This window comes from Arachis hypogaea, chromosome 20, assembly GCF_003086295.3.
Source record: "Arachis hypogaea cultivar Tifrunner chromosome 20, arahy.Tifrunner.gnm2.J5K5, whole genome shotgun sequence".
Lineage (NCBI taxonomy): Eukaryota > Viridiplantae > Streptophyta > Magnoliopsida > Fabales > Fabaceae > Arachis > Arachis hypogaea.
Genome location: NC_092055.1, coordinates 88,338,671 through 88,410,759, shown reverse-complemented (window position 1 = coordinate 88,410,759; position 72,089 = coordinate 88,338,671). Strand labels below are relative to the sequence as shown.

Sequence of the window (72,089 nt, the reverse complement as noted above, 5' to 3'; positions counted from 1 at the left end):
AATTCCCCTTCTAAGGCTCACACAAGCATTCAATTGAATTAAACCTCATTCCAAAGTGAGTAATTCACAATCAAAACAGAAGTTATCCTAGAGCTACACAAATAAATTGAGAAGAAGAAGAATTTCAATGATTCATTGGAATTACAATAGAGCTCCTCTACTTAAAGAATTTGGGGTTTAGTTCATCATTGTTCTAGTACAAAACAGAAGAGAAAAGTGCAGAAGTGCAAAAGCTGATGAATAGAAGGAAAAATACAAAAGAAAATGAGTGCAGAATAGGTCCCAGACTCTCTAGACCTTTGATCTGCTAGCTAGCTCCCCTAATAAATCAAATTTTCATCTATTTGTACACTTTCTAATTCAGTCTTCAAGTACTTAAATTGGGCCTTTTGGCCTTTGTTGAAGCAAGTCAGAATGGGTCTTCAGTTGGTATGATGGGGGTGCTTCCTAGGAAAACGTAGCGCTCTTGAAATCAACGTAGCGCTCATTCACCGACGCGTACACGTCGCCCACGCGTATGCGTCGGTGAGCATTTTGGAATATCAATGCATACACGTACACCCACGCCAACGCGTCCCTTGGTAGCGCTCGAGCCAAGAATGCTACCCCATGCGTATGCATCACTCACGCATACGCGTATCCTACAAAATATCACATCCATGCTGCAGTATCATGCACGCGTTTGCGTAACCCAACACCAATGTCACACCCACGAGTATGCGTCATGCACGCATGTGCGTCGTTGGCAAATCTTCAATCCCAATGCGTAGATCACTCCCATTCGTTGGAAGTGTCGCAGGCGCTCGTTGGAAGAGAGCATAGCGCTCTTTTAGTGAAGAGCGTAGATCACTCCCATTCGTACGCGTCATGCACGCGTATGCGTGGATCTTGAAAAAATGCTTCTCTATGCGTGCGCATCACATATGCGCATGCATCGCTGAAGAGCGTAGCGCCAAAGATTATGGTGTAGGAGAACGTAGCGTTCTTCAATGAGTGTAGCGTTCTTCTCCCCAGCCTCCTTCCTTCATCTTTTCATCTGTCATCAATCAAACATGCAATCAAAGCCTTGCCAAAATCATAAAATTTTGCATCATTCATAATATTCATATAATTATTGCATAAATCTCATGATAATGCACAAAATTAACAATGTTTGATTGAACCAAGACAAGCATGAAATTCTCACTTAAACACTTACTTATTGCCTAAGAAATGCATGAAACCTAATGAAAACAGGAAAAATTGCTAGTAAAACTAGCCTAAAATGACTTGTCATCACAACACCAAACTTAAATCTTGCTTGTCCCCAAGAAAGCAGAAGAACATGAGAAAAATGAGAGAAAATAGAAGAGCATATCTTTCCTTATTTGAAAGCACTCAGTCTAGGTTCATGGGGTTTCATGCAGACCGTAATTGAAGCTCTACTTTGTTTTCAGGTTTGAGATATCCTTTAAGTGCTAACCAAGGTGCTACTATGAAACCTTTTTTATTGATCCTTGATGTTTGATTTTTTTGTTTTTCTTTTGCTGAGAGGCTTACACTTTTATTTGCAGCTAAGTGTTATGTGTTGCAGTAGCTTTTTAGCTTTGTTTTTCAATCAACACATACACACCCAGACACTTAGCTCACAATTCATTTTAAGAACATTGATGCCCATCACGTCTTTGGGTTACTAAATGCTTTGTAACTAGGTTGCTCTTGATAGTGAAATTTTGGTTGATAATCCCGGGTTAGTTAACCCAAGTTACCAAGTGTTGAAGCACTCCTCAGAACCTATTCATCCAAGTAGATTCCAGTACAAAAGCACCACAGGCATGTATCTTAAGGTCCAAGCTATTGGTGTCTAGCCTTATTATTTGTTTCTTTCATTTTTATTGCCAATTCTTGGCTTTTCTCCCTTTCCTTCTTACTCTTTTTTTCTCCCAAGGATGTTTATTTTCTAAGATTTCATTGCATCAGCTAAGTTTCTACTTAAAAAGAACACTCTACCCTTCTTCTTTATTAGTGAGCTTACTTGAACAATCTAGCACATACCTCCACAGAACTTTATTCTCATTCCTATCAAATTAGACAATTTCACTTTCTGTTTCGACATTTTCTTTTATTCAAGCAAAAGGGAACAAAACATGAGTTTAAGCAAATGAGTGATGCACAAGCAAACTATCATAATAATGCAAAATATGAAAACTTATTCAAAATCATAAAAGTGTAGAACATATAAACTTAGAAGGCATATCATATTTCAGATATGCATCTTCCTTATTTGTTTAAAGCTATAAAAGGGACTCCACCACCTCTAATTTTTATGCTCCTTCCCTTTGCTCGACTCTCCTCTCTTCTTTGGCTCCTACTTCTTCTTCTTTTTCATTTCTTGTTGTTCTTCAGGAGGGTACATTTGATCCCAAGAATGGTCTATTTGATCCCAGAGTCTAGCATCTTTCAATCTTTGCTCCGTTCTTTCCTTATTTCTTTTGGCTCTTGCTCTTTGATTTTCCCCTAATTTAGGGCTCTAGTAAAATGGTTTGATCTCTCGATTTTTCACTGGCATGACACAGACTATGTAGTTTAGCTTTGCTTGCGTATCTTTGTCATACTCCATCCTATCTAGCTGCCTAGCCTCCCCAGCTGTGTGATATATGTTCTTCTATTGATAAAGATTTTGGATGATCTTCTCTTGATCAGCTTGTTGAAATAATTTGTTGAATGATTCTTGGAATTGAGCCAATTGTTCCATTTGCCAATCCAGAGATCTTGCATAGAATTCTTTCTTATGATCCATCATATTCAGCTGGAAATTTTCTTGTTGCTCTGATGGGTGGAAATTAGAATTCTACACAAACTCACCAGCAAGTGTACCGGGTCGCATCAAGTAGTAATAACTCACAAGAGTTAGGTCGATCCCACAGGAATTGATGGATCAAGTAACTTTAGTGAGGTGATTAGTTTAGTCAAGCTAACAGTGATGAATATAATGAAATTGAAGTAATAGAATGTAAATTTGCAGGAATTTTAAATTGCAGGAAGTAAATTTGACAGAATCTTAAAGAGCAAAAGATGTAAATTACAGCAAGTGTAAAGGGAATTGGGTGTAGGGAATTAAATGAAGTAGTAAATCGTGACTTAGAACAATTGTAGAAAATTAAACTTGCAGGAAGAGTAAATCAAATTGAATCAAGAACAGAAATATAAAATTGCAGAGAAGTCGAAATGCAGAAGAGTAAATCAAGCTAAATGAAAATGAAATTGTGGAATTGAATTCAAGACTGAAATATGACAATTGCAGAAAAATAAAATTGTATCAAAGAGAGCTTTCTATTCTATCCTACTCCTACTGCTGCCTATTATTATTGCAGCCTAACAGATATGCCTAATGAAATGAAATTGATGCCTTTATATAGGCTTTATAAAATGAAAATGAAATTGAAATTGAAAACAAATTACAATACAAATGAAATTCCTATTCTAAATATCTCTTGTGCCTTTGAGTGATGATATTGGGCTCTGCTACTAGGGAAACGTTGCGTTCTCAAAGTGAGCGCAGCGTTCGTTCATCCACGTGTCCGCATCACTGACGTGTCCGCGTCACTGACGTGTGCGTGTCACTGACGCGTGCGCGTCCTTTTTGCATTTTCACCCATCGACGCGTACGTGTCACTCACGCTTACGCGTCCTTTGCAGCGTTAACTTAGTGAGCGCTAAGTTGGCTTAGTGAGCGCTACCCCACGCGTGTCCGTCATGTACGCGTGCGCATGGGTAGCAGAAATCCCAACTCATGCTTCAGCGCCAGCCACGCGTGCGCGTGTTTTGTCTCAGATGCACAATCGATGCGTGCGCGTCAAGCACGCGTGCGCGTCGTTTGCAAAATTTTGCCTCTAAATTTGAACTTGCCTGAGAACGCTGGCTTAGTTAACGTAGCGCACTCTTTGCCAATGAGCGCTGATGGTGAAGTAGAGCATGCTTCCTTGCTTATGTCATGGGCCATGCTTTTAAATGCATGGCCTATGGCTCCAAAGTGTGCCTCAACTACAAAATGTGCCCCAAAATTCCTCTTTTCTCCTTTTTAGCTTATTTTGTAGTTTTTTTCTTCTTTTTCTTCTTATTTCCTACAAAGTTTATAAATACAAAAGATCAAAGAAATATACCATTTAAGCACAAAAGCATGCAATATCTAAGCACTAATCATCAATTTCTTGTATGAAAAAGCATACAAAAACATGACATGATGACATGTCATCACAACACCAAACTTAAACCTTGCTTGTCCCAAAGCAAGAAATGAATCATGCAGTAAGTTTCCCAAGGTGAGAAGAATAGCAATTCAATGTTCATGGTTGGCTAGTTTTCTGTGCATGCTACAATCACAAAAGAAATGTAAATGATTGATGCTTCTATATAGCTCAATTTATGAAATCTTTCCCTTATATTTCTTCCTTGAAACAAGCTTTTCATTTTCTTATTAGCTTCTCCTTTTTGGGTGCTTTGCCCCATGAGTTGATAATAAAGCTACGACTTCTAAATGCTTTGTTCTCAAGTATTATCACTTGATACATAAGCACCACAAGCATTTAATTAGAGGACTTAATTAAGCTCATTTGTTTCTTTTCTTGACTCTCTAATCATTGATGCTCAAAGCCTTGAGCTTTGAGGGAGTGCATTTGCACTTGAGCCTAACCTTGACTCTAAGTGTTTTGTTTTCAAGCTTTTTGCCTGATACATAAACACCGTAAGTACTTAATAATTGAATTGTCATTAGTACTCAGAGCCTTCAGCTTTCTCATTCTTTCCCTTTTTCTTTTCTTGCCTTAATTGCATTTGCTTCTTCAAGGTTTTCATGATTTCAAAAATTTCAAAAAATGTTCTAGATGAAAACTTCAATTAAATAAAATCTAATGCAATTGAGCAATAATTAATCATACTAGCCTTCCAATATTTGTATGCTCATGCTAAGTTCTTCTTTAATGACTTTGTTTGTTTATGATCATGATGCTTTATTGCCTTTGAAATCACAAAATTCAAGTTGGTAGTCATAATGTCACAGAAAGATGTTAAAAATCAGTAATCAAACTATGCTTATTCATAACTCACATGCATACAGATAAGATAAAGACAATCATGCAATTTATAGTGCTGGAAGTAGTAGGAGGAGAAAGGAGCGTTACCACCTTGTAGTTCATCTTCCTTGTTGTTGTCCTTTAGCTCCTATTCTTCTTCTTCCCATACCAAACTCAGAATGCTTGCTCATCCTCAAACAACAATTAGAACAGTGGTGATGGGGCTAAGATGGATCATAAATGTCTTACACAATAAAATGTCAGTAGCATATGTGTATAAGCAAGCAAAATTAAAGATAACAATCAAGGCACAGGAAATAGAGACATTGTGATTGCAAACATAAGAGGGTGTGCATGATACATTGCTTAAAAATATAAGTGGCACACCAAACTTAGTGTGACACTTTCACTTGGAATTAATGCAAGTATCAGTAAAGATTAGAAACAAATTTTTGTTTCATAGCAACACCAAACTTAGAATACAATCACATGTCCATTTTATTTGAACTAAGTCTAAATGAAACTGTTATATGTTAAATACAATCAACAAGCCAAGAATCTGTCATGAATAGAGATTTCTTGGTGAGGTATTAACAAAAATAGTTAAGTAGCAAACTAAATGAAAGCATTAAAAACAGAGAAATGACTAAAGCAAGTAGAATGAAAAAGTGTCAAACCAAAAAAAAAAAATAACACTGCAAAGGCATTATGATTATGCAGACAAGTGGTGTTGCTGGATTTATTTGCATAGAAAATTAAGTGGCACACCAAACTTAGAAACTTAGTGTGACACTTCTATGTAGAATTGATGCAATCATCCAGAGGGATTGAAAACAAATTGTTGCAGGGCAACACCAACCTCCCAACAAGCGCTTTTTTAGTGTCATTAGCTTGACATGTTGTTCTTCACTTTCTTCCTCTTCTTCCAGTTTGTTAAGAGGAATGACCGCAAGGGGAGAGATGAACCAGCAACTGTCCACTATCTTGGCCTCTCTTCAGCAAGCTTCCTTTTGTTAATGGCTTGATTGAGCTTGCTTGCTGGATCAGGGTAGGATCGGTGCTCTTGTTAGTTGCCTTCACTTCTTGGATATCAAGACTTGGTGGTTGTGTGATTGTTGGAGCATTATCTTCATCAAAAGCCTTTTGAATTGGTGGTTCAATGAGCCCTTCGTCTATGTAATTCTCTGCTTCACTTGAGTATGAGCTTCCTTGGTTGTCTTCCTCACTTTCTTGTTATTCCACTTCCTCCTTTGCACTCAACATTTGATTTAATAGCACTTTCATGGAGGAGGTTTGTTGATCTTCCCAAGATTTCTTCATCTCCTCTTCATATCTTTCAATCATGGATTCAAGTGTTGAGACATTTTGGTTTAGGGAAGTTTGTGAAGGTTGTGAGTTTTCATGTTCCTTTGTGATCTCAAGTGGCTTCTGTAGATATGCAATCTCAGGTTCAAATGCTTCCACTACCTCCTCCTCCATTGAAATTTCACTTAATACAGTGGCCTCTTCCTCCACTTCCTTCTTCACATCCACCAATTATTCTTCATCTTCCTTGCTTAACACTTGTTCGTTTTTCCTTGCCTGCTCCAAATATTCATCCATTTTATTGTAGAGGGTTTCTTGTTCATTCCAAGAGTCTGTGGATGTTTGCAAGTATTGTTCAAATGCTAGCTCAAGGGATGAAGGTTGAGAGTATTTTTTTGGGCATGGATGTTGATAAACCCATATTTTATGATATATTTTGTGCTCAATTTAAGTGATTTATTCAACCCTTCACCCACTTATTCATGTGAAATTGCATGGTTTTACTTTTCCTTCCTTATTATGTGATATATGTGAAAAACATGTTTCCTATGCTTTAAAAATAATTATTTTAATTACCTTTTATTACCATTCGATGCTGTGACTTGTGTGTTGAGTATTTTCAGATCTCCTAAGGCAGGAATGATTTAAAGGATGGAAAGGAAACATACAAAAAATGGAAGGAAAGCACAAAATGGAGTTTTTGAAGAAACTGGCAGCGACGCGAACGCATGGACGACGCAGCCGCGTGCCTAGCGCGAAAAAGAAGTGACGCGAACGCGTGACTGACGTGGAAGCGCGCTTTAAGCAGAATGCAGATGATGCGTACGCGTGACCGAAGCGAACGCGTGACAAGGAGAACTCCTAGATGACACGACCGCGTGACCTATGCGGATGCGTGACAGATGCCACGCACCAGAAACTGCAGAAAATGCTCCCAGCAATTTCTGAAACCCTTTTTGGCCCAGATCCAAGTACAGAAAGCACAGATTAGAGGTTATAAAGTGGGAGAATGCATCCATTTAGGAGGAGGCCTTCAATTATTCACTTTTCATAGTTTAGATGTATTTTTTAGAGGGAGAGGTTCTCTCCTCTCTCTTAGGTTTTAGGATTAGGAGTCCTCTTAAAGGATTTAGGATTTCAACTCTTCATCAGGTTCAATATTTCTTTTACTTTATATTTCTCTTTTACTTTAAGATACTTTAATGCTCTCATTTAATTACTTATGTTGCCAAATTGGCCTGTGAACTCTTTATGTTTAGATTGATTTTCTCTTATTAATGCAGTTGAGATATTTCAGATTTATGATTCTTGTTTAGCTTTTTATATTCTTGACTTTAATTAATTAACTGGAGGCTCTTGAGTTATCAACTTATCGTGATTGGTTGTTATGTCGGCTCCTGACTGGAATTCCACTAATTCTAGTCTTTCCTTAGGAGTTGGCTAGGACTTGGGAATCTAACTAATTAGTTCACTTGACTTTCCCTTACTTTCGTAATGGTTAACTAAGTGGGATTAACTTCAATTCTCAGAGGAGTAACTAGGATAGGAATTCCGAATTTTCATACCTTGCCAAGAGTTTATTTTCCAGTTATTTATTTATTTTAATTGTCATTTAAATTACTTGTCTCTTACTTTCAAAACCCCCAATTTACAAAACTCATAACTAATAATAAGAACACCTCCCTGCAGTTCCTTGAGAAGACGACCCGAGGTTTAAATACTTCAGTTATCAATTTTTAAGGGTTTGTTACTTGTGACAACCAAATCGTTTGTACGAAAGGATTTTCTGTTGGTTTAGAAGCTATACTTACAACGCGATCATATTTTTATATTTCTTTACCGATAGAAAAACCGATCGTCAAAATGGCGCCGTTGCTGGGGATCTGCAAACATGTGCCTTATTATTCGTTATTGTAAATATTTTTATTTTATTTGTTTATTTGTTTTTGTTTTTCCCTTTTATTTCTATTAGCTACTATGAATTCTCACCCCTCTCGCTTTGAGTTTGGTTTTAAATCAGTTGAAAGGAATGGAAGCATTAACAGGAATATGCATCAAGGTCTAAGCAGTCGAAGATGGATGGAGCCAAGAGGCCCTGATCAACCCTTTAGGAAACAACACCCTCCAAGATAACATGGGCAAGGACCACTCTACAATGCATACCAAGATGATAGACATGGTGGAACCTCTTGTAATTACCAACAAGCCCCACCCTGTGCTTATAGACCATCCTCTCAACGTAGCTTTGAACCACCACACTCACAAGCTCCTTTTCACCATTCACCACCGTATGACCCTTACCCACCACAATTCCAATCCAATTACTCCCAAGAACGCCACATTCTTATTTTGAACCCTCTCCCCAACCAATGAACCCTCATACCCACCCCACCTCCAATGAATGACAAACTTCGTGTTCTTCTTCAAGGGCAAGCGAGGATGCAAAGGGGCATATTGGAACTCACTACTGCCTTAACTGAGGTAGTAAATATAATAGCTTCCCGACATCTGAGCGCTCAAAATACTCCCATGGCTGCATGTGGAGAATAAAAAAAGAGCGTAGCATGAAGGAAACACTAGAAATTCCGGTGGAAAATGAGGAGCATGACTTTGTATTTGAACAAGTGGAGGAAGCCATGATAGATGTAGAGGAAGAAGTTGTTGAAGATTTAGGAGATGCTGAACCTCCATGGGATTCGAGAGCTGTAAAGGATTCTGCTGAGAAGTTCGAAATTGATGCCAAAGAGGACAGTGCACAACCTCCAAAGCATATACCTTGTGAAAAATTGGACGGAACAGACCAAGAAGTTGATTCCCTAGGCAGTGATGATCATGAATCAAGCTCTCCTAGTCATGAACTTACATCTGCAACTGAACTCCATGAACCTGAAGAACCTTATCCAAGTGAATACGAAGATGATGTCGAGGTAGATTTCTCTCAACCTCCAGCTTATGGCTTGAGAGATGAGAAAGACATAGAAGACTTTGATCAGGACGCAGTTGCAGTTGAAGAATTTTGCAAAGAAGTGGAGGAATTCACAGAAGAATACAAGGGAGTAGAGCTTACAGAACTACTGGAAACACCTATCCCAAGGCCATTACCACCTAATACAAGCTTCAAGTGGGTACAATCCTTAACCTTTATCTTTCTTTTCCACTTGAATATGGTTTGCTTGAAAAGATGGCCAGCTTAGAGCTCTCTCGGCTTTAAGAGTAAGAGGAAATGGCTCGTGCTCAGAGCTGGTGCGCAAGATTCAATAAGGTTCCAGCTTCAATTCGAAGTGCACGGATTAGTACCAAGTTCACTTGAATGGGTCTCGGAAGGCGTTTGGTCATCTTGGTGAGAAACAATTTCTAAACCGCCCAGATGAAGAATATAGATCAAGACAAGGCGATTTAAAAACCAAGTTTGGGATCCTGGAATCTATTCTGACATTCTTACCCGGGAGCCTGAGAATCTGTTTGAAGCTGCTTAGAAGCTTTACATGCCTAGTTTGGGACCCCGAGGCTGTTGGCATTCCAAACATTGTGGAGATTTCTGGATGAATTTAAGCACAAGCCACCATAACAGGAAGCTCATCAAATGTCCAACTTAAGGACTTTAACTAAAAGTGCTAGGTGGGAGACAACCCACTATGGTATGATCGTTCCTGTTTCAGTTTTATTTCATTTTGTTTATTTTTATATTGTTTTATTTTCATTGAACTTGGATATTATTCGTAGCATTTGCATTAGCATTGCATACTGCATAATTGCATAATTGCATAAAAAAAAGTGGGGGAATGCACAGAAAGCACAGATTAGAGGTTATATAGTGGGAGAATGCATCCATTTAGGAGGAGGCCTTCAATTATTCACTTTTCATAGTTTAGATGTAGTTTTTAGAAGGAGAGGTTCTCTCCTCTCTCTTAGGTTTTAGGATTAGGATTCCTCTTAAAGGATTTAGGATTTCAACTCTTCATCAGGTTCAATATTTCTTTTACTTTATATTTCTCTTTTACTTTCAGATACTTTAATGCTCTCATTTAATTACTTATGCTGCCAAATTGGCCTATGAACTCTTTATGCTTATATTGATTTTCTCTTATTAATGCAATTGAGGTATTTCAGATTTATGATTCTTGTTTAGCTTTTTATATTCTTGGCTTTAATTGATTAACAGGAGGCTCTGGAGTTATCAACTTATCGTGACTGGTTGTTATGTTGGCTAATTGACTAGAATTCTACTAACTCTAGTCTTTCCTTAGGAGTTGTCTAGGACTTGGGAATCTAACTAATTAGTTCACTTGACTTTCCCTTGCTTTCGTAAAGGTTAACTAAGTTGGATTAACTTCAATTCTCATAAGAGTAACTAGGATAGGACTTTCGAATTTTCATACCTTGCCAAGAGTTTATTTTACAGTTATTTATTTATTTTACTTGTCATTTAAATTACTTGTTCCTTACTCTCAAAACCCCAATTTACAAAACTCATAACCAATAATAAGAACACCTCCCTGCAGTTCCTTGAGAAGACGACCTGAGGTTTAAATACTTCGGTTATCAATTTTTAAGGGGTTTGTTACTTGTGACAACCAAAACATTTGTACAAAAGGATTTTATGTTGGTTTAGAAGATATACTTACAACACGATCATATTTTTATATTTCTTTACCGATAAAAAAACCGATCGTCAAAATGCCGCCGTTGCCGGAGAACTGCAAACGTGTGCCTTATTATTGGTTATTGTAAATATTTTTCTTTTATTTGTTTATTTGTTTTTATTTTTCCCTTTTATTTCTATTAGCTACTATGAATTCTCACCCTCTCGCTTTGAGTTTAGTTCTAAATCTGTTGAAAGGAATGGAAGCTATAACAGGAATATGCTTCAAAGTCTAAGCAATCGAAGATGGATGGAGCCAAGAGGCCCTGATCAACCCTTTAGGCAACAACACCCTCCAAGATATCATGGGCAAGGACCACTCTACAATGCATACCAAGCTGATAGACATGGTGGACCCCCTTGTAATTACCAACAAGCCCCACCCTGTGCTTATAGACCATCCTCTCAACGTAGTTTTGAACCACCACACTCACAAGCTCCTTTTCACCATTCACCATCGTATGACCCTTACCCACCACAATTCCAATCCAATTACTCCCAAGAACTGCCACATTTTTATTTTGAACCCTCTTCCCCAACCAATGAACCCTCATACCCACCTCAACCTCCAATGAATGACAAACTTCGTGTTCTTCTTCAAGGGCAAGCGAGGATGCAAAGGGGCGTATTGGAACTCACTACTGCCTTAACTGAGGTAGTAAATATAATAGCTTCCCAACATCTGAGCGCTCAAAATACTCCCATGGCTGCATGTGGAGAATTAAAAGAAGAGCATAACATGAAGGAAACACTAGAAACTCTGGTGGACAATGAGGAGCATGGCTTTGTATTGGAACAAGTGGAGGAAGCCATGATAGTTGTAGAGGAAGAAGTGGTTGAAGATTTAGGAGATGCTGAACCTCCCTCGGAATCGGGAGCTGTAAAGGATTCTGCTGAGAAGTTCAAAATTGATGCCAAAAAGGACAGTGCACAACCTCCAAAGCATATACCTTGTGAAAAATTGGACGGAACAGAACAAGAAGTTGATTCCCTAGACAGTGATGATCATGAATCAAGCTCTCCTAGTCATGAACTTACATCTGCAACTGAACACCATGAACCTGAAGAACCTTATCCAAGTGAATACGAAGATGATGTCGAGGTAGATTTCTCTCAACCTCCAGATTATAACTTGAGTGACGAGGAAGACATAGAAGACTTTGATCAGGACGCAGTTGCAGTTGAAGTTTTGCAAAGAAGTGGAAGAATTCACAGAAGAATACAAGGGAGTAGAGCTTACAGAACCACTGGAAACACCTACTCCAAGGCCATTACCACCTAATACAAGCTTCAAGTGGGTACAATCCTTAACCTTTATCTTTACTTTTCCACTTGAATATGGTTTGCTTGAAACAGATGGCCAGCTTAGAGCTCTCTATGGCTTTAAGAGTAAGAGAGAAATGGCTAGTGCTCAGAGCTGGTGCGCAAGATTCAATAAGGTTCCACGCTTCAATTCGAAGTGCACGGATTGGTACCAAGTTCACTTAAATGGGTCTCGGAAGACGTTTGGTCATCTTGGTGAGAATATAATTTCTAAACCGCCCAGATGGAAGAATATAGATCAAGACAAAGGCGTATTTAAAAACCAATTTGGGATCCTGGAATCTATTCTGACATTCGTTACCCCGGGAGCCTGAGAATCTGTTTGAAGCTGCTCAGAAGCTTTACATGCCTAGTTTGGGACCCCAGAGGCTGTTGGCAGTCCAAACATTGGTGGAGATTTCTGGATGAATTTAAGCACAAGCCACTATAACAGGAAGCTCATCAAATGTCCAACTTAAGGACTTTAACTAAAAGTGCTAGGTGGGAGACAACCCACTATGGTATGATCGTTCCTGTTTCAGTTTTATTTTGTTTTGATTATTTTTATATTTTTTTATTTTCATTAAACCTGGATATTATTCGTAGCATTTGCATTAGCATTGCATACTGCATAATTTTATAATTGCATAAAAAAAATGCACGCGACGCGTAAGCCTCGCTAACGCGTCCGCGTCACAAGTGCATTAGGAAGAAAAGGAAAGTGAACAGAAAGTCACGCGAAAGCATGGCTGGAGGCGTGCCTTTGGCACTAATTGTTCCACGCGACCGCATCGCTAACGTGTTCGCGTCAGTTGCAAAAAACTACCTCCCACGCGTCCGCGTCACGCACGCAAACGCGTGATCTGGAAATCGGTGTAAAAATCCAACGCCCAGAAATCTGGGCTGGAATCGTGCGGCTGGTGTGCGTTTAGCAGAAAATGGCTCACGCATTCGCGTCCCTGACGCGAACGCGTCACATGCAAAATACCCATCTCACTCGAAAGTTTAGCAACGCGTCCGCGTCGCGTGGATAGCATGGCACCCTAATGGAGACAGAGAGTTGCGCTGAAACGACGCTAGAATTGTACGTTTAGCACAATTTACAGCGACGCGGTTGCGTGCCTCACGCGTCCGCGTCATCCATCTTGTAACCAACCCGCGCGATCGCGTTAATCACGCGACCGCGTCAATTCTATTTCACCCTAGCCACGCGATCGCATGCCCCACGCGTTTGCATGGATTCAAAATCACTAACCCCTATCACGCAAACCCTACCCGTCGCGCCCCCTATACCCCCTTCTTCTTCCTTTTTTCTCTGCAACCCACCCTCCCCGACCATCACGCCCGACCACCACCGCCAGCCACCACCACGACGCCACCAGCGCCGCCTCCCACCATTACCACCCCCTAAACCCGCTAGCCTCCCTCCCTTCTTTCCTCTCCCCCTCGCCTAATCCAAACCCCAATCCCCAACCCGACCCTGCTCCACCACCGCGCCGCCGTGCCCCCCAGCGCCACCGCTTTACCACCACCATATCTCTCTGCCCTCACCTCTGCTCTTACACATACAGGTTCCGCTGAATGCCAATTTCTCTTTCCTTCATAGTTAGTTGCTTATTTTTCCGATTATGTTCGAATTAGGCTAGTTAGAGATGCATGTTTGTAGTGGATTCTAGGTGGTTAGGTAGCTAGGATGTGGTTAGTGGATTTATGCCTGTTAATTATGCCGTACTTGTTGCTTGTTTTACTTATTTTGCACTTTTGATCTGGCTGTGATGTTCATACTATTCACATGTTGTTCTTCCATGTTTCGTGCTGCTCTTTCATGTTTATGTTGTTTGTGTCTATTTGCAGCTTTATTTAGATTTATATGAACTGATTTTTCTGCTATTTATTACCCGGGAACATCCAATTTTAGCCGGAATGCTGCCCAATTTTCTGCAAATTGTTTCATTTTTACATTCAGGAATTGGTTTTGGCAATTTTCAATTCTGCACTACTTAGCTACAACCAAACCAATTCATGAATGCACGGGCCAGCATTTTTTTTCCTTTCAATTTCCTAGTTCATATATTGCACTTTTGATGATTCGATTTCAATTTTTGCTATTTCTATATCTACATGAATCATCATCAACCTGATATCCTTGCTTGAATATGAGTTGATTATTCTTTAAATTTGTGAATCTCTTGTTACCTAGGAAACATTTATCATGCCACTTACTTTAAATTTCTTTCTCCTAACTCACTGCTTTCCACTTTCTAACCTCTTTTGTCACTTTTAACCACTTTTAACTTTCTAACTTCTCCCTTTGCTTTTTAACTAACTCCTTCAACTTTTTAACTCATGGCATGATTATTGTTTCTCCCAATTAACAGGTATTCTACTTATAATATATTTTGGATTGTGATTTCTCATCTCAGATTTTTAACTCCAAAACAATCCTAAATGTACATTTATTTAACTCATTTCATAATTCTACTGCTCTTTTGTCACTATGTGCTTCTATTGCTATTATCCTCTTTGCCTACTTATTTTCCTGCTTTGTTCTTCATTTATATCCTGGAATTTCTGCTTTTCAGGATGTCTGACCCTCAACGAAAAGGAAAAGGCAAGGCAACCACTGGCAAAAGAAAAAGAGGCAAATCCTCTATGTCTATCCTAGATATTATGCATGATGACTCTTGGCGGGAAAAGCACTTTACCCCGCAGGAGAAGGCTGACCAGCTCCTCACTACCACAGATCTAGTAAAATTTGCAAACAGATACTGTGAGCTGAAGTATCCAGTGTTTGCCTCGTCCAGAAACCTGTACCTGGAGAAAACTCTGAAAATTCCAGAAGAACTACAGCAGTACACCTTTGATAAGATCAAACAGAGGTCAATGCTTCCTGGGTCAGAGAGTTTTACTGTAACTATTTCAAGACTTCCCTGGATGCAGTGCACCTCAGAGGGAAACAGATATTGATCACTGAGGAAGCCATTGAGGACATCCTCCGCCTTCAGCCTAAATCAGATCAGCTTGACGGTTACCAAAAGGCTGAAGAGGACATGCGCTTTCTGAGATTTGACTGGGATGCTGTCAAGCAGAGGATAGCCCTTGATCCTACTGTCCCATGGGTCATGGGAAAGAATACAGTAATGCCTAGGGGAATCAAGCTGATGTATCTGAATAATGAGGCTCGGCTCTAGCACCAGATCCTGAGCAACTTTGTTATGCCGAGCACTCATGAGACAGAGCTGCCTGCTGCTATGATCACCCTCCTCTGGTGTGTGATGGAGAGTAAGGACCTGTATCTTCCACGACTCATCCGGCATGAAATGGCCAGGGTCCATGTCAGAGGCACTCTCCCCTTCCCTTATCTGGTCACCCAGCTAGGCCGTCGAGCTGATGTGCCTTGGGAGCTTGCTGATGAGAAGCCACCTGCTGCAGACTGCAAGAAGATTATCCCTCACAGCAGGAAGTTTCAGGCTTTGGGTTACAGACTCCCATTCCTCACCGCTTATGATGAGATAGCCACACCTTCAGCTGCCCCTTCTTCATCTACTGCTGCCCCAGCTACCACCACTGCACCTCCACCTGCCTTAGAGCCCGTTTACCACCTCGTGCACCGCTTATTTCAGCCGCTAGACCAGATGAAGTGCCGCAACCGGTGGCGATATGAGAGATCTGAGCGTCACAACAAGCGACGCTATGATCACCTCAAGTTGATGATCCGATCTAGCGGCGACATCCGTTTCGAGCCTCACACACCATCAGAGCCATTAGAGGAGGAGGCGGACGAGCATGAGGAGGAGCCACATGCACAGAAAGAGGCTGAGCAGGCAGGTGATGCACGGAAACTTGTCCTTTAACAAATCTTTCTCAGCAAGTATATCGAATCGTCATCAAGTAAAAACTCACAATAGAGTGAGGTTGAATCCCACAGGGATTGATTGGTCAAGCAACTTTAATTGGAAGAATGTTCTAGTTGAGCTAAGCAGAAAATGGATTGAGAATTGCAGGAAATTAAATGGCGGGAAAGTAAATTGCAAAAAATAAATGACGGAAGGTAAATTGCAGAATCTTAAATGGGGAAGGGGAGTTTAGCATGAAAGTAAATAGGAGAAAGTAAAGAGAATGGGTAAGATCAGAAATGGGGAGTTCATTGGGCTTAGGAGATGTTGCATTCTCCGGATCAAGTTCATTTTCATCTCTTCCTCAATCATTGCATTCATTGATCTCCTTGGCAGTCTGAAGTGATTGAATTCCAATTCCTTGGTAATTCAATCTCTCAAATCAGATCAATAGCCAATTCCTTGGTCAAATTGGGCATGAGAATTATATGTCCAAATGTATTTCCAAATCAAAGTATTGGGAGAATTATGTTTCACCATATCCGCCCAAACCCTAATTTGGTCCAACATGAGAAAGAAATTCTAGCATTATCTCTTCATTCCTCTTCGAAGGTTCAGAAGAGATCCAAGTATGAATAGCTTCTTTTCCAAGATAACTACTCAATTGGATAAAGATTGAAAGCTTTCTAGTAAAATCAAGAGAAAAGAGAGAAGAAGGATAATGAAAACTATTATTGATCCATCAAATTACAACAGAGCTCCCTAACCCAATGAAAGGGGTTTAGTTGTTCATAGCTCGGGGAAATGAAAGCAGAGATGGAGAGTACATTCTGAAAGTTAAACTAGAAGTGTAGAGAAAGTAAAATACAGAGAGTAATTCTAATAATGCCCAAAAGCTCTTCTTTCTAGTTCAAAGCTCTCCTTATTTATACTATTCTTCTGATCTTCTAGTTGATTCTTCAAGTCTTGGATATGGGCCTTTGGATCTTGAGTTGAAGCAGTTATCTTCTTCAGTGGGCTTAGCTTTACTTGCAGAGAGAAAGTGTGAAGTAGGCAGGGATTCTAGCTTAGGACGTTTGTGGTGTTAACGTTAAGTGAAAGTGTGGGTTTGAGAATGTTAGTGACAATCACCTTTTTCACTAACGTTCCTAACCCAAGGATGCTCCACGTTAACTTCAACGTTAGTGGCATCAACGTGACCACTAACGTTGCTTCTTGGTCCTTCGTACACGTTATTGGGACTTACTTTTTTCCAATAACGTTGAGAATCCTCCTTTCTCCCTACGTTAGAGTTCACCTTAGTGTGGCTAACGTGACCTTTAATGTAGGGTTGCCACATCTTCGAGAACGTTAGTGACAATTACCTTTGTCACTAACATTCCAAAATGCCCCTACTTCCCACGTTAGAGTTCACGTTAACTAGGTTAACGTGGCTTCTAACGTGGTATTGCTAGCCATCTCCAACGTTAGTGACAAAGGTGAGTGTCACTAACGTTGGCGATTCTTTGCTCCCTCCACGTTAGAGTCCACGTTAACTGAGTTAACGTGGCAACTAACGTGGCTCAAAGTGCTTAGCTCAACGTTAGTGACAAAGGTGAGTGTCACTAACGTTGGTCATTCTTTTGTTTCCCCACGTTAGAGTCACGTTAACTGAGTTAACGTGGCTCTAAACGTGGCCAATATGAGCTTGGTCCAACGTTAGTGACAAAGGTGAGTGTCACTAACGTTGGCTTCATTTTCTTCTTCCACGTTAACTACCACGTTAATGTAGTTAACATGGCAATTAACGTGGGCTACGATGGCTTCGAGGACGTTATTGGCGATTACTTTTCTCATTAACGTTGCAAGCTAGCTCCCCTTCCACGTTAGAGGTCACGTTAGTTAGACTAACGTGGCTGCTAACGTGGTTCTTCCTTGCTTCCTTTGTCCTGAAATCAAGCAATAAAGTGTATCAAAGTTCTAGTCAAGTTATGAGACATGCATCATCCAATTTGTCATTTAATTCATGCATAATTCTCATGAATTCATATAAAAATCACAATGTTAGCTTGAATCAAGATGTAAGTGAAATTCTACCCAAAACTTGCTTATTTTCTAAGAAAGTGCATGAGACTACCCTAAAACCATAAAGAAAAGGTCAGTGAAACTGGCCAAAATGCCCTGGCATCACAACACCAAACTTAAAGCTTGCTTGTCCCTAAGCAAGCACTGGAACAAGAGAATGATGAATGAAATGACAAGATGAATGAATCATTATTGTGGAAGTCCTATTCTTGGTTTTATGGGGTTTCATGCATAGCAACTTAGGTTCATTCCTTTACTGGCTTTCAGACCTTTATCATGCCTTGGAATACTCACTTGATTACACCCTTTGAGACTGTTATTCATTGATCCCTTTGTCTTTACAAGGTCTATTGCATCTTTAGGCTAAGTGCTCTGTGAGGGGGCGACTCTTTAAAATAAGCTTTCAGCCAACAATCCCGAACCCGTTGGTTCAAGGTGCTAGGTGTTGAAGCACCCCTAAGGACTTACTCCCTCAAGTCTCTCACCCCCATACATGCACACCACAGGCACATGGTTTGTTATTTTCTTTCCTTGAGGTCTTGGTGTCCAGCACCTTTTTGGGTTACTAAATGTTCTATAGCAAGGTTGCTCTTGATAGTGGATTTTCAGTTGATAATCCCAGGTTAGTTAACCCAAGTTACCAAGTGATGAAGCACTCCTAAGAACTTATTCATCCAAGCATATCCTTGGTACAAGAGCACCACAGAAACATCCCTCAAGATTCAAGCCCTTGGTGCCTAGCCTTATTCTTTATTAACTTTTCTTTCTTTTTCAACTCTTATTGTTCTTTTCCTTTTTCTTATTAGGATCTTATTATTTAGCTAGTCTCATGGGGTGTGTTTCAAGCATATAATTCAAGACAGATAGTTGCCTTCCCACCTTGTTGGTGAACCAACTTAGCTAAGTGATTACTACACCACAAATTTAAGGACCTACTCCGCAATTTGAACATCACTCAGGTCTTTCATAACATCTCTTTTTATTGTACTTAAAAGGACAAGCATACAATAAGCAAGATGAAAATGAAGGCAGGCAATTTGACTAGCATGCATAGACCTAGGCAAAAGAAAACTTAAAGATAGAGTTGAAAATTCCTAAGCTACTATGGAAGCATGTTCTATTTCATACATGATTTTCCTTATTAAAAAAAAAAACTTGAAAAAGAAAGATGGAACAATGAGAGAACTCCACCACCTTTTACTCTTGGGGGTGCTCACGTTCTCCTTCCTGTTTGTCCTCCTTGTGTTTTTCTTGAGTGCTTGCACTCCCACTTCCCTTGCTTTTTCCAATCAACTTCTTCCAGAAGCCAGCATCTTCCATCTTCTTTTTCAATGTTTCCTTCTACTGTTTCACCTTTCTTTCCTCTTGTTCTGTAAGATCTTTTTGGACCTTATCATACCTAGGGATTGTAGAGTGTAGATTATGCATATGACTAGACATATAGTTCAATTTGGCTTGAGTGTTTATGTTGAACTCCTCCCTATGTAGTTGCCGTCCTTCATTTAGTACGCTGAACTCATTGGATGCCTTCGTCTGAGCTAGCTGGCGTTGGTTGAGTTCTTGAAGGTGTTTATCTTGATGCTCTTGCCTTTCAGTCACTTGATTGATGGCTTGAGTGAGCTGGGAGTAATGTTCCATTTGCTGTTTCTGCCGCTCCCCTTGTTGATTCATCCAATTAGAAAGGAGTTCTTCTTGACGATCCATCCTTTGGGCTTGAACGTGCAGTTGTTGTTCTTGTCCCTCCATATAACTCCTCGTTAGCTCCTCAATAGCTCCGTGAATGTGATTCAAGTTGATGTTGGTTGGATCATAGTACTCTTCTTGCTGATATTATTCCTGTTGAGGTTCTTCTTGGTGAGGTTCCTTTTGTGGTGTTCTTCTCCCTATTTAAGGCCTTCTTCAGATACGTTATACACTGGAGTGTAACCATCCTTCCAGGGTTTACCCAAGTTGGGTTGCTGTCCTCTCCTTTTGTGGTAGCCAAACCCTTCAATTGTCCCACCAATCCTTCTACAAAATAAAAGAAAAAATAAAAATGTGGGAAGTGGCGGCAAGATTTAACAGACAAGAAAGAGTAACTACTTTTTAAAAATTTTTGTTGTTAACTACTAAGTGCTATTCATAAATGTAAACCAACTGACTAATTAATTTTCCATATATGCAACCTTGGTAACACCAACTTAGTTTGTGGAAATGTGGTGTAAGATGATTTGTTCAAGGTGCTAAGAGTGACATGCTATGAGTTGCATTCATGTCCTCTTAGTGTGCCTTGAACACCAAACTTGTTCTTCACTATATGTTGCATAAAAGGATTTATTCAGGGATATGTCAAAGTTGATTTGCGATCCTAACTACTTTAAAAGCATGTAAAACATGGGTTGCCTCCCATGAAGCGCTTCTTTAGCGTCACTAGCTTGACGTTCTTCCTTTGTCAAGGTGGTCGGTAATGCTTCAAATCTTCCCCTCTTGTAGTAAACCTATATCCATTGGCTTCATCAATGATCTCTACATGTTCTAGGGAGAGAACTTTGTTGATGGCAAAAACCTTAGGTAACTGAGATGGGATGGTAGGGAGATGAAGTGGGATATCTAGGTAGTAAGCTGAGATCACTTTATCCTCTTGAGAGAAATCTTCTGTAGGGATCTTTTTGTTCCTCCATCTCCTTGGTATCTTCTTCTTTGTTTCTTTTCCTGTTATCCTGCTCTTTGTGGTCTCTTTTCCTAGGGAGATTTTGTTGCTGGTCTCATATGATTCTGGTGGTTTTGGCTCCACTTGAGTTTCCTTTACCTATGACAGCTGCTGATTCTCTTGTTCATCACCCAAAGGAATTCCAGGGTGTACAGCTTGTGCTTCAAAGCTTTTTTCTCTCACCATTGCTTTGTCATGCTCTGCCTTTAGTTCCTTGCCTTCCTGACTTGCTTCTTCTGAGGGTTTGAAGACGTTGAAGGTGAGTTGTTCGTCATGTATCCTCAGTATTAGCTCTCCTCGCTCCACATCTATGAGTGCTCTGGCTGTAGCTAAAAATGGTCTTCCCAATATGATTGGGTGAAGGTGACTTTCTTCCATTTCCAGTATGACAAAGTCTGTGGGAAGGAAGTAGTTCCCAACCTTCACCAGCACGTTTTCAACCACTCCAATTGTTTGTTTTTGAGTTTTGTCTGCCATCCTGATGGCTACGTCTGTGGGCATCAGATCAATCATTTGCAGCCTCTTCATAAGGGATAAAGGCATTAAGTTGATGCTTGCTCCCAGATCACAGAGTCCTTTGTCAAACATTGTTTCTCCTATGGCACAGGGAATGTGAAAACTCCCTGGGTCCTTCCTTTTTGTAGGCAGCTCTGGTTGAATGAGAGCACTGCACTCCTTGTTCATTACTATAGTTTGTCCTCCCTTGAGTGAGCTTTTCCTGGTCAGCAGCTCCTTCATATACTTGATGTATGAGGGCATTTGTTGGAGAGCCTTGATGAATGGTATATTTACATGGAGAGATGCAAATATGTCAAGAAACCTTGAGTATATTCTCTTCTCCACACCACCATTGAGTAATTGGGGAAAGGGTGCATAGAGTCTCAGCAGCTCCTTCTGTGTAATTGTGGTTTCTTGATGATTCTCTTCATGCTTTCCTGCTGATGTATCTTCAGATTGTTCTGATGGTTTGTTCGGCTCTTCCTCAATCTCCTTATCACTTATAGTAACCATCTTGCAATCTTCCCATCTAACTTTCTTTGCTTCACCTCTCGGATTTTTCTCTGTGTCACTTGGGAAGCTATCAGTAGGTTTGGGAATCTTTTCAGATAGGTATCCTACCTGAAATTCCAGCCTCTTGATGGTGTCTCCCTGATTTTTGATATTGGCTCGCACCTCCTCTTTGAACACCTTGTTATCTTGAATCTCCTTGCATACGCCTTCAAGTAGAGTCTCGATCCATGATAGTCTTTCTTCCGATGATGGAGAGTTGAGATTGGAAGCATGAGAATGGCTAGTTTGACTTTGGTATGGATGTTGAGATGTGTTGTTAGGTGGGTGCTGATATGATCTCTGTGTGGAATGTTGGTGAGTTGCATTGTTGCTGGGGTTGTGGCATCTCTGATATTGGCCTTGATTTTGTTGATTTCCCCACCAAAAGTTTGGGTGGTTCCTCCAACCAGGATTATACGTTTTGGAGTATGGGTTATGGTGGTGCCTGGGTGAATTTCTAATGTAGTTGGCCTGTTCCTGATCACCCTCTGCCTCTTCATTCACTCCTTCTTGAGTTGCTACTGAAGTGGTGATTGCTGCTACTTGATTCCTCTCCATCTTCTTGGTGAGGTCAGCTAATTGCTTGGTAATCATCTTGTTTTGAGCTAGCAGTGCATCCACGTTGTTCAGCTCCATCACTCCTCTAGTGTTACCTCTTGCAGAAGCATAGAAATAGTCATTCTCAGCTATAGTCTCAATGACATCTATGGCTTCTTCAATGGTCTTCTTCTTGTTCAGAGATCCCCTGGATGAGTGGTCTATTGCCTTCTTTGATTCATATGAAAGACCTTCATAGAAAATGTGCAACTGCACCCATTCATTGAACATATCTGGCGGGCATCTTCTTGTCATGTCCTTAAACCTCTCCTATGCTTCATATAGAGTCTCACCATCTTGCTGCCTAAAGGTTTGTACCTCAGCTCTCAACCTGTTGATCCATTGAGGAGGATAGAATCTTGCCAAGAACTTGTTCACCACATCTTCCCAGGTTGCTAAACTCTCCTTTGGAAAGAATTCCAGCCATTTAGATGCTTTGTCCTTGACTGAGAAGGGAAATAGAAGTAGTCTATAGGTGTCAGGATGAACACCATTAGACTTCACAGTATCGCATATCCTCAGGAAGGTGGTTAGATGTTGATTGGGGTCTTCTTGGATACTTCCTCCGAATGAACAGTTATTCTGAACAAGGGTGATGAGCTGTGACTTTAGTTCAAAGTTTTTGGCATGTATGGTACTCCCACAGTTTTTTGGGTTTGGGTTGATGTAAGAACCCAGAACTTTTCTCTCTTGCCCAGCCTGATGCGGTGGACCTTCTCTGCCATGGTTGTGAGCCTCTTATTCGTGATGGTTTTCCATATTCTCATCCATGTCTAGTTCAAAGTACTCTTCCTCTTCCTCAGCACCAACTATTCTCTTTCCTCTTGCTTCCCTCCTTAATCTAAGGAAGGTCCTCTCAGGTTCAGAATCAAAGGAAGTTGAAGCCCCGCTTCTTCTACCTATCATACAACCAACAAGGCACAAGCAAGAGAGATAGATACAGACAGTAATTTCTATAGAAATGCTGTTGGTGTGAGTGATGCAATATATCAAACAGTTAGTGGGTTAGTGACTGAATTGTAAACAACTAAGAAAATGGGTCGGGGAAAGGGAAGAAAATAGCCAAACAGAAATTAAATTACTCAAATGAACTTAAATCAAACAAAATAAAAACAAATGCTCAATCTAGTTATCCACCAATTTAATCATTGTTGATACAAAATCAATCCCCGGCAACGGCGCCATAAACTTGATGCACGGAAACTTGTCCTTTAACGAATCTCCCTCGGCAAGTATACCGAATTGTCGTCAAGTAAAAACTCACAATAGAGTGAGGTCGAATCCCACAGGGATTGATTGGTCAAGCAACGTTAATTGGAAGAATGTTCTAGTTGAGCTAAGCAGAAATTGGGTTGGGAATTGCAGGAAATTAAATGGCGGGAAAGTAAATTACAGAAAATAAATGACGGAAGGTAAATTGCAGAATCTTAAATGGGGAAGGGGAGTTTAGCATGAAAGTAAATAGCAGAAATTAAAGAGAATGGGTAAGATCAGAAATGGAGAGTTCATTGGGCTTAGGAGATGTTGCATTCTCCAGATCAAGTTCATTTGCATCTCTTCCTCAATCAATGCATTCATTGATCTCCTTGGCAATCTTAAGTGATTGAATTCCAATTCCTTGGTAATTCAATCTCGCAAATCAGATCAATAGCCAATTCCTTGGTCTAATTGCTCATGAGAAGAGATAAAGTGTGGTCACTAATTATACCACATGTATTTCTAAATCAAAGTATTGGGAGAATTATATGTCACCATATCCGCCCAAACCCCAATTTGGTCCAACATGAGAAAGCAATTCTAGCATGATCTCTTCATTCCTCTTCCAAGGTTCAGAAGAGATCCAAGTATGAATAGCTTCTTTTCCAAGATAACTACTCAATTGGATGAAGATTGAAAGCTTTCTAGTAAAATCAAGAGAAAAGAGAGAAGAAGGATAATGAAAACTATTATTGATCCATCAAATTACAACAGAGCTCCCTAACCCAATGAAAGGGGTTTAGTTGTTCATAGCTCTGGGAAATGAAAGCAGAGATGGAGAGTACATTCTGAAAGTTAAACTAGAAGTGCAGAGAAAGTAAAATACAGAGAGTAATTCTAAGCTCTCCTTATTTATACTATTCTTCTGATATTCTAGTTGATTCTTCAAGTCTTGGATATGGGCCTTTGGATCTTGATTTGAAGCAGTTATCTTCTTCAGTGGGCTTAGCTTTACTTGCATAGAGAAAGTGTGAAGTAGGCAGGGATTCTAGCTTAGGACATTAGTGGCGTTAACGTTAAGTGAAAGTGTGGGTTCGAGAACGTTAGTGACAATCACCTTTTTCACTAACGTCCCTAACCCAAGGATGCTCCACGTTAACTTCAACGTTAGTGGCATCAACGTGACCACTAACGTTGCCTCTTGGTCCTTCGCACACGTTATTGGGACTTACTTTTTCCAATAATGTTGAGAATCCTCCTTTCTTCCTACGTTAGAGTTCACGTTAGTGTGGCTAACGTGACCTTTAACGTAGGCTTGCCACATCTTCGAGAACGTTAGTGACACTTACCTTTGTCACTAACGTTCCAAAATGCCCCTACTTCCCACGTTAGAGTTCATGTTAACTAGGTTAACGTGGCTTCGAACGTGGTATTGCTAGCCATCTCCAACGTTAGTGACTGGTATGCGAAATTGTTACTCTGAGGTTGTAAAATTTGTTGTTCGTTCTCTCCCTGGCAATGGCGCCAATAACTGGTGCACAATACCATGGTCCAAACATAACTTCACAACTTCGCAGAACTAACCAGCAAGTGCACTGGGTCGTCCAAGTAATAAAACCTTACGTGAGTAAGGGTCGATCCAACGGAGATTGTTGGTATGAAGCAAGCTATGGTGATCTTGTATATCTCAGTCAGGCGGATATCAAATGGTTATGGAGCTTTCGAATAATAATAATAAATAAATAGAAAATAAAGATAGAATTACTTATGTATATCATTGGTGAGAATTTCAGATAAGCCTATAGAGATGCTTTCGTTCCTCTGAATCTCTACTTTCCCGCTGTCTTCATCTAATCAGTCTTACCCTTTTCCATGGCAAGCTTTCTGTAAGGGCATCACCGTTGTCAATGGCTACATCCCGTCCTCTCTTGCGAAAATGGTCCAAATGCTCTGTCACGGCATGGCTAATCATCTGGAGGTTCTTGATCATACTGGAATAGGATTCACCCTCCTTTTGCGTCTGTCACTACGCCCAGCACTCGCGAGTTTGAAGTTCGTCACAGCCATCCCTTTCCAGATCCTACTCGGAATACCACAGACAAGGTTTAGACTTTCCGGATCTCAGGAATGGCCATCCATGGGTTCTAACTTATACCACGAAGATACTAATAACTCGGACTCGGTCCCCTGTATTAGATATCTAAGAGATATTCATTCTAGCTTGTTTGCATGTAGAACGGAAGTGTTTGTCAGGCACGCGTTTGTGAGTGAGAATGATGATGAGCGTCACATAATCATCATATTCATCATGTTCTTGGGAACGAATGGATATCTTAGAAGCAGAATAAGTTGAATTGAATAGAAAAACAGTGGTACTTTGCATTAAATCATGAGGAACAGTAGAGCTCCACACCTTAATCTATGGAGTGCAGAAACTCTATCGTTTGAAGATACATAAGTGAAAATGGTCCAGGCATGGCCGAATGGCCAGCCCCCATGAAAGTCTAAGATAGCATAAAACTGATCAAAGATCCCCAATACAATAGTAAAAAGTCCTATTCATACTAAACTAGTTACTAGGGTTTACAGAAGTAAGTAATTGATGCATAAATCAACTTTCGGAGCCCACTTGGTGTGTGCTTGGGCTGAGCTTGAAGTTTATACGTGGAGAGGTCATTCTTGGAGTTGAATGCCAAGTTGTAACGTATTTTTGGCGTTCAACTCTGGTTCGTGACGTGTTTCTGGCGTTTAACTCCAGACTGCAGCGTAGAACTGGCGTTCAACGCCCTTTTGCGTCGTCTAAACTCGGGCAAAATATGGACTATTATATATTGCTGGAAAGCCCTGGATGGCTACTTTCCAACGCCGTTGAGAGCACGCCATTTGGAGTTCTGTAGCTCCAGAAAATCCACTTTGAGTGCAGGGAGGTCAGAATTCAACAGCATCAGCAGTCCTTCTTCAACCTCTGAATCTGATTTTTGTTCAAGTCCCTCAATTTTAGCCAGAAAATACCTGAAATCATAGAAAAACACACAAACTCATAGTAAAGTCCAGAAATATGAATTTAACATAAAAACTAATAAAAACATCCCTAAAAGTAACTAAATCCTACTAAAAACATACTAAAAACAATGCCAAAAAGCGTATAAATTATCCGCTCATCACAACACCAAAATTAAATTGTTGCTTGTCCCCAAGCAACTGAAAATCAAATAGGATAAAAAGAAGAGAATATACTATAAATTCCAAAATATCAATGAAACATAGCTCCAATCAGATGAGCAGGACTTGTAGCTTTTTGCCTCTTGAATAGTTTTGGCATCTCACTTTATCCATTAAAGTTCAGAATGATTAGAATCTATAAGAACTCAGAGTTCAGATAGTGTTATTGATTCTCCTAGTTCAGTATGTTGATTCTTGAACACAGCTACTTTATGAGTCTTGGCCGTGGGCCTAAGCACTTTGTTTTCCAGTATTACCACCGGATACATAAATGCCAAAGACATATAACTGGGTGAACCTTTTCAGATTGTGACTCAGCTTTGCTAAAGTCCCCAATTAGAGGTGTCCAGGGTTCTTAAGCACACTCTTCTTTTGCTTTGGACCTTGACTTTAACCGCTCAGTCTCAAGTTTTCACTTGACACCTTCACACCACAAGCACATGGTTAGGGACAGCTTGGTTTAGCCGCTCAGGCCAGGATTTTATTCCTTTAGGCCCTCCTATCCACTGATGCTCAAAGCCTTGGGATCCTTTTTATTTACCCTTGCCTTTTGGTTTTAAGGGTTATTGGCTTTTTGCTCTTGCCTTTTGGTTTTAAGAGCTTTTGGCTTTTTCTGCTTGCTTTTTCTTTTTCTATTTTTTTTTTTTTGCTATTTTTCTTTTCTCTTTTTTTTTCTGCAAGCTTTTGTATTCACTACTTTTTCTTGCTTCAAGAATCATTTTTTATGAATTTTCAGATTATCAAATAACATGTCTCCTTGTCATCATTCTTTCAAGAGCCAACATATTTAACATTCTTAAACAACAACTTCAAAAGACATATGCACTGTTCAAGCATTCATTCAGAAAATAAAAAGTATTGTCACCACATCAATATAATTAAACTAAGTTCAAGGATAAATTTGAAACTCATGTACTTCTTGTTCTTTTGAATTAAAATCATTTTTCATTTAAGAGAGGTGATGGATTCATATTCACTACTTTAAGGCATAGACACTTAGATACTAATGATCATGTAATAAGACACAAACATAAATAAACATTTCACATAAGAAAAATGAAAAACAGAAAGTTTAAGAACAAGGAATGAGTCCACCTTAGTGATAGTGGCGTTTCCTTCTTGAAGAACCAATGATGTTCTTGAGCTCTTCTATGCCTCTTCCTTGTCTTTGTTGCTCCTCCCTCATTGCTCTTTGATCTTCTCTAATTTCATAAAGGATGATAGAGTGCTCTTGATGTTCCACCCTTAGTTGCTCCCAATAATTGTGTGGAGGAAAATGTATCCCCTGAGGTATCTCAGGGATCTCTTGATTTGCAGTCAAATGTTCTGCCACTGAGCTATAGACCCTTGAGATGAATCTCTCCATCTCCTATGACTTGGAGGTGGAAGCTTTTGTCTTCCCTTTCCTCTTTCTAGAGGTTTCTCTGACCTTAGGTGCCATCAATGGTTATGGAAAAACAAAAAAGCTATGCTTTTACCACACCAAACTTAGAATGTTGCTCGCCCTCGAGCAAAAGAAGAAAGAATAGTAGAAGAAGAAGAATATATGGAGGAGATGGAGGAATGTGTGTATTCCGCTATATGGGTGGGCTTGGGTGGGAAAGAGATTTTGAATTTTGAAGGTAGGTGGGGTGTATGGATGTGAGTGGTGAATGGAAAACAGAAGGGATAGGGAGAGAGAGGGTGATATAGGATTATGAGGAGGGAAGGTAAGTGGAGGTATGTGGGGATCCTGTGGGGTCCACAGATGCTGAGTTGATCCTGTGGGGTTCTCAGGTCCTGAGGTGTCAAGGATTTACATCCCTGCACCAATTAGGCATGTAAAATGTCTTTGCATGCAATTCTGGCGTTTAAACGCCGACTTGATGCTTGTTCTGGGCGTTCAACGCCCATATGCAGCATATTTCTGGCATTGAACGCCAGCTCCATGCTTGTTTCTAGCGTTCAGCACCAGCTTTCCTCAGTGTGCATTTCTGGCGTCTGAACGCCAGGATGCTGCTTGTTTCTGGCGTTCAACACCAGATCCATGCTCTGTTCTGGCGTTGAACGCCAGCCAGATGCTCCTTAATGGCGTTTAAACGCCAGTAAGCCCTTCCTCCAGGGTGTGATTTTTCTTCTGCTGTTTTTTATTCTATTTTTGATTTTTTCTATTTATTTTGTGACCCCACATGATCATGAACCTAATAAAACATGAAAGAACAATAAAATAAAAATAAAATTAGATAAATAAAAATTGGGTTGCCTCCCAACAAGCGCTTCTTTAATGTCAATAGCTTGACAGTGGACTCTCATGGAGCCACACAGGTGATCAGGGCAATTTTATAGACTCCCAACACCAAACTTAGAGTTTGGATATGGGAGTTCAACACCAAACTTAGAGTTTGGCTGAGGCCTCCCAACACCAAACTTAGAGTTTGACTGTGGGGGCTTTAGTTGACTCTGTACTGAGAGAAGCTTACTGTGCCTCTTTTCCATGTTTACAGAAGGATGACCTTGAGTTTTAAACACAAGGGAGTCCTCATTCAATTGAAGGACTAGTTCACCTCTGTCTACATCAATCACAGCTCTTGCTGTGGCTAGGAAGGGTCTTCTAAGAATGATGGATTCATCCTCATCCTTCCCAGTATCCAGGATTATGAAATCAGCAGGGATGTAAAGGCCTTCAACCTTTACTAACACGTCCTCTACCTATCCATAAGCCTCTTTTCTTGAATTGTCTACCATCTCTAATGAGATTCTAGCAGCTTGTACCTCAAAGATTCCCAGTTTCTCCATTACAGAGAGTGGCATGAGGTTTATTCCTGACCCAAAGTCACATAGAGCCTTTTCAAAGGTCATCGTGCCTATGGTACAATGTATTAGAAACTTTCCAGGATCCTGTTTCTTCTGAGGCAGTCTTAGTTGATCCAATGCATTTAGTTCATTGGTGAACAGGGGAGGTTCATCTCCATAAGTCTCACTACCAAATAAATTGGCATTCAACTTCATGATTGCACCAAGGTACTTGGTAACTTGCTCTTCAGTAACATCCTCATTCTCTTCAGAAGAAGAATACTCATCAGAGCTCATGAATGGCATAAGGAGGTTTAATGGAATCTCTATGGTCTCTAGATGAGCCTCAGAGTCCTTTGGTTCCTCAGAGGGACACTCCTTGTTGATCACGAGACGTCCCAAGAGGTCTTCCTCCTTGGGATTCACGTCCTCCCCTTCCTCCTTGGATTCGGCCATGATGGTTATATCAATGGCCTTGCACTCTTCTTTTGGATTTTCTTCTGTATTGCTTGGGAGAGCACTAGGAGGGGTTTCAGTGATCTTCTTACTCAGCTGGCCCACTTGTGCCTCCAAATTTCTAATGGAAGACCTTGTTTCAATCATGAAACTTAGAGTAGCCTTGGACAGATCAGAGACTAAGTTTGCTAAGTTAGAGCTATTTTGTTCATAGTTCTCTATCTGTTGCTGAGAAGATGATGGAAAAGGCTTGCTATTGCTAAACCTGTTTCTTCCACCATTATTAAAGCCTTGTTGAGGCTTTTGATCCTTCCATGAGAGATTTGGATGATTTCTCCATGAGGGATTATAGGTGTTTCCATAGGGTTCACCCATGTAATTCACCTCTGCTATTGCAGGGTTCTCAGGATCATAAGCTTCTTCTTCAGAAGATGCCTACTGTTGGATGCAGCTTGCATTCCATTCAGACTCTGAGAAATCATATTGACTTGATGAGTCAATATTTTGTTCTGAGCCAATATGGCATTCAGAGTATCAATTTCAAGAACTCCCTTCTTCTGAGGCGTCCCATTACTCACAGGATTCCTCTCAGAAGTATACATAACTGGTTGTTAGCAACCATGTCAATGAGTTCTTGAGCTTCTACAGGCGTTTTCTTTAGGTGAATGGATCCACCTGCAGAAGTATCCAATAACATCTTAGCTAATTCAGACAGACCATCATAGAATATATCCAGGATGGTCCATTCTGAAGGCATGTCTGAAGGACACTTTTTGGTCAATTCCTTGTATCTCTCCCAAGCTTCATAGAGGAATTCACCTTCTTTCTGTCTGAAGGTTTGAACATCCACTCTAAGCTTACTCAGCTTTTGAGGAAGAATGAACCTGGCTAAGAAAGCCTTGACCAGCTTATCCCAAGAGTTCAGGCTATCTTTAGGTTGAAAATCCAACCATATTCTAGCTTTGTCTCTCACAGCAAAAGGGAAAAGCATGAGCCTGTAGACTTCAGGATCTACTCCATTAGTCTAAACAGTATCACATATCTAAAAGAATTCAGTTAAGAACTGAAAAGGATCTTCAGATGAAAGTCCATGAAACTTGCAGTTTTGTTGCATCAGAGAAACTAATTGAGGTTTAAGCTCAAAGTTGTTTGCTCCAATGGTAGGAATTGAGATGCTTCTTCCATGTAAATTGGAATTAGGTGCAGTGAAGTCACCAAGCATCCTCCTTGCATTATTATTATTTTCGGCTGCCATCTCTTCTTCCTGTTCGAAAATTCCTGTAAGGTTGTCTCTGGATTGTTGTATTTTAGCTTCTCTTAATTTCCTCTTCAGAGTCCTTTCAGGTTCAGGGTCTGCTTCAACAAGAATGTTCTTGTCCTTGCTCCTGCTCATATGAAAGAGAAGGGCACAGAAAAATAATAATAGGCATCCTTTTTACCACAGTATAGAGGTTCCCTTGTTGTGAGTAGAAGAAGAAAAGAATGCAATGTAAAGAAAGAGAAGGGAGGAGAATCCAAACACAAGGGTGAGGATAACAGAGATATGAGATGAAGAGAAGTATTATTAAGTAAATAAATAAATAGAAGAAGATGAGAGAGAGAAGTTTTCGAAAATAATTTTTGAAAAAAGAGTTAGTGATTTTCGAAAATTAAAGGGGGAAAAAGATTAAAATCAAAATTTGAAACAATTAGTTAATTAAAAGAATTTTGAAAAAGGAGGGAGATAATTTTCGAAAATTAGATAGGGAAAATTAGTTAGGTGGTTTTGAAAAAGATAAGAAACAAATAAAAAGTCAATTAGTTAGTTGAAAAAAGATTTTAAATTCAAATTTTAAAAGATAAGAAGATAAGAAGTTAGAAAAGATATTTGAAAAAGATAAGATAAAAAGATATTTTTGAAAGGATATGATTGAAATTAGTTTTGAAAAAGATTTGATTTTTAAAATCACAATTAATGACTTGATTCACAAGAAATCACAAGATATGATTCTAGAACTTAAAGTTTGGATCTTTCTTAACAAGTAAGTAACAAACTTGAAATTTTTGAATCAAAACATTAATTATTGATGATATTTTCGAAAATATGATGTAAAATTAAGAAAAAGATTTTTGAAAAATATTTTTAAAATTTCCGAAAATAAATGAGAAAAATGAAAAAGATATGATTTTTGAAAAAGATTTTGAAAAAGATAAGATTGGAAATTTGATTTGACTCATAAGAAACAACTAAATTTTAAAAGGTTTTGAAAAAGTCAACTCAAATTTTTTAATTTATGAGAAGAAAAAGGGGAAGATAATTTTTTTGATTTTTGAATTTTTAATGATGAAAGAGAAAAACATGAAAAAGACTCAATGCATGAAAATTTTGGATTAAAATAATGAATGTATGCAAGAACACTATCAATGTCAAGATGAACACCAAGAACACTATGAATGTCAAGATGAACATCAAGAACTTATTTTTGAAAAATTTTCAAGAAAAGAAAACATGCAAGACACCAAACTTAGAAATTTTTCATGCATAGACACTATGAATGCAAGAATGCATATGAAAAACAAGAAAAGACACAAAACAAGAAAATATGAAGATCAAACAAGAAGACTGGCCAAGAACAACTTGAAGATCATGAAGAACACTATGAATGTATGAATTTTCGAAAAATGCATAAATTTTTTAGAAAAAAATGTAATTGACACCAAACTTAAAAATTGACTCAAGACTCAAACAAGAAACACAAAATATTTTTGATTTTTATGATTTTATAATTTTTTTTTTGATTTTTTTCGAAAATTAATGTGAAAAAGAAAAATAAGGATTCCAAAATTTTCAATATGAATTCCAGGAATCTTGCACTCTTAGTCTAAAGCTCCAATCTGAGAGTTAGACATGGCTTAATAGCCAGCCAAGCTTTAGAAGATACAAATCAGTCATACAATAACAAATTTGATTAGCAACAACTAGCTTGCTCTTGTAATGATGACTTGGGAGCCTCAATCCAAATGAATTTACACGTGGCTCTACAGCCAGCTAGGCTTCTACATGCTTCATGAAACACTAGAATTCATTCTTAAAAATTCTGAAGAAAAATATATTTATTTTTGAAAATAATTTTTTTTTGAAAAGAAAACGAAAAGAAAGTTACCTAATCTGAGCAACAAGATGAACCGTCAGTTGTCCAAACTCGAACAATCTCCGGCAACGGTGCCAAAAACTTGGTATGCAAAATTGTTACTCTGAGGTTGTAAAATTTGTTGTTTGTTCTCTCCCTGGCAATGGCGCCAATAACTGGTGCACAATACCATGGTCCAAACATAACTTCACAACTTCGCACAACTAACCAACAAGTGCACTAGGTCGTCCAAATAATAAAACCTTACGTGAGTAAAGGTCGATCCCACGGAGATTGTTAGTATGAAGCAAGCTATGGTCATCTTGTATATCTCAGTCAGGCGGATATCAAATGGTTATGGAGTTTTCGAATAATAATAATAAATAAATAGAAAATAAAGATAGAATTACTTATGTATATCATTGGTGAGAATTTCAGATAAGCGTATAGAGATGCTTTCGTTCCTCTGACTCTCTGCTTTCCCGCTGTCTTCATCCAATCAGTCTTACCCCTTTCCATGGCAAGCTTTATGTAAGGGCATCACCGTTGTGAATGGCTACATCCCGTCCTCTCTTGTGAAAATGGTCCAAATGCTCTGTCACGGCATGGCTAATCATCTGGAGGTTCTCGATCATACTGGAATAGGATTCACCCTCCTTTTGCGTCTGTCACTACGCCCAGCACTCGCGAGTTTGATGTTCGTCACAGCCATCCCTTCCCAGATCCTACTCAGAATACCACAGACAAGGTTTAGACTTTCCGGATCTCAGGAATGGCCATCCATGGGTTCTAACTTATACCACGAAGATACTAATAACTCGGACTCGGTCCCCTGTATTAGATATCTAAGAGATATTCATTCTAGCTTGTTTGCATGTAGAACGGAAGTGTTTGTCAGGCACGCGTTCGTGAGTGAGAATGATGATGAGCGTCACATAATCATCACATTCATCATGTTCTTGGGAACGAATGGATATCTTAGAAGCAGAATAAGTTGAATTGAATAGAAAAATAGTGGTACTTTGCATTAAATCATGAGGAACAGCAGAGATCCACACCTTAATCTATGGAGTGCAGAAACTCTACCGTTTGAAGATACATAAGTGATAATGGTCCAGGCATGGCCTAAAACTGATCAAAGATCCCCAATACAATAGTAAAAAGTCCTATTTATACTAAACTAGTTACTAGGGTTTACAGAAGTAAGTAATTGATGCATAAATCCACTTCCGGGGCCCAATTGGTGTGTACTTGGGCTGAGCTTGAAGTTTACACGTGGAGAGGTCATTCTTGGAGTTGAACGCCAAGTTGTAACGTGTTTTTGGCGTTCAACTCTGGTTCGTGACGTGTTTCTGGCGTTTAACTCCAGACTGCAGCGTAGAACTGGCGTTCAACGCCCTTTTGCGTCGTCTAAACTCGGGCAAAGTATGGACTATTATATATTGCTGGAAAGCCCTGGATGGCTACTTTCCAACGCCGTTGAGAGCACGCCATTTGGAGTTCTGTAGCTCCAGAAAATCCACTTTGAGTGCAGGGAGGTCAGAATTCAACAGCATCAGCAGTCCTTCTTCAACCTCTGAATCTGATTTTTGTTCAAGTCCCTCAATTTTAGCCAGAAAATACCTAAAATCATAGAAAAACACACAAACTCATAGTAAAGTCTAGAAATATGAATTTAATATAAAAACTAATAAAAACATCCCTAAAAGTAACTAGATCCTACTAAAAACATACTAAAAACAATGCCAAAAAGCGTATAAATTATCCGCTCATCAGTGACAAAGGTGAGTGTCACTAACGTTGGCTCATCATCCCTTTTACTCACGTTAGCTTCAACGTTAATGTAGTTAATGTGGGAGTTAATGTGGCTCATAGTGGCTCATCCCAACGTTAGTGAAAAAGGTGAGTGTCGCTAACGTTGGTGATTCTTTGCTCCCTCCATGTTAGAGTCCACGTTAACTAAGTTAACGTGGCAACTAACGTGGCTCAGAGTGGCTTAGCTCAACGTTAGTGACAAAGGTGAGTGTCACTAACGTTGGTCATTCTTTTGTTTCCCCACGTTAGAGTCCACGTTAACTGAGTTAACATGGCTCTTAACATAGCCAATATGAGCTTGGTCCAACGTTAGTGACAAAGGTGAGTGTCACTAACGTTGGCTTCATTTTCTTCTTCCACGTTAACTACCACGTTAATGTAGTTAACGTGGCAATTAACGTGGGCTATGATGGCTTCGAGGACGTTATTGGCAATTACTTTTCTCATTAACGTTGCAAGCTAGCTCCCCTTCCACGTTAGAGGTCACGTTAGTTAGACTAACGTGGCTGCTAACGTGGTTCTTCCTTGCTTCCTTTGTCCTGAAATCAAGCAATAAAGTTCATCAAAATTCTAGTCCAAGTTATGAGACATGTATCATCCAATTTGTCATTCAATTCATGCATAATTCTCATGAATTCATATAAAAATCACAATGTTTGCTTGAATCAAGATGTAAGTGAAATTCTACCCAAAACTTGCTTATTTCCTAAGAAAGTGCATGAAACTACCCTAAAACCATAAAGAAAAGGTCAGTGAAACTGGCCAAAATGCCCTGGCATCACAACACCAAACTTAAAGCTTGCTTGTCCCTAAGCAAGCACTGGAACAGGAGATGATGAATGAAATGACAAGATGAATGAATCATTATTGTGGAAGTCCTATTCTTGGTTTTTTGGGGTTTCATACATAGCAACTTAGGTTCATTCCTTTACTGGCTTTCAGACCTTTATCATGCCTTGGAATACTCACTTGATTGCACCCTTTGAGACTGTTATTCGTTGATCCCTTTGTCTTTCCAAGGTCTACTGCATCCTTAGGCTAAGTGCTCTGTGAGGGGGCGACTCTTTAAAATAAGCTTTCAGCCAACACTCCCGAACCAGTTGGTTCAAGGTTCTAGGTGTTGAAGCACATCTAAGGACTTACTCCCTCAAGTCTCTCTCCCCCATACATGCACAGCACATGGACATGGTTTGTTATTTTCTTCCCTTGAGGTCTTGGTGTCCAGCACCTTTTTGGGTTACTAAATGTTCTGTAGCAAGGTTGCTCTTGATAGTGGATTTTCAATTGATAATCCCAGGTTAGTTAACCCAAGTTACCAAATGATGAAGCACTCCTAAGAACTTATTCATCCAAGCATATCCTTGGTACAAGAGCACCACAGACACATCCCTCAAGATTCAAGCCCTTGGTGCCTAGCCTTATTCTTTATTAACTTTTCTTTCTTTTTCAACTCTTATTATTATTTTCCTTTTTCTTATTAGGATCTTATTATTTAGCTAGTCTTATGGGGTGTGTTTGAAGCATATGATTCAAGGCAGATAGTTGCCTTCCCACCTTGTTGGTGAACCAACTTAGCTAAGTGATTACTACACCACAAATTTAAGGACCTACTCCACAACTTGAACATCACTCTGGTCTTTCATAACATCTCTTTTTATTGAACTTAAAAGGACAAGCATACAATAAGCAAGATAAAAATGAAGGCAGGCAATTTGACTAGCAAGCATAGACATAGGCAAAAGCAAACTTAAAGACAGAATTGAAAATTCCTAAGCAACTATGGAAGCATATTCTATTTTATACATGATTTTCCTTATTTAAAAAAAAAACTTGAAAAAGAAAGATGGAACAATGAGAGAACTCCACCACCTTTTACTCTTGGGGATGCTCATGCTCTCCTTCCTGTTTGTCCTCCTTGTGTTTTTCTTGAGTGCTTACACTCCCACTTCCCTTACTTTTTCAAATCAACTTCTTCCAGAAGCCAGCATCTTCCATCTTCTTTTTCAATGTTTCCTTCTGCTGTTTCACCTTCCTTTCCTCTTGTTCTGTGAGATCTTTTTAGACCTTATCATACCTAGGGATTGCAGAATGTAGATTATGCATATGACTAGACATATAGTTCAACTTGGCTTGAGTGTTTATGTTGAACTCCTCCCTGTGTAGTTGCCGTCCTTCATTCAGTACGCTGAACTCATTGGATGCCTTCGTCTGAGCTAGCTGGCGTTGGTTGAGTTCTTGAAGGCGTTTATCTTGATGCTCTTGCCTTTCAGTCACTTGATTGATGGCTTGAGTGAGCTGGGAAGAATGTTCCATTTGCTGTTTCTGCCGCTCCCCTTGTTGATTCATCCAATTAGAAAGGAGTTCTTGACGATCCATCCTTTGGGCTTGAACGTGCAGTTGTTGTTCTTGTCCCTCCATATAACTCCTCGTTAGCTCCTCAATGGCTCCGTGAATGTGATTCAAGTTGATGTTGGTTGGATCATAGTACTCTTCTTGCTGATATTATTCCTGTTGAGGTTCTTCTTGGTGAGGTTCTTTTTGTGGTGTTCTTCTCCCTATTTGAGGTCTTCTTTGTTGTTGGGCGGGTGTCAGATACGTTATACGCCGGAGTGTAACCATCCTTCCAGGGTTTACCAAAGTTGGGTTGCTGTCCTCTCCTTTTGTGGTAGCCGAACCCTTCAATTGTCCCACCAATCCTCCTACAAAATAAAAGAAAAAATAAAATTGTGGGAAGTGGCGGCAAGATTTAAAAGACAAGAAAGAGTAACTACTTTTTAAAATTTTATTTTGTTAACTACTAAGTGCTATTCATAAATGCAAACCAACTGACTAATTAATTTTCCATATATGCAACCTTGGTGACACCAAACTTAGTTTGTGGCAATGTGGTGTAAGATGATTTGTTCAAGGTGCTAAGAGTGACATGCTATGAGTTGCATTCATGTCCTCTTAGTGTGCCTTGAACACCAAACTTGTTCTTCACTATATGTTGCATAAAAGGATTTTTTCAGGGATATGTCAAAGTTGATTTGCGATCCTAACTACTTTAAAAGCATGTAAAACATAGGTTGCCTCCCATGAAGCGCTTCTTTAGCGTCACTAGCTTGACGTTCTTCCTTTGTCAGGGTGGTTGGTAATCCTTCAAATCTTCCCCTCTTGTAGTAAACCTATATCCATTGGCTTCATCAATGATCTCTACATGTTCTAGGGAGAGAACTTTGTTGATGGCAAAAACCTTAGGTAACTGAGATGGGATGGTGGGGAGATGAAATGGGATATCTAGGTAATAAGCTGAGATCACTTTATCCCCTGGAGAGAAATCTTTTGTAGGGATCTTTTTGTTCCTCCATCTCCTTGGTATCTTCTTCTTTGTTTCTTTTGCTGTTATCCTGCTCTTTGTGGTCTCTTTCCCTAGGGAGATTTTGTTGCTGGTCTCATATGATTCTGGTGGTTTTGGCTCCACTTGAGTTTTCTTTAGCTGTGACAGCTGCTGATTCTCTTGTTCATCACCCAAAGGAATTCCAGGGTGTACAGCTTGTGCTTCAATGCTTTTTTCTCCCACCATTGCTCTGTCATGCTCTGCCTTTAGTTACTTGCCTTCCTGACTTGCTTCTTGTGAGGGTTTGAAGACGTTGAAGGTGAGTTGTTCGTCATGTATCCTCAGTATTAGCTCTCCTCGCTCCACATCTATGAGTGCTCTGGCTGTAGCTAAGAATGGTCTTCCCAATATGATTGGGTGAAGGTGACTTTCTTCCTTTTCCAGTATGACAAAGTCTGTGGGAAGGAAGTAGTTCCCAACCTTCACCAGCACGTTTTCAACCACTCCAATTGATTGTTTTTGAGTTTTGTCTGCCAGCCTGATGACTATGTCTGTGGGCATCAGATCATTGATTTGCAGCCTCGTCATAAGGGATAAAGGCATTAAGTTGATGCTTGCTCCCAGATCACAGAGTCCTTTGTCCAACATTGTTTCTCCTATGGCATAAGGAATGTGAAAACTCCCTGGGTCCTTCCTTTTTGTAGGCAGCTCTGGTTGAATGAGAGCACTGCACTCCTTGTTCATCACTATGGTTTATCCTCCCTTGAGTGAGATTTTCCTGGTCAGCAGCTCCTTCATACACTTGATGTATGAGGGTATTTGTTGGAGAGCCTTGATGAATGGTATGTTTACATGGAGAGATGCAAATATGTCAAGAAACCTTGAGTATATTCTCTTCTCTACACCACCATTGAGTAATTGGGGAAAGGGTGCATAGAGTCTCAGCAGCTCCTTTGTGTAATTGTGGTTTCTTGATGATTCTCTTCCTGCTTTCCTGCTGATGTATCTTCAGGTTGTTCTGATGGTTTGTTCGGCTCTTCCTCAGTCTCCTTATCACTTATAGTAACCATCTTGCAATCTTCCCATCTGACTTTCTTTGCTTCACCTCTCGAATTTTTCTCTGTGTCACTTGGGAAGTTATCAGTAGATTTGGGAATCTTCTCAGATAGGTATCCTACTTGAAATTCCAGCCTCTTGATGGTGTCTTCCTGATTCTTGATATTGGCTCGCACCTCCTCTTTGAACACCTTGTTATCTTGAATCTCCTTGCATATGCCTTCAAGTAGAGTCTCAATCCTTGATAGTCTTTCTTCCGATGATGGAGAGTTGAGATTGGAAGGATGAGAATGGCTAGTTTGACTTTGGTATGGATGTTGAGATGTGTTATTAGGTGGGTGCTGATATGATCTCTGTGTGGAATGTTGGTGAGTTGCATTGTTGCTGGGGTTGTGGCGTCTCTGATCTTGGCCTTGATTCTGTTGATTTCCCCAACCAATGTTTGGGTGGTTCCTCCAACTAGGATTATATGTTTTGGAGTATGGGTTATGGTGCTGCCTGGGTGAAATTCCAATGTAGTTGGCCTGTTCCTGATCACCCTCTGCCTCTTCATTCACTCCTTCTTGAGTTGCTGCTGAAGTGGTGATTGCTGCTACTTGATTCCACTCTATCTTCTTGGTGAGGTCAGATAATTACTTGGTAATCATCTTGTTTTGAGCTAGCAGTACATCCACGTTGTTCAGCTCCATTACTCCTCTAGTGTTACCTCTTTCAGAAGCATAGAAATAGTCATTCTCAGCTACAGTCTCAATGACATCTATGGCTTCTTCAATGGTCTTCTTCTTGTTCAGAGATCCCCTGGATGAGTTGTCTACTGCCTTCTTTGATTCATATGAAAGACCTTCATAGAAAATGTGCAACTGCACCCATTCATTGAACATATCTGGTGGGCATCTTCTTGTCAGGTCCTTAAACCTCTCCCATGCTTCATATAGAGTCTCACCATCTTGCTGCCTAAAGGTTTGTACCTTAGCTCTCAACCTGTTGATCCGTTGAGGAGGATAGAATCTTGCCAAGAACTTGTTCACCACATCTTCCCAGGTTGCTAAACTCTCCTTTGGAAAGAATTCCAGCCATTTAGATGCTTTGTCCTTGAGTGAGAAGGGAAATAGAAGTAGTCTATAGGTGTCAGGATAAACACCATTAGACTTCACAGTATCGCATATCCTCAGGAAGGTGGTTAGATGTTGATTGGGGTCTTCTTGGACACTTCCTCCGAATGAACAATTGTTCTGAACAAGGGTGATGAGCTGTGGCTTTAGTTCAAAGTTGTTGGCATGTATGGTTGGCCTTTGGATGCTACTCCCACAGTTTCCTGGGTTTGGGTTGATGTAAGAACTCAGAACTATTCTCTCTTGCCCAGCCTGATGCGCTGGACCTTCTCTGTCATGGTTGTGAGCCTCTTCTTCATGATGGTTTTCCATATTCTCATCCATGTCTGGTTCAAAGTACTCTTCCTCTTCCTCAGCACCAACTACTCTCTTTCCTCTTGCTTCCCTCCTTAATCTAAGGAAGGTCCTCTCAGGTTCAGAATCAAAGGAAGTTGAAGCCCCGCTTCTTCTACCTGTCATACAACCAACAAGGCACAAGCAAGAGAGATAGATGCAGACAGTAATTTTTATAGAAATTCTGTTGGTATGAGTGATGCAATATATCAAACAGTTACTGGGTTAGTGACTGAATTGTAAACAACTAAGAAAATAGGTCGGGGAAAGGGAAGAAAATAGCCAAACAGAAAGTAAATTACTCAAATGAACTTAAATCAAACAAAATAAAAACAAATGCTCAATCTAGTTATCCACAAATTTAATCATTGTTGATACAAAATCAATCCCCGGCAACGGCGCCATAAACTTGATGCACGGAAACTTGTCCTTTAACAAATCTCCCTCGGCAAGTATACTGAATTGTCGTCAAGTAAAAACTCACAATAGAATGAGATCGAATCCTACAGGGATTGATTGGTCAAGCAACTTTAATTGGAAGAATGTTCTAGTTGAGCTAAGCAGAAATTGGGTAGAGAATTGCAGGAAATTAAATGGCGGGAAAGTAAATTGCAGAAAATAAATGACGGAAGGTAAATTGCAGAATCTTAAATGGGGAAGGGGATTTTAGCATGAAAGTAAATAGCAAAAAGTAAAGAGAATGGGTAAGATCAGAAATGGGGAGTTCATTGGGCTTAGGAGATGTTGCATTCTCCAGATCAAGTTCATTTGCATCTCTTCCTCAATCAATGCATTCATTGATCTCCTTGGCAATCTTAAGTGATTGAATTCCAATTCCTTGGTAATTCAATCTCTCAAATCAAATCAATAGCCAATTCCTTGGTCTAATTGCTCATGAGAAGAGATGAAGTATGGTCACTGATTATACCACATGTATTTCTAAATCAAAGTATTGGGAGAATTATATGTCACCATATCCGCCCAAACCCTAATTTGGTCCAACATGAGAAAGCAATTCTAGCATGATCTCTTCATTCCTCTTCCAAGGTTCAGAAGAGATCCAAGTATGAATAGCTTTTTTTCCAAGATAACTACTCAATTGGATGAAGATTGAAAGCTTTCTAGTAAAATCAAGAGAAAAGACTGAAGAAGGATAATGAAAACTATTATTGATCCATCAAATTACAACAGAGCTCCTTAACCCAATGAAAGGGGTTTAGTTGTTCATAGCTCTGGGAAATGAAAGCAGAGATGGAGAGTACATTCTGAAAGTTAAACTATAAGTGCAGAGAAAGTAAAATACAGAGAGTAATTCTAATAATGCCCAAAAGCTCTTCTTTCTAGTTCAAAGCTCTCCCTATTTATACTATTCTTCTGATCTTCTAGTTGATTCTTCAAGTCTTGGATATGGGCCTTTGGATCTTGAGTTGAAGCAGTTATCTTCTTCAGTGGGCTTATCTTTACTTGCAGAGAGAAAGTGTGAAGTAGGCAGGGATTCTAGCTTAGGAGGTTAGTGGTGTTAACGTTAAGTGAAAGTGTGGGTTCGAGAACGTTAGTGACAATCCCCTTTTTCACTAACGTTCCTAACCCAAGGATGCTCCACGTTAACTTCAACGTTAGTGGCATCAACGTGACCACTAGCGTTGCCTCTTGGTCCTTCGCACAAGTTATTGGGACTTACTTTTTCCAATAATGTTGAGAATCCTCCTTTCTCCCTACGTTAGAGTTCACGTTAGTGTGGCTAACATGACCTTTAACGTAGGCTTGCCACATTTTCGAGAACGTTAGTGACACTTACCTTTGTCACTAACGTTCCAAAATGCCCCTACTTCCCACATTAGAGTTCACGTTAACTAGGTTAACGTGGCTTCTAACGTGGTATTGCTAGCCATCTCCAATGTTAGTGACAAAGGTGAGTGTCACTAACGTTGGCTCATCATCCCTTTTACTCACGTTAGCTTCCATCTTAATGTAGTTAACGTGGGAGTTAAGGTGGCTCATAGTGGCTTATCCCAACGTTACTGACAAAGGTGAGTGTCACTAACGTTGGTGATTCTTTGCTCCCTCTACGTTAGAGTCCACGTTAACTGAGTTAACGTGGCAACTAACGTGGCTCAAAATGGCTTAGCTCAACATTAGTGACAAAGGTGAGTGTCACTAACGTTGGTCATTCTTTTGTTTCCCCACGTTAGAGTCCACGTTAACTGAGTTAACGTGGCTCTTAACGTGGCCAATATGAGCTTGGTCCAACGTTAGTGACAAAGGTGAGTGTCACTAACGTTGGCTTCATTTTCTTCTTCCATGTTAACTACCACGTTAATGTAGTTAACGTGGCAATTAACGTGGGCTATGATGGCTTCGAGGACGTTATTGGCGATTACTTTTCTCATTAACGTTGCAAGCTAGCTCCCCTTCCACAGTAGAGGTCACGTTAGTTAGACTAACGTGGCTGCTAACGTGGTTCTTCCTTGCTTCCTTTGTCCTGAAATCAAGCAATAAAGTGTATCAAAGTTCTAGTCCATGTTATGAGACATGCATCATCCAATTTGTCATTCAATTCATGCATAATTCTCATGAATTCATATAAAAATCACAATGTTATCTTAAATCAAGATGTAAGTGAAATTCTACCCAAAACTTGCTTATTTCCTAAGAAAGTGCATGAAACTACCCTAAAACCATAAAGAAAAGGTCAGTGAAACTGGCCAAAATGCCCTGGCATCAGCAGGAGCAGAGCAGGCTGCGCCACAGCAGGAGGAGCCACACCAGATTCAGGCCGCAGACCCAGAGATTCCTATACAGTCAGAGCCTCCGCTGCAGCAGACAGATCCTCCTACCCTCATCCAATCTGCAGATCTTCAGGCCACCACCGAGACTCCAGTAGCCCATCCTTCTGGTGATGACACTCCTTCACACCCAGCTTGAGTGAGCATCGAGGACGATGCTTTACTTTAAGTGTGGGGAGGTCGCCATCCCTGGCATATCTTTTTGGTGAACCACTACAGACTCTTTTATCTTATTTTGTTTATTTTTCTGCAGTTTTATCTTTATTTTTATTTTTCAGTACTTATACATTGTTCTTTTCATGTATTTTTACTTTATTTCCATATTTTGTACTTTAGTTCATATTTTAGCCATTTAGTTTAGTTTGCAATTCTAAACTTATTAGTTATAGAATATGTGGATCAATTAGTATAGTTTACCCTTTTAGCATATAATAGTTTGATTTAATTGAAAATAAAAGGAGTAAACTAGAAAATTTAGTAAATCAAAACAATCCACACACCTTGTATATATAGCATTACATGTTAGTTAGTTAACAACATTTCATCAAGGAACAACACTAAGATTTTAAGGGCCACCCTAAGATTTACTTTGAGAATAATGGAAACTCTTAATTTTTACTTGCATGACATATATAACTGATATATGATTTTTGAGCTGGAGAACACACAGCCTGTGAGTTTTGAGCTTAATTGTATGGTTGCATTCAAACCATAAATTTTATTCCTGTGTGTTTTGCCCTTCTTTTTCATTCTGATGTTCTTTACTTTGTTTTAATATATATGTCCAATTATAGAATATAGATACATACCAAGAGATGATTGAGGCCATCATTTGAATTTTTCCTCACTTATCCCAAATTAGCCTACCTTTTACATCACCCTTGTTAGCCCCCTTGAGCTTTTTAATCCCCTCTTGATCTATAAACCACATTACTAGACTTAAGTAGAAAAATAAAATAAAAATCCCAAGTTGAATCCTTGGTTAGCTTAAGATAGAAATTGTGTATTGTTTAAGTGTGGGGAACTTTATGGGAACATGGGATGATAGAAACAAAGTAGGAATTTAAAAAGAATAAGATGTTTCAAAATAAAAATTTGGGAAGCATGCTCATGTGAAATCAAAACAATTGAATTACCAGGTGCATTAAAAAAAATTTTCAGTATTTAAATAAAGGGGATACAAAAATTCCCCAATTGCAAAATAAAAAGAATCAATGCACATGGGACAAAATTAAAGTTAATGCATGAGCTTGCAATACAAAGTGGAAAAATTTGGGCAAATAGGTTAAAGAAACTTTGATTTATAAAGTATGTATGTTAGGTGAGATCTTAGACTAATCAAGGATTCACTTATTTGCTCACTTAGCCTTATACATATACCCTTACCTTTACCTTGGCCCCATTACAACCTTGAATAAGACCTCATGATTTTTGTATGTCTGTATTCTATAATTATTGATTGGTTAGATAAAGAACAAAGTTATAGAAAGTAAGGATAGAAGAAGAATAGAGTGATTAACCCAATAAACACTGAGTGACTAGAGAGTAAACACAAAATCCAGTGAGGGTTCAATAGCTCATCACCATATATCTCTGCTTAAATTGTTAATTGTCTTGCAAGTTTGTGAAATATTTTTACCCATCTCAATTGTAAACGTGCTTTAACATTATCTAAAGGTTTGGCTATGCATATATGATTCCTTGAGGATATGAATTAATTTAACTACATGTAAGCTTTATATACAAGTGAATAACAATTAGAATTGCATGATTCATTTAGGTAGTTGCATTTAGAATAGATTGCATTGCATGAGATTCCACCACTTTAACCTTACCTTACTCTTTATCTTGGATTTAGCATGAGGACATGCTATTGTTTAAGTGTGGGGAGGTTGATAAACCCATATTTCATGATATATTTTGTTCTCAATTTAAGCGATTTATTCAACCCTTCACCCACTTATTCAGGTGAAATTGCATGGTTTTACTTTTCCTTCCTTATTATGTGATATATGTGAAAAACATGTTTCCTATGCTTTAAAAATAATTATTATAATTACCTTTTATTACCATTCGATGCCGTGATTTGTGTGTTGAGTATTTTCAGATCTCCTAAGGTAGGAATGATTTAAAGGATGGAAAGGAAACATACAAAAATGGAAGGAAAGCACAAAATGGAGTTTTTGAAGAAACTAGCAGCGACGCGAATGCATGGACGACGCAGCCGCGTGCCTAGCCCGAAAAGATAGTGACGCGAATGCGTGACTGACGCGGACGCGCGCTTTGAGCAGAACACAGATGACGCTTACGCGTGACCGAAGCAAACGCGTGACAGACGCCACGCACCAGAAACTGCAGAAAATGCTCCCAGCGATTTCTGAAACCCTTTTTGGCCCAGATCCAAGTACAGAAAGCACAGATTAGAGGTTATAAAGTGGGGGAATGCATCCATTCAGGAGGAGGCCTTCAATTATTCACTTTTCATAGTTTAGATGTAGTTTTTAGAGGGAGAGGTTCTCTCATCTCTCTTAGGTTTTAGGATTAGGATTCCTCTTAAAGGATTTAGGATTTCAACTCTTCATCAGGTTCAATATTTCTTTTACTTTATATTTCTCTTTTACTTTCAGATACTTTAATGCTCTCATTTAATTACTTATGTTGCCAAATTGGCCTATGAACTCTTTATGTTTAGATTAATTTTCTCTTATTAATGCAATTGAGGTATTTTAGATTTATGATTCTTGTTTAGCTTTTTATATTCTTGGCTTTAATTGATTAATTGGAGGCTCTTGAGTTATCAACTTATCGTGATTGGTTGTTATGTCGGCTAATTGATTGGAATTCCACTAACTCTAGTCTTTCCTTAGGAGTTGGCTAGGACTTGGGAATCTAACTAATTAGTTCACTTGACTTTCCCTTGCTTTCGTAAAGGTTAACTAAATGGGATTAACTTCAATTCTCATAGGAGTAACTAGGATAGGACTTCCGAATTTTCATACCTTGCCAAGAGTTTATTTTACAGTTATTTATTTATTTTACTTGTCATTTAAATTACTTGTTCCTTACTTTCAAAACCCCCAATTTACAAAACTCATAACCAATAATAAGAACACCTCCCTGTTGTTCCTTGAGAAGACGACCCGAGGTTTAAATACTTTGGTTATCAATTTTTAAGGGGTTTGTTACTTGTGACAACCAAAATGTTTGTACGAAAGGATTTTCTGTTGGTTTAGAAGCTATACTTACAACGCGATCATATTTTTATATTTCTTTACCGATAGAAAAACCGATCGTCAGATGTATTGTGGTGATGTTTTGAGGGGCATGGAATGAATTTAGTGGATTGTGAAATGAATTTTATGGTTGATATGGATCATGGAGGAAATTTTGTGTTGAGGTATCATCAAGTGATGAAGGATTTTCGTATGAGAAGCTGGGAGGTGAGGTTGGACAATTTTGCATGAATGAATTGAAGGTTTGATCAAGTGATGATGGCTCTTGATTAATGGAGTATGACACATTGAATGTTCTCTGATTTTGATCCTCCCAATCACAACTTGAAGAATTGTGGAAATCATCACAGTTTGGATCATCTTGTGGCATTGGGGGAAAATCTTGCATCAATTTATTGAAAGTGCACTCCAATGAAGATGTCTCTTGATGAACAAAGTATGGATCATTTAGATTTGTTTGATTTTGACTTTCCCAGCCACAATATAAGTAGTTGTTAGACTCATCAAAATCTGGATCATATTGTGTCTCTGGAAAGTGTCCCATTTTAACTGAATGTTCACACTCTTGTTGACATGTCCAGACACCATGAAGGTAATGGCATAAATTATCTTGTGGCTCTGGATCATATCTCATGTGAATTGCTTCATCATCTATCATTTCTTAGTGATATTCCCAGCCACTATTAGAATAATGACTTGAATCATTTTGTGGTGGTGGAAAATATCCCATATGATTCTCTTGCTCATCTTGTGGTTCTGAAGCATATCTCTATTGATTGGAGTGCTCAGAATTTGTGTTTTCTTGGTGATATTCCTAGCCACCATTAGAATAGTCAATTGGTGATGGTGGGTAATATCCCATAAAATTTGTTTGATCACAAGATGAGTTGAACTCCATTTAAATTTTGTAAAGCACAACACCAATGAAAATTGAAATTCATATCACAGAGAATAATTTCTTAGTGAGGCAATAACTCAAACAACTTGCTATCATCTTAAAACAGAGAACAAAAACAAAGAAAATGCTTAATCTAGGCTTCTCACCCACTTAATCATTGTCGATCTATATCAATCCCCAACAACGGCGCCAAAAACTTGATGGGTGGAAATTAGAATTCCACACAAACTCACCGGCAAGTGTACCGGCTCGCATCAAGTAGTAATAACTCACAAGAGTGAGGTCAATCCCACAGGGATTGATGGATCAAGCAACTTTAGTAAGGTGATTAGTTTAGTCAAGCTAACAGTGATGAATTGAATGAAATTGAAGTAATAAAATGTAAATTTGCAGGAATTTTAAATTGCAGGAAGTAAATTTGACAAAATCTTAAAGAGCAAGAAATGAAAATTGCAGTAACTGTAAAGGAAATTGGGTGCACGAAATTAAATGAGCCTGTTTTCTTGAGCTATCTGCCATCTCTACTGAGATTTTAGCAGCTTGCACCCTATAGATTCCCAGTTTCTCTATTACAGAGAAGGGCATGAGGTTTATTCCTGAACCAAGGTCACATAGAGCCTTAAAGATCATGGTGCCTTTGGTGAAGGGTATTATGAACTTTCCAAGATTCTGTCTCTTCTGAGGCAATGTCAGTTGATCCAGATCACTTAGTTCATTGATGAACAAGGGAGGTTCAACTTCCCAAGTATCAATGCCAAATAATTTGGCATTCAGCTTCATGATTGCACCAAGAAACTTGGCAGTTTGCTCTTCAGTAACATCCTCATTCTCTTCAGAAGAGGAATACTCATCAGAGCTCATGAAGGGCATAAGGAGGTTCAATGGAATCTCTATGGTCTCTAGATGAGCCTCAGAGTCCTTTGGTTCCTCAGGGGGAAGCTCCTTATTGATCACTGGACGTCCCAGGAGGTCTTCCTCCTTGGGAATCACGTCCTCTCCTTCCCTTACAGGTTCGGCCATGGTGCTTATGTCAATGGCCTTGCACTCTCCTTTTGGGTTCTCTTCTGTATTGCTTGGGAGAGTACTAGGAGGGATTTCAGTGATCCTTTTACTCAGCTGGCCCACTTGTGCTTCCAGATTTCTAATGGAAGACCTTGTTTCATTCATGAAACTTACAGTGGCCTTAGATAGATCAGAGACTAGATTTGCTAAATTAGAAGCATTTTGTTCAGAGTTCTCTGTCTGTTGCTGAGTTGATGATGGGAAAGGCTTGCTATTGCTAAACCTGTTTCTTCCACCATTATTAAAGCCTTGTTGGGGCTTTTAATCCTTCCATGAGAAATTTGGATGATTTCTCCATGTTGAGTTATAGGTGTTTCCATAAGGTTCACCTAAGTAATTTACCTCTGCTATTGCAGGGTTCTCAGGATCATAAGCTTCTTCTTCATAAGAAGCCTCTTGAGTACTGTTGGATACAGCTTGCATTCCATGCAGACTCTAAGAGATCATATTAACTTGCTGAGTCAATATTTTATTCTGAGCCAATATGGCATTCAGAGTATCAACTTCAAGAACTCCCTTCTTCATAGGCGTCCCATTACTCACAGGATTCCTTTCAGAAGTGTACATGAACTGGTTGTTAGCAACCATGTCAATGAGTTCTTGAGCTTCTGCAGGCATTTTCTTTAGGTGAATGGATCCACCTGCAGAAGTGTCCAGTGACATCTTTGATAGCTCAGATAAACCATCATAGAATATATCCAGGATGGTCCATTCTGAAAGCATGTCAGAAGGACACTTTTTGGTCAACTGTTTGTATCTTTCCCAAGCTTCATAGAGGGATTCACCTTTTTTCTGTCTGAAGGTTTGAACATCAGCTCTAAGCTTGCTCAGCTTTTGAGGAGGAAAGTACTTGGCTAAGAAAGCCGTGACCAGCTTATCCCAAGAGTTCAGGCTGTCTTTGGGTTGAGAATCCAACCATAATCTAGCTCTGTCTCTTACAGCAAAAGGGAAAAGCATGAGCCTGTAGACTTCAGGATCTACTCCATTAGTCTTAACAGTATCACATATCTGCAAGAATTCAGTCAAGAACTGAAAAGGATCTTCAGATGGAAGTCCATGAAACTTGCAGTTCTGCTGCATCAAAGAAACTAATTGAGGTTTCAGCTCAAAGTTGTTTGCTCCAATGGCAGGAATGGAGATGCTTCTTCCATGTAAATTGGAATTAGGTGCAGTAAAGTCACTAAGCATCTTCGTTACATTATTATTATTTTCGGCTGCCATCTCCTTTTCCTGTTCGAAAATTTCTGAAAGGTTTTCTCTGGATTGTTGTAATTTAGCTTCTCTTAGTTTTCTCTTCAGAGTCCTTTCAGGTTCTGGATCTGCTTCCACAAGAATGTTCTTATCCTTGCTCCTGCTCATATGACAAAGAAGAGGGCACAGAAAAATAATAATAATAGAGATTCTCTTTACCATAGTATAGGGGTTCCCTTATGTGAGTAGAAGAAGAGGGGGAGACAAAGAATGTAATATAATGGAAGAAACACAACTGTGAGGAGGCTAGAGATGTGAGATGAGATGTTAGGATATGAATGAATAAATAGAATGAGATGGTAGAGGGAAAATTTTCGAAAATTATTTTGAAAAAGAGTTAGTGATTTTTGAAAATAGTTTTTGAAAAATGTTTAGTATTTTTTTCAAAAATTTTTGAAATCAAAAATAAAAATAAAAATAATTAGTTAATTAAAAAGAAATTTTTGAAAAAGGGGGAGATATTTTCGAAAATTAGAGAGAGAGAGTTAGTTAGGTAGTTTTGAAAAAGTTAAGAAACAAACAAAAAGTTAGTTAGTTAGTTGAAACAAATTTTTGAAAAGATAAGAAGTTAGGAAGTTAGAAAAGATATTTTGAAATCAAATTTTTGAAAAAGATAAGGTAAGAAGATATTTTGAAAAGATATGATAGAAATTAATTTTTGAAAAAGATTTGATTTTTAAAATCACAATTAATGACTTGATTCACAAGAAATCACAAGATATGATTCTAGAACTTAAAGTTTGAATCTTTCTTAACAAGCAAGTAACAAACTTCAAATTTTTGAATCAAAACATTAATTGTTTATGTTATTTTCGAAAATTTTGGTATAAAAATAAGAAAAAGATTTTTGAAAAATATTTTTGGAATTTTCGAAAATAACTAAGTATTTTGGAAAAGATTTGATTTTTGAAAAATATTTTGAAAAAGATAAGATTTTCAAATTGAAAATTTGATTTGACTTATAAGAAACAACTTGATTTTAAAAAATTTTGAAAAAGTCAACTCAAATTTTCGAATTTGATGAGAGGAAAAAGGAAAAGATATTTTTTTTTTATTTTTGAATTTTTATGATGAGAGACAAAAACACTAAAAAGATGCAATGCATGAAATTTTTAGATCAAAACATGTGATGCATGCAAGAATGCTATGAATGTCAAGATGAACACTAAGAACACTATGAATGTCAAGATGAACATCATGGACACAATTTTGAAAAATTTTTAATGCAAAGAAAACATGCAAGACACCAAACTTAGAATTCTTTAATGCTTAGGCACTAAGAATTCAAAAATGCATATGATAAACATGAAAAGACAAAAAACAAAAAATCATCAAGATCAAACAAGAAGACTTACCAAGAACAACTTGAAGATCATGAAGAACACTATGAATGCATGATATTTTCGAAAAAAATGCAAGATGCATATGCAAGTGACACCAAACTTATAATGTGACTCAAGACTCAAACAAGAAACAAAAAAATATTTTTTTTTTGATTTTTATGATTTTCTAATTTAAAATTTTTTTTTTCAAAAATTATATGAAAAGGAAAAATAGGGATTCCAAAATTTTTAACATGAATTCCAGGAATCTTGCATTCTTAGTCTAAAGCTTCAGTCCAGGAATTAGACATGGCTCACTAGCCAGCCAAGCTTTCAAAGAAAGCTCCAGTCCAAAACACTAGACATGGCCAATGGCCAGCCAAGCTTCAGCATTTAACACTAGAGTATATTGCTCTTGATAACAAATTGCTGCTCATCATTTATCAAGTATGTAACTTACCTCTGATGGTTTGGAAGCCTCAGTCCAAAAGAATTTAGACATGGCTTTACAGCCAGCCAGGCTTCACATGCTTCATGAAACACTAGAATTCATTCTTAAAAATCTTGAATAAAATTTTTGAAAACATTTTTATTTTTATTATTTTTTTTTTCGAAAACAGATGGGAGATTTTTGAAAATATTTTTGAAAAATTTTTGAAAATAAAATAAAAAGAAAATTACCTAATCTGAGCAACAGGATGAGCCGTCAGTTGTCCAAACACAAACAATCCCCGGCAACGGCGCCAAAAACTTGGTGCTGTTGCCGGATCAAAATTTGGTACTGATGTTACCGGACCAAAAGCTTGCCAAAAACTCGAACAATCCCCGGTAACGGCGCCAAAAACTTGGTGCACGAAATTGTGATGTCCAGGCTCGAACAATCCCTGGCAACGTGAGCAACTTGGTACGCGTAATCGTAATTACACTTTAATTATGTAAAATTCATGGCTCCTTCTTTCCCTGGCAATGGCGCCAATAACATGGTGCCAATACCATGGTTCACAACTTCGATACAACTAACCAGCAAGTGCACTGGGTCGTCCAAGTAATACCTTACGTGAGTAAGGGTCGAATCCCACGGAGATTGTTGGTATGAAGCAAGCTATGGTCACCTTGCAAATCTCAGTTAGGCAGATATAAATTGATAATGGTGTTTTCGAATAATAAATAATAGAATAGGAATAGAGGTACTTATGTAAATCATTGGTAGAAATTTCAGATAAGCGAATGGAGATGCTTTTCGTTCCTCAGAACCTCTGCTTTCCTGCTATCTTCATCCAATCAGTCTTACTCCTTTCCATGGCTGGCTTTATGTGATACATCACCACTGTCAATGGCTACTTTCGGTTATCTCTCGGGAAAATGATCCAATGCCCTGTCACGGCACGGCTAATCGTCTGGAGGCATCACCCTTGCCAATGGCTTCATCTTATCCTCTCAGTGAATAATATGGTCACGCACCCTGTCATAGCACGGCTATTCATCTGTCGGTTCTCGATCATGCTGGAATAGGATTTACTATCCTTTTGCATCTGTCACTAACGCCCTGCAATCGCGAGTTAGGAGCTCGTCACAGTCATTCAATCATTGAATCCTACTCGGAATACCACAGACAAGGTTTAGACTTTCCGGATTCTCTTGAATGCCGCCATCATTCTAGCTTACGCCACGAAGATTCTGGTTAAGAGATCTAAGAGATATTCATTCTAGCTTATTTCATGTAGAACGGAAGTGTTTGTCAGGCACGCGTTCATAAGGGAGAAGGATGATGAGCGTCACACATAATCATCACCTTCATCACGTTCTTGGATGCGAATGGATATCTTAGAAGAGAAATAAGAAGAATTGAATAGAAAACAGTAGTACTTTGCATTAATCTTTGAGGAACAGCAGAGCTCCACACCTTAATCTATGGAGTGTAGAAACTCTACCGTTGAAAATACATAAGTGAAGGTCCAGGCATGGCCGAGATGGCCAGCCCCCTAAACGTGATCAATAGTCTCCTAAGATGAACAATGGAATAAAACTGAGACCAAAGATACCTAATACCATAGTAAGAGGTCCTATTTATAATAAACTAGCTACTAGGGTTTACATGAGTAAGTAATTGATGCATAAATCCACTTCCTGGGCCCACTTGGTGTGTGTTTGGGCTGTGCCTGAGTGTTGCACGTGCAGAGGCCATTTGTGGAGTTGAACGCCAGTTTCTGTGCCAGTTTGGACGTTCAACTCTGGTTTTGGATCCTTTTCTGGCGCTGGACGCCAGATTTGGGCAGAAGGCTTGCGTTGAACGCCAGTTTACGTCGTCTATTATTGGCCAAAGTATGAACTATTATATATTTCTGGAAAGCCCTGGATGTCTACTTTCCAACGCAATTGGAAGCGCGCCATTTCGAGTTTTGTAGCTCCAGAAAATCCACTTTGAGTGCAGGGAGGTCAGAATCCAACAGCATCAGCAGTCCTTCTTCAACCTCTGAATCTGATTTTTGCTCAAGTCCCTCAATTTCAGCCAGAAAATACCTGAAATCACAGAAAAACACACAAACTCATAGTAAAGTCCAGAAATGTGAATTTAACATAAAAACTAATGAAAACATCCCTAAAAGTAACTAGATCCTACTAAAAACATACTAAAAACAATGTCAAAAAGCGTATAAATTATCCGCTCATCAAGTTTCCCTCTGAGGAACCAAAGGAATCTAAGACTCATCTAGAGACCATAGAGATTCCATTGAACCTTCTTATGCAATTCATGAGCTCTGAAGAGTACTCCTCTTCTGAAGAGAATGAAGATGTTACTGAAGAGCAAATTGCCAAGTTCTTTGGTGCAATCATGAAGCTGAATGCCAATTTATTTGGTAATGAGACTTGGGGAGATGAACCTCCCCTGTTCACTAATGAACTGAATGCATTGGATCAACTAAGATTGCCTTAGAAGAAATAGGATCCTGGAAAGTTCCTGATACCTTGTACCATAGGTACCATGACCTTTGAGAAGGCTCTATGTGACCTGGGGTCAGGAATAAACCTCATGCCACTCTCTGTAATGGAGAAACTGGGAATCTTTGAGGTACAAGCTGCTAAAATCTCATTAGAGATGGTAGACAATTCCAGAAAACAGGCTTATAGACAAGTAGAGGACATATCAGTAAAGGTTAAAGGCCTTTACATCCCTGCTGATTTCATAATCCTAGATACTGGGAAGGATGAGGATGAATCCATCATCCTTGGAAGACCCTTCCTAGCCATAGCAAGAGCTGTGATTGATGTTGACAGAGGTGAACTAGTCCTTCAAGTGAATGAGGACTCCCTTGTGTTTCAAACTCAAAGTTATCCTTCTGTGAACATGAAAAAAAGGCAGAGTAAGCTTCTCTCAAAACAGAGTCAACCAGAGCCCCTACAGTCAAACTTTAAGTTTGGTGTTGGGAGGCTACAACCAAACTCTAAGTTTGGTGTTGAACTCCCATATCCAAACTCTAAGTTAGGTGTTGGGGAGTCTCAACAATGCTCTGAACATCTGTGAGGCTCCATGAGAGCCCACTGTCAAGCTATTGACATTAAAGAAGCGCTTGTTAGGAGGCAACCCAATTTTTATTTATCTAATTTTATTTTTATTGTTATTTCATGTTTTATTAGGTTCACGATCATGTGGAGTCACAAAATAAATATAAAAATTTAAAATGGAATCAAAAACAGCAGAAGAAAAATCACACCCTGGAGGAGGATCTCACCGGCATTTAAACGCCAGTAAGGAGCATCTGTCTGGCGTTCAACGCCAGAACAGAGCATGTTTCTGGCGTTGAACGCCAGAAACAAGCAGCATCCTGGCGTTCAGACGCCAGAAATGCACAGTGAAGAAGAGCTGGTGCTGAACGCCATAAACAAGCATCTCGCTGGCGTTCAACGCCAGAAATATGCTGCATCTGGGCGTTGAACGCCCAGAACAAGCATCAGTTCGGCGTTTTGATGCCAAGGCATCTTAGGCTAGTTTCACTAGCATTTTTCTGTTATTTTTAGTTGTTTTATGCATTTTCTTGAGCCTTAAGTAATCATTTGGGCCAAATAGTCATGCTTGTCTTAAATCATTCAAACATGAAGATTTTGATGCAAATTCCATGAGTTTTTAGTTATATTCCTTGAATGCTATGAATGAAAGATTTCTCATGAAATTTTGTAAGACTTTGATGCAGTTGTTTGGATGATTTCAGGGAAGAAGAAGCTAGGCAAGGAAGCAACAAAATCAATAAAGGAAGCTTGAATATCACATGTGGAGTTTAAGTTCCAGTTTAAGCTTAAACTGGAGCTTAAACGCCAAAACCATGAGAGCTAAGGAAATGCTGAAAGTGGCATTTAACCTCCAGTTTAACCTTAAACTGGAAGTTAAACGCCAGAATTAGAAATGCACCAGGGAGCATTTCCACGTTTAAGCTCCAGTTTAACCTTAAACTGGAGCTTAAACGTGTTCGACTATTTTTTCTCCTCCAGGGTTGCTTTCTCATTTCCACGTTTAAGCTTCAGTTTAACCTTAAACTGAAGCTTAAACGTGCTCGAGCTTGTGCCTCCAGGGAGTGCCAGCGTTTAAGCTCCAGTTTAAGCTTAAACTGGAGCTTAAACGTGTTATATGGAACAGCTTGACCATGCCTTCTTCAAACATAAATTACTTGAGCTACAAAACTCCAAATGAGGTGATTCAAAATGCATTGGAAAGAAGACATCTAGAGCTTTCCAAGCATATATGGAATGCATGGTGGATACTAAAAATTGAGGGAGAAAACAGCCCCGTAATGTGCATAGAAGAGCATAGTACCAACATGCAATCAGGCCAGCTGACCTCTTCACCTTCCATGGAGTATAACTCGAGTTGTAGAACTCCAAATGATGCGCTTCCAGTTGCATTGGAAAGTAGACATCCAGAGCTTTCCAACGATGTATAGAAGTATGGGGTGGACAATGCAACTGAGCTCCCAAAATTGGCATTTTCGAGCACGTTTAAGTGACTTAAACGTTGGCTTAAACGCTGTCAAACCAACCAGCAACCTTGTCACCTTCAATCAAGCATAACTTGAGCTATAGAGATCCAATTGAGGTGATTCCAGTTGCGTTAGAAAGCTGACATCCATAGCTTTCCAACGAGGTATAATAGTCTATATTTGGCATCAAATTGGCAAGGTTGACAAGAGAACAAAGTGACGACTCTAGAAAGGGGGGTGCAACGTTTGAGTGTAGTTTAATGGATCATTATCCTTTTTGGATCAATTATGTCACTCTACCCTTCAAGCAAGCAAGGCCCATCAACAACACCAAATCAAGGCCACAAGAATCATCTAGAATAGTTTATTTTCATTTGATTGTAATTTGCTTTGAATTTCATTTTCATTTTGTAATTTAGGGAGCCTATTTAAAGGCCTTAGTTTCTGCATTGGAGACACACGGGGGATTGAGGGGGAATCCAGCCCCTGAGGAGGGAGTTTTTACGGAGAGAGAACTTTGGATCATTTTCCTTTAGTTTTGTAATTGAATTCAGAGCTATGACTCACTAAACCCCTTTCATTGGGTTAGGGAGCTCTATTGTAATTCAATGAATCAATAATAGTTTTATCTTCTTCTTCAATCTTTTCTCTTGAATTTTGTTAGAAAGCTTCTCGATCTAATTCCATTGGGTAGTTGTCTTGGGAAAGAAACTACCCATAATTGGAATCCTTCGGAACCTTGGGAAAGGAATGGAGGATTCATGCTAGAGAAGCTTTCTCACAGTGAATTGGATTGGGGTTTGGATGGATATTGTGACATGTAATCCTACCAAATTGTGATTCATGAAACTGTGTGGTATAATCAGTGATCGAGCATCATCTCTTCTTATGAACATTTAAACCAAGGGATTGGAAATTTGTTTGTTTTTAGAGAGAATTGGTGAGCCAAGGGATTGGGATCCAATCATATAAGATTTCCAAGCAAAATTCAATGAATGCATTGGTTGAGGAAGGGATAAAAGTTGTTTTGATTCGGAGATCTCAATATCTCCTAACACCCAATGAACTCCCATTTCTGATTTACCACTTTCTCTTTACATTCTGCAATTAAATTCATGCAATCACCCCCATCCCTTTTAATTTCAGCAATTTAGCTTCTCGCTCTTTAATTCATGCAATTTTACATTCCGCAATTCTCATCAAAATCTTGATTCCGCTCAACTAGAACATACTTCTAATCCGAATTGCTCACTCAACCAATCCTTGTGGGATTCGACCTCACTCTATTGGGAGTTTTTACTTGACGATAACCGGTGCACTTGCCGGAAGGAATTTTGCCGATCGTGCAATTTCCTAAATCGTAGCATAACAAGTTTATGCGCATCAAGTTTATGGCGCCGTTGCCGGGGATTGGTTTTCGATTGACAATTCTCCAATTGGAAGTTAACTAGATTGAGCAATTTTTCTTTTCTTTTGTTAATAGTTTTTGTTTCAGTTTATTACTGCTAATTTCTGCAAATTTTAATTTGTTTTCTTTGCTTATTCACTGGTTAGCATACTAACCACTAGCTGTTTGTGATATTGCCTCACTATGGAATTTCCACTATCTTTGGATGAGTATTGTTTGAGACTGAGCACATTGCAAAAAAGAAAGGAGTATCCATCATCTTTTGGTCAATCAAAATTCATGAGAAACTCTCCACCACCACAGAATGATTCATGTTATTATGCTCATGGTGGGTGGGAGTATCAGGAACAGGAAACGGGGTACTTCCCAGAGCCACAAAATGGTCCATGTTTTGGTGAATTTGATCACTACTCAAGTTGTGGCTGGGAAGATCAAAACCATAGAGATTTCACTTATTCACACCCCATTCATCAAGAGCCATCACCTCTGAATTATCCAACCTCACCTCCTAGTTTTACATATCCAAATTCTTCATCACTTGAGCATTTCTCAGCACAAAATTCCTTCTCAAATTCATACAATTCATTTCACTATCCACAAGACTCATTCCACTACACACAAGAGTCATACCACTACCAACACTCCAACCAAAGACTCTATCAGCCCACACAAAACACATACTCCCAGCCACCATATCACAGCCAAGATAATCAACCTCATCAACCCAATCCGAACCAATCACTTCATGATCAGTTAACCAGGATAGAAGGAATGCTTGCAACTATGGGCAGAGATGTGGCCGATTTGAAAAGCTTTAAGGAAGAAGTGATATCCAACTTACAAAATCAAGGTGCTGCCATTCAAAAGCTAGAAGCACAAATTGGATATCTATCAAAGCAAATCCCTACCCACAATTCTTCTAGTGATACCATGGCAAACCCAAGGGAGGAATCAGAAGAACAAGAAAGGGAGAAAGTCAATCAAGGGAGATCACACTCCAATGAAACAGAGAGTTGCAAAGAGGAAGGGTTCATTGAACCACAAATTCAGGAAGCTTTTGATGAACAGGATACTCCAACTGTCCAACAACAACCAAGTTCTGAGATCAAGGATGTGAAGGCAGTAGAAACAAGCACCAAAATGAGGATTGTGACCGAGAAACAAAGGACCATATCCATGAAGAAGAGAAGGTCGAAGAACAATCCAACTCTTGAGCCAACAAGCAAGTTCACTCAAGCCAATCACAAGGGAAAGCTTGCTGGAAAGAGGCATTCACAACAAGGGGCACTAACTAGCTCCTTTATCCACTTGAAGTCATTCCTCTTAACAAACTGGAGGAAGAGGAAGAAAGTCAGGAACAGCATGTCAAGCTAATGACAGTAAACGAGCGTTTGTTGGGAGGCAACCCAACCAAAGGTAGTTTTTCTTTTCTAGTTATTTCAATAAAAGAGTTAAGTAGATTTATCTGTATTGCAAGGAGCTAAGTTTGGTGTTGCACACCAAAACAATTCAAGGGTGAATGTGAGATTCTAAGTTTGGTGTTCCACCAAAAACTTCATTAAAAGCACATTTCTACCTCAGCATGACTAGTCACTAGCTCCAACCAATCAGGGAAACTACTTAAACAATAGTTTAATTTCTAGTTCATAGTTTCTTTTTCTAGTTCATAATTATTTTCTTAATAAAAGCACATGAGGTTTTCTGCATATGATCCAAATTGCTGCATATGGCAAGGAACTAAGTTTGGTGTTCACACACCAATCTAAGTTCAGAGGCCTACAAACATACATGCATGCTAACCAATTCTCAAAGTGCTTGGGGAACAAGCAACTTCTAATAGCTTTGCAGGAAGACAATCAATCTCATGGAAGGAATATACATCATCATCAAAGAGAACACCAAGGCTAGGAAGGATGATGAACAACAAAGAAGATGCTAAAAGGTTGTATTGTCACTTAATTGCTTGTACTTTGAATTGCTGATATTGGAAGTTTGCATGCACCCCTGCTTTAAGTTTGAGTTATTGCAGTTTTTGTTTGTCTGTTTGTTTAATTTTCAAATAAGTGATAGTCTAAGTGTCTGGATAAACTTCACTTGCTTAAATGTATGCTTGCCATGCTTGTTATGTTTCCAAAAATAAAAGAAAAGTTTGAACAAAAGTAACTTGGCTCAATTAGTGACAAATCAAGTAGAATTAAGTGGTGGTATGCATGCTTGATTGTTTAGTCAGATCACTGGAAATTGAGTGTAGAATTATCATTTTTTGTGTAGAATTTGAAAACTGTCTATGGATCTTGATGAATAAATGTCTTTGGCCATGAAAAAGAAAGAAAAGAAGAAGAAAAAGCCACTGAAAAAGGGCAACCAAAAAAAAAAAGCAAAAAAAAAAAATTGAGAAAATAAGCTAGGCACCAATGGTTTGAACTTCTGAGACAAATGCCTGTAGTGTTTATGTATTAAGGATATGCTTGGATGAATAGGTTCTGAGGAGTGTTTCAACACTTGGTAACTTGGGTTAACTAACCCGGGATTATAAACCAAAAGTCCATTATCAAGAGCAACCTAAATACAAAACATTTAGTCACACAAAGAGGTGCTGGGCACCAATGTCTCAAGAAGAAATGTGAACTAAAATGCCTGTAGTGGATATGTGTAGTGCACTGATAAGAAAAAGAAAATGCCAAAGGCTTGTGCAACACATGACACTGAGCAAACAAGGAGCAAAGGAGCTCTAAGAAAAAGAAAAACAAAGAAGAGAAAAGTGCCAAGGACATAAGAATAACAAGGGGCCATAGCAGTGTTTGATGGATGCAATGAAAAAGTGATAATCTTACTTGATAAGAATGAAAAAGTGATGCTGCAACTTTCTGCATAAAACCCTTCTGATGAACTTCAAGTGCTTACTAATATAGCCAATGTAATTGCTTTCTGTTTCATACTTTCTTCTCAAGTAACTCAGGACTTGCTTAGGGACAAGCAAGTATTAAGTTTGGTGTTGTGATGCCAAGGCATCTTAGGCTAGATTCACTAGCATTTTTCTGTTATTTTTAGTTGTTTTATGCATTTTCTTGAGCCTTAAGTAATCATTTGGGCCAAATAGTCATGCTTGTCTTAAATCATTCAAACATGAAGATTTTGATGCAAATTCCATGAGTTTTTAGTTATATTCCTTGAATGCTATGAATGAAAGATTTCTCATGAAATTTTGCAAGACTTTGATGCAGTTGTTTGGATGATTTCAGGGAAGAAGAGGCTAGGCAAGGAAGCAACAAAATCAATAAAGGAAGCTTGAATATCACATGTGGAGTTTAAGTTCCAGTTTAAGCTTAAACTGGAGCTTAAACACCAAAACCATGAGAGCTAAGGAAATGCTGAAAGTGGCGTTTAACCTCCAGTTTAACCTTAAACTGGAAGTTAAACGCCAGAATTAGAAATGCACCAGGGAGCATTTCCACGTTTAAGCTCCAGTTTAACCTTAAACTGGAGCTTAAACGTGTTCGACTATTTTTTCTCCTCCAGGGTTGCTTTCTCATTTCCACGTTTAAGCTTCAGTTTGACCTTAAACTGAAGCTTAAACGTGCTCGAGCTTGTGCCTCCAGGGAGTGCCAGCGTTTAAGCTCCAGTTTAAGCTTAAACTGGAGCTTAAACGTGTTATATGGAACAGCTTGACCATGCCTTCTTCAAACATAAATAACTTGAGCTACAAAACTCCAAATGAGATGATTCAAAATGCATTGGAAAGAAGACATCTAGAGCTTTCCAAGCATATATGGCATGCATGGTGGATACTAAAAATTGAGGGAGAAAACAGCCCCGTAATGTGCATAGAAGAGCATAGTACCAACATGCAATCAGGCCAGCTGACCTCTTCACCTTCCATGGAGTATAACTCGAGTTGTAGAACTCCAAATGATGCGCTTCCAGTTGCATTGGAAAGTAGACATCCAGAGCTTTCCAACGATGTATAGAAGTATGGGGTGGACAATGCAACTGAGCTCCCAAAATTGGCATTTTCGAGCACGTTTAAGTGACTTAAACGTTGGCTTAAACGCTGTCAAACCAACCAGCAACCTTGTCACCTTCAATCAAGCATAACTTGAGCTATAGAGATCCAATTGAGGTGCTTCCAGTTGCGTTAGAAAGATGACATCCATAGCTTTCCAACGAGGTATAATAGTTTATATTTGGCATCAAATTGGCAAGGTTGACAAGAGAACAAAGTGACGACTCAAGAAAGGGGGGTGCAACGTTTGAGTGTAGTTTAATGGATCATTATCCTTTTTGGATCAATTATGTCACTCTACCCTTCAAGCAAGCAAGGCCCATCAACAACACCAAATCAAGGCCACAAGAATCATCTAGAATAGTTTATTTTCATTTGATTGTAATTTGCTTTGAATTTCATTTTCATTTTGTAATTTAGGGAGCCTATTTAAAGGCCTTAGTTTCTGCATTGGAGACACACGGGGGATTGAGGGGAAATCCAGCCCCTGAGGAGGGAGTTTTTACGGAGAGAGAACTTTGGATCATTTTCCTTTAGTTTTGTAATTGAATTCAGAGCTATGACTCACTAAACCCCTTTCATTGGGTTAGGGAGCTCTATTGTAATTCAATGAATCAATAATAGTTTTATCTTCTTCTTCAATCTTTTCTCTTGAATTTTGTTAGAAAGCTTCTCGATCTAATTCCATTGGGTAGTTGTCTTGGGAAAGAAACTACCCATAATTGGAATCCTTCGGAACCTTGGGAAAGGAATGGAGGATTCATGCTAGAGAAGCTTTCTCACAGTGAATTGGATTGGGGTTTGGATGGATATTGTGACATGTAATCCTACCAAATTGTGGTTCATGAAACTGTGTGGTATAATCAGTGATCGAGCATCATCTCTTCTTATGAACATTTAAACCAAGGGATTGGGAATTTGTTTGTTTTTAGAGAGAATTGGTGAGCCAAGGGATTGGGATCCAATCATATAAGATTTCCAAGCAAAATTCAATGAATGCATTGGTTGAGGAAGGGATAAAAGTTGTTTTGATTCGGAGATCTCAATATCTCCTAACACCCAATGAACTCCCATTTCTGATTTACCACTTTCTCTTTACATTCTGCAATTAAATTCATGCAATCACCCCCATCCCTTTTAATTTCAGCAATTTAGCTTCTCGCTCTTTAATTCATGCAATTTTACATTCCGCAATTCTCATCAAAATCTTGATTCCACTCAACTAGAACATACTTCTAATCCGAATTGCTCACTCAACCAATCCTTGTGGGATTCGACCTCACTCTATTGTGAGTTTTTACTTGACGATAACCGGTGCACTTGCCGGAAGGAATTTTGCCGATCGTGCAATTTCCTAAATCGTAGCATAACAAGTTTATGCGCATCACGTTTAAACGCCAGAATTGCATGCAAAGGCATTTTACATGCCTAATTGGTTCAGGGATGCAATTCCTTGACACCTTAGGATCTGTGGACCCCACAGGATCAACTCAGCATCTATGGACCCCACAAGATCCCCACCTACCACCACTCACTCTCTTCCCTCTTCTCAATGTTCATCCTCTCTTCCCAATAAACACTCTTCCCCAAAAACCCTTCACCAATCACCTCAATCTCTCTTCCCTATTACCACTTCACCACTCACATCATCCACTCTTCCCCATAAACCTACCTCATAAACTCCACCTAACTTCAAAATTCAAAATCAATTTCCCACCCAAATCCCACCCTTATAGCCGAACCTTACCCCCCCTCCCTTCCCTATATATAGCCCTCCATTCTTCCTCATTTTCACACAACAAAACCCTCTCTTCCCCTTCTTGGCCGAAACACATCTCTCTCTCCCTCTCCTCCATTTCTTCTTCTTCTTCATCTATTCTTTCTTCTCTTGCTCGAGGGCGAGCAATATTCTAAGTTTGGTGTGGTAAAAGCATAATCTTTTTGTTTTTCCATTACCATTGATGGCACCTAAGACTGGAGAATCCTCTAGAAAAGGGAAAGGGAAGACAAAAGCTTCCACCTCCGAGTCATGGGAGATGGAAAGATTCATCTCCAAAACTCATCAAGACCACTTCTATGATGTTGTGGCCAAGAAGAACGTGATCCCCGAGGTCCCTTTCAAACTCAAGAGAAATGAGTATCCGGAGATCCGACATGAGATCCATAGAAGAGGTTGGGAAGTTCTAACAAACCCCATCTAACAAGTCGGAACTCTAATGGTTCAAGTGTTCTATGCTAATGCATGGATCATAAGGAACCACGATCAAAGTAAGAACCCAAACCCAAAGAATTATCTCACCATGGTTCGGGGGAATTACTTAGATTTTAGTCCGGAAAATATAAGGTTGGCGTTCAACTTGCCAATGATGGAAGAGAACGCACGCCCCTACACAAGGAGAGTCAACTTTGATCAAAGGTTGGACCAAGTCCTCATGGACACATGTGTGGAAGGAGCTTAATGGAAGATTGACTCAAAAGGCAAACCGGTTCAACTGAGAAGACTGGACCTTAAGCCTGTAGCTAGAGGATGGTTAGAGTTCATTCAACGCTCAATCATTCCCACTAGCAACTGCTCTGAAGTTACTATAGACCGGGCCATCATGATCCATAGCATCATGATTGGAGAAGAGGTGGAGGTTCATGAGATTATACCTCAAGAACTCTACAAGGTGGCTGACAAGTCCTCCACTATGGCATGGTTAGCTTTTCCTCACCTCTTTTGCCATCTATGCAATTCGGCGGGGATTGACATAGAAGGAGACATTCCCATTGAGGAATAGAAGCCCATCACTAAGAAAAGGATGGAGCAAACAAGAGAGCCCATTCATGGAGCTCAAGGGACGCATGAAGCTCATCACCATGAGATCCCGGAGATGCCTCAAATGCATTTTCCTCCACAAAACTATTGGGAGCAAATCAACACCTCCCTAGGAGAATTAAGTTCCAACATGGGACAATTAAGGGTGGAACATCAAGAGCACTCCATCATTCTTCATGAAATTAGAGAAGATCAAAAAGCAATGAGGGAGGAGCAACAAAGACAAGGCAAAGACATAGAAGAGCTCAAGGACATCATTGGTTCCTCAAGAAGGAAACGCCACCATCACTAAGGTGGATTCATTCCTTGTTCTTAAATTCTCTGTTTTTCATTTTCTTTATGTTAAGTGCTTATCCATGTTTGTGTCTTGGTGCACGAAATTGTGATCTCAGGCAACGGCGCCAGAAAATCTGTACGCACGTCTTAATAAATCGTTTTTCATTCACAACTTCGATACAACTAACCAGCAAGTGCACTGGGTCATCCAAGTAATAAACCTTACGTGAGTAAGGGTCGATCCCACGGAGATTGTTGATATGAAGCAAGCTATGGTCACCTTGTAAATCTCAATCAGGCAGATATAAAACAGTTATGGAGTTTTCGAACATAAATAATAAATAGATAGAAAATAAGGATAGAAACACTCATGTAATTCATTGGTGAGAATTTCAGATAAGTGTATAGAGATGCTTTCGTTCCTCTGAATCTCTGCTTTCCCGCTGTCTTCATCCAATCAGTCTTACTCCTTTCCATGGCTGGCTTTATGTAAGGACATCACCGTTGTCAATGGCTACTTTTAATCCTCTCTGGAAAATGGTCCGATGCGCTGTCACTGCATGGCTAATCGTCTGGAGGCATCACCCTTGTCAATGGCTGCATCCTATCCTCTTGTGAAAATGGTCCAAATGCTCTGTCACAGCACGGCTAATCATCTGAGGTTCTCGATCGTACTGGAATAGGATTCACCCTCCTTTTGCGTCTGTCACTATGCCCAGCACTCGCGAGTTTGAAGTCCGTCACAGTCATTCAATCCCAGAGTCCTACTCGGGATACCACAGACAAGGTTTAAACTTTTCGGACTCTCATGAATGCCGCCATCAATCTAGCTTATACCACGAAGATTCTGATTAAGAGATCCAAGAGATACTCATTCAATCTAAAGTAGAACGGAAGTGGTTGTCAGGCACGCGTTCATAGGGAATGATGATGATTGTCACGTTCATCACATTCAGGTTGAAGTGTGAATGAATATCTTAGAAGCGGAATAAGTTGAATTGAATAGAAAAACAGTAGTACTTTGCATTAATCTTTGAGGAACAGCAGAGCTCCACACCTTAATCTATGGAGTATAGAAACTCTACCATTGAAATTACATAAGTGAAAGGTCCAGGCATGGCCGAATGGCCAGCCCCCATACGTGATCAATATGATCCTAAGATGAACTAAAAATCATAAGATGTCTAATACAATAGTAAAAAGTCTTATTTATACTAAACTAGTTACTAGGGTTTACAGAAGTAAGTAATTGATGCATAAATCCACTTCCGGGGCCCACTTGGTGTGTGCTTGGGCTGAGCTTGAATGTTACACATGTAGAGGTCATTCTTGGAGTTGAACGCCAGTTTGTAATGTATTTCTGGCGTTCAACTCTGGCTTGTGACGTGTTTCTGGCGTTTAACTCCAGACAACAACATAGAATTGGCCTTCAATGCCCTTTTACGTCGTCTAAACTCGGCCAAATTATGGACTATTATATTGCTGGGAAGTCCTGGATGTCTACTTTCCAACGCAATTGGAAGCGCGCCATTTTGAGTTCTGTAGCTCCAGAAAATCCACTTTGAGTGCAGGGAGGTCAGAATCCAACAGCATCAGCAGTCCTTCTTCTACCTCTGAATCTGATTTTTGCTCAAGTCCCTCAATTTCAGCCAGAAAATAGCTGAAATCACAGAAAAACACACAAAATCATAGTAAAGTCCAGAAATGTGAATTTAACATAAAAAATAATGAAAACATCCCGAAAAGTAACTAAATTCTACTAAAAACCTGCTAAAAAAAATGCCAAAAAGCGTATAAATTATCCACTCGTCACAACACCAAACTTAAGTTGTTGCTTGTCCCCAAGCAATTGAAAATCAAATAGGATAAAAAGAAGAGAATATACTATAAATTCCAAACTATCAATGAAACATAGCTCCAATCAGATGAGCTGGACTTGTAGCTTTTTGCCTCTTGAATAGTTTTGGCATCTCACTTTATCCATTGAGGTTCAGAATGATTGGCATCTATAGGAACTCAGAGTTCAGATAGTGTTATTGATTCTCCTAGTTTAGTATGATGATTCTTGAACACAGCTATTTTATGAGTCTTGGCCGTGGCCCTAAGCACTTTGTTTTCCAGTATTACCACCGGATACATAAATGCCACAGACACATAATTGGGTGAACCTTTTCAGATTTTGACTCAGCTTTGCTAAAGTCCCCAATTAGAGGTGTCCAGGGTTCTTAAGCACACTTTTCTTTTGCTTTGGACCTTGACTTTAACCGCTCAGTCTCAAGTTTTCACTTGACACCTTCACGCCACAAGCACATGGTTAGGGACAACTTGGTTTAGCCGCTTAGGCCAGGATTTTATTCCTTTAGTCCCTCCTATCCACTGATGCTCAAAGCCTTGGGATCCTTTTTATTTACCCTTGCCTTTTGGTTTTAAGGGTTATTGGCTTTTTGCTCTTGCCTTTTGGTTTTAAGAGCTTTTGGCTTTTTCTGCTTGCTTTTTCTTTTTCTTTCTATTTTTTTTTTCTGCAAGCTTTGTTCTTAGCTACTTTTTCTTACTTCAAGAATTATTTTTATGATTTTTCAGATTATCAAATAACATGTCTCCTTATCATCATTCTTTCAAGTGCCAACATATTTAACATTCTTAAACAACAACTTCAAAAGACATATGCACTGTTCAAGCATTCATTCAGAAAACAAGAAGCATTGTCACCACATCAATATAATTAAACTAAGTTCAAGGATAAATTCGAAACTCATGTACTTCTTGTTCTTTTGAGTTAAAACAGTTTTCATTTAAGAGAGGTGATGGATTCATAGGACATTCATAACTTTAAGACAAAGTTACTAAATACTAATGATCATGTAATGAAGACACAAACATGGATAAGCACTTAACATAGAGAAAACGAAAAACAGAGAATGTAAGAACAAGGAATGAGTCCACCTTAGTGATGGTGGCGTTTCCTTCTTGAGTAACCAATGATGTCCTTGAGCTCTTCTATGTCTCTTCCTTGTCTTTGTTGCTCCTCCCTCATTGCTTTTTTATCTTCTCTAATTTCATGAAGGATGATGGAGTGCTCTTGATGTTCCACCCTTAGTTGTCCCATGTTGAAACTTAATTCTCCTAGGGAGGTGTTGATTTACCCCCAATAGTTCTGTAGAGGAAAATGCATTTGAGGCATTTCCGGGATCTCATGGTGATGAGCTTCATGCGTCTCTTGAGATCCATGAATGGGCTCTCTTGCTTGCTCCATCCTTTTCTTAGTGATGGGCTTTTCTTCCTCAATGGGACTGTCTCCTTCTATGGAAGCTCCAGCTGAGTAACATAGATGGCAAATAAGATGAGGAAAAGCTAGCCTTGCCCTAGGAGAGGGCTTTTCGGCTATTTTGTAGAGTTCAAGGGAGATGACTTCATGAACTTCTACTTCCTCTCCAATCATGATGCTATGGATCATGATGGCCCGATCCACAGTAACTTCAGATCGGTTGCTAGTGGGGATGATGGAGCGTTGGATGAACTCCAACCATCCTCTAGCCACAGGCTTGAGGTCCAGTCTTCTTAATTGAACCGGCATGCCTTTGGAGTCAATCTTCCATTGAGCTCCTTCCACACATATGTCCATGAGGACTTGGTCCAACCTTTGATTAAAGTTGACCCTTCTAGTGTAGGGGCGTGCATCTCCTTACATCATAGGCAAGTTGAACGCCAACCTCACATTTTCCAGACTAAAATCTAAGTATTTTCCTCGAACCATAGTGAGATAATTCTTTGGGTTCGGGTTCTTACTTTGATCATGGTTCCTTGTGATCCATGCATTGGCATGGAACTCTTGAACCATTAGGATGCCGACTTGTTGGATGGGGTTTGTTAGAACTTCCCAACCTCTTCTTTAGATTTCATGTCGGATCTCCGGATACTCATTTCTCTTGAGTTTGGAAGGGACCTCGGGGATCACCTTTTTCTTGGCCACAACATCATAGAAGTGGTCTTGATGAGCTTTGGAGATGAATCTTTCCATCTCCCATGACTCGAAGGTGGAAGCTTTTGTCTTCCCTTTCCCTTTTCTAGAGAATTCTCCGGTCTTGGGTGCCATCAATGGTAATGGAAAAACAAAAAGCTTATGCTTTTACCACACCAAACTTAGAATATTGCTCGCCCTCGAGCAAGAAAAAAAAGAATAGATGAAGAAGAAGAAGAAATGGAGGAGAGGGAGAGAGATGTGTTTCGGCCAAGAAGGGGAAGAGAGGGTTGTGTTGTGTGAAAATGAGGAAGAATAGAGGGATATATATAGGGAAGGGAGGGGGGTAAGGTTCGGCCATAAGGGTGGGTTTTGAGTGGGAAAGTGATTTTGAATTTTGAAGGTAGGTGGAGTTTATGAGGTAGGTTTATGGGAAAGAGTGGATGGATATGAGTTGTGAAGTGGTGATAGGGAAGAGAGATTGAGGTGATTGGTGAAGAGTTTTGGGGAAGAGTGTTTATGGGATTGTGTGAAAGATGGGTGAGAAGAAGTGAGTGGAGGTATGTGGGGATCCTGTGGGGTCCACAGATCCTGAGGTGTTCAAGGATTTACAACCTTGCACCAAATTAGGCATGCAAAATGCCCTTGCACACAACTCTGGGCGTTCAGCGCCAGATTGGTGCTTGTTCTGGGCGTTGAACGCCCATTTGTTGCCCATTTCTGGCGTTTTACGCCAGAACCATGCTTGTTTTGGGCGTTCAGTGCCAGCTCTTCTCCAGGGTGCAATTCTGGCGTTCAAACGCCCAGATGCTGCCCATTTTGGGAGTTCAGCACCAGAACCATGCTCTATTCTGGCGTTGAACGCCAGCCAGATGCTTCTTACTGGCGTTTAAACGCCAGTGAGATCTTCCTCCAGGGTGTGATTTTTCTTCTGCTGTTTTTGATTCCGTTCTCAATTTTTCGATTTATTTTGTGACTCCACATGATCATGTACCTATAAAGACATATAATTAATAAAAATATAATTAAATAAAATTTGGGTTGCCTCCCAACAAGTGCTTCTTTAATGTCAATAGCTTGACAGTGGGCTCTCATGGAGCCTCACAGATGTTCAGAGCATTGTTGAGACTTCCCAACACCAAACTTAGAGTTTGGATATGGGAGTTCAACACCAAACTTAGAGTTTGGTTGTGGCCTCCCAACACCAAACTTAAAGTTTGACTGTGGGGGCTCTGGTTGACTCTGCAGTGAGAGAAGCTTTTTATGCTTCCTCTCCATGTTTACAGAAGGATGACCTCGAGTTTTAAACACAAGGTAGTCGTCATTCAATTGAAGGACTTGTTCACCTTTGTCAACATCAATCACAGCTCTTGCTGTGGCTAGGAAGGGTCTTCCAAGGATGATGGATTCATCATCATTCTTCCCAATATCCAGGACTATGAAATCAGCAGGGATGTAAAGGCCTTCAACCTTTACTAACACGTCCTCTACTTGTCCATAAGCCTGTTTTCTTGAATTATTTGCCATCTCTAATGAGATTTTAGCAGCTTGCACCCCATAGATTCCCAGTTTCTCTATTACAGAGAGGGGCATGAGTTTTATCCCTGACCCAAGGTCACACAGAGCCTTTTCAAAGATCATGGTGCCTATGGTACAAGGTATTAGGAACTTCCCAGGATCCTGTTTCTTCTGAGGCAATGTCAGTTGATCCAGATCACTTAGTTCATTAGTGAACAAGGGAGGTTCATCTTCCCAAGTCTCAACACCAAATAATTTGGCATTCAGCTTCATGATTGCACCAAGGTACTTGGTAACTTGCTCTTCAGTAACATCCTCATTCTCTTCAGAAGAGGAATACTCATCAGAGCTCATGAATGGCATAAGGAGGTTCAATGGAATCTCTATGGTCTCTAGATGAGTCTCAGATTCCTTTTGTTCCTCAGTGGGAAGCTCCTTATTGATCACTGAACGTCCCAGGAGTTCTTCCTCCTTGGGATTCAGGTCCTCTCCCTCCCTTACAGGTTCGGCCTTGGTAATTAATTCAATGGCCTTGCACTCTCCTTTTGGATTCTCTTCTGTATTGCTTGGGAGAGTACTAGGAGGGATTTCAGTGATCCTTTTACTTAGCTGGCCCACTTGTGCCTCCAAATTTCTAATAGATGACCTTGTTTCATTCATGAAACTCACAGTGACCTTAGATAGATCAGAGACTAAGTTTGCTAAATTAGAGGTATTTTGTTCAGAGTTCTCTGTCTGTTGCTGAGTGGATAATGGAAAAGATGGTATAGAAGTGCCATTTTATGGTGACTGAAGGGGGTGGTTCTTGGTCACAAGATTTCAAAAGATGGTATAGAAGTGGACAAGGCAAAAGTGGAAGTAATTAAAAAATTACCTCCACCTTGCAATGTCAAAGCAATCAGAAGCTTTTTAGGACATGCTGGGTTCTATAGGAGATTTATCAAAGATTTTTCAAAAATTGCAAAACCCCTTAGTAACCTACTTGTCTCAAATACTCCCTTTGTTTTTGATAGAGAGTGCATGATAGCCTTTGATGAACTTAAGAAGAAACTCTCCTCTGCACCTATTATAGCACCACCAAGCTGGGATCTTCCCTTTGAACTAATGTGTGATGCATCTAATTTTGCTGTTGGTGCTGTTCTAGGACAGAGGAAAGACAAGCTAGTACATGTTGTTTACTATGCTAGCAAGGTTCTCAATGAGAATCAAAGGAACTATACCACCACAGAGAAAGAATTTTTAGCCATAGTTTTTGCTTTTGACAAGTTTAGATCATATTTTATTGGCTCAAAAGTAATTGTGTTCATTGATCATGCAGCACTCAAATACTTGCTTACCAAACAAGAATCTAAGCCCAGACTAATAAGGTGGATCTTGTTTCTCCAAGAATTTGATATTGAGATTAAAGATAGGAGCAGAGCAGAGAACAAGGTAGCTGACCACCTCTCAAGGATTCCACTAGAAGAGAAGATGCAGCAAGTAACAGTCAATGAAAGCTTTCCAGATGAACAATTGATGATGATTCGAGTAGCTCCTTGGTTTGCAGACATAGCCAACTTCAAGGCTATTGGAGAGCTACCAACTAACATCAATAGGCACATGAGGAGGAAGCTAATCAAGGATGCCAAACACTACATCTGGGATGATCCTTATTTGTT

The 72,089-nt window shown here is 39.4% G+C and overlaps 4 non-coding genes across 4 annotated transcripts; all 4 read left to right on the top strand.

The window, feature by feature from the left end:
- Nucleotides 1-22,762: 22,762 nt before the first annotated feature.
- LOC112787267 (small nucleolar RNA R71) lies at nt 22,763-22,869 on the top strand. Its single transcript, XR_003194689.1, has one exon. It is a non-coding gene; the product is annotated as a small nucleolar RNA R71 (small nucleolar RNA).
- Nucleotides 22,870-30,933: 8,064 nt separating this feature from the next.
- Nucleotides 30,934-31,042, top strand: LOC112787959 (small nucleolar RNA R71). The gene has a single exon (XR_003195344.1). It is a non-coding gene; the product is annotated as a small nucleolar RNA R71 (small nucleolar RNA).
- A 9,317-nt stretch (nt 31,043-40,359) lies between these two features.
- On the top strand, nt 40,360-40,466 carry LOC112787075 (small nucleolar RNA R71). The gene has a single exon (XR_003194511.1). It is a non-coding gene; the product is annotated as a small nucleolar RNA R71 (small nucleolar RNA).
- A 9,158-nt stretch (nt 40,467-49,624) lies between these two features.
- Nucleotides 49,625-49,732, top strand: LOC112787661 (small nucleolar RNA R71). The gene has a single exon (XR_003195062.1). It is a non-coding gene; the product is annotated as a small nucleolar RNA R71 (small nucleolar RNA).
- Nucleotides 49,733-72,089: the final 22,357 nt, after the last annotated feature.